The sequence below is a fragment of the Cupressus sempervirens genome, chromosome 10 (genome assembly GCF_028749045.1).
Source record: "Cupressus sempervirens isolate cs-2001-9-10 chromosome 10, ASM2874904v1, whole genome shotgun sequence".
In the NCBI taxonomy this organism is placed as follows: domain Eukaryota; kingdom Viridiplantae; phylum Streptophyta; class Pinopsida; order Cupressales; family Cupressaceae; genus Cupressus; species Cupressus sempervirens.
Genome location: NC_143127.1, coordinates 460,807,265 through 460,879,353, shown reverse-complemented (window position 1 = coordinate 460,879,353; position 72,089 = coordinate 460,807,265). Strand labels below are relative to the sequence as shown.

Sequence of the window (72,089 nt, the reverse complement as noted above, 5' to 3'; positions counted from 1 at the left end):
CAATTAGTAAATTTTCCTCTCAAATTAAAAATTATTGTTGATAGATTGAATTCAATACTTACTCTCAATAATCAAAGCATGCATGCAATGCTTTCTTTGTCTAATTGGTCTTCTTAAGTTGAAGTTAAATGCAATTAGACTAGAGTTTGGTATTTTGATGTTCTTTGTCTAGTGGTTGATGGTATTGCGCACTATCTGTAAAAATATTGATGATTACAATTCCATGTAAGTTGGACTCTATTTGCCTAGATCTTGATAAGGAATTGGTCTTTTTTATTTCATCAAGTTGGTTACCTTTTGTGGTTGGTGATATTCATTACCATATTCATATGCATATCATCGAATAACCCCACATACACTGCCTCAATCTTTTAAAATACCTTAGAGCTTGAATTTTCAGCTTTGATTTCTCTTGTGAATTACATTCCTTTCCAAATAGAATCACCTAAAAATTCTACAATAAAAAGCCTTTAATAGTTTGAGAGGTTAGAGTGTAGGTTGACCCACCTAGGTTTTATAGAGCTTGAAGAGTAGGGGAATTTGATTTTCAAGAATCAATCTTGTTCATTGGCCAAATTGTATTGGAGATCCAAGCATTGAGTAGGCAAGATCATAGGATTCCGACCAACAATTTGAGGAGCCAACATATTCTACATAGTACATTCTATACTTAGTACATACATATTTATGTGGTCTTGTTGGAACTGAAAGTTATCATGGTGATAAACTCTCTATTCTATTTGTTAATGATTACTTAAGAATGATATATGTTATGTTTGTTAAAGTTAAATCATAAGCTTTTCATATTTTTAAGATGTATAAAGCAAGAGTTGAAAAGGAACTAGGTAAAACATTGAAATGTCTTAGATCTGATAGAGGAGGTGAATTTACTTCACATGAGTTCAATGAATATTGTGATGAACATGAAATTAAAAGACAATTGACTGCACCAAGAACCACAACAAAATGGAATTGTTGAGAGAAGGAATGGGTCTATTGTGGAATTTGTCAGAACATTGTTGAAATAGAAAGAAGTTACACAAAAAATCTAGAGAGAAGCTATAAGTACTATTGTTTAAACATTGAATCGAGTACAACTTAAGAAAGGTACAAACAAGACATTTATAAACTCTGGTATGGAATAACACCTAATGTTAGTTATTTCAAATTATTTGGTTGTAAATTCTATATCGAGAAATATGACATGAGTATGATAGGAGAGATACAATTCTTCATAGGATTGCAAGTACAATAGATGAAGAAAGGTATTTGTATCACACACTCTAAGTACATCAAAGAAATTTTCAAAACATTTGGTATGAAAGAATCATAACCTGTAGGTACACTGATTATTACTGATTGGAAGTTATCAAAAGAAGATGATTCTAAGGAGGTAAATGAAACATTGTACAGATCAATGATAGACAAGTTACAACATGTTGTTCATAGAAGACCAAATATTGTACATGTTGTTGGAATACTTGTAATATTTTCATCAAATCCTAAGGATTCACACATGAATGTTGTTAAAAGGATATTCAAATATCTAAAAAGAACTGAAGATTATGGATTATGGTATGAAAAATAAGGTGATTTTTATCTCAAGGTTTATATAAATATTGATTGAGCTGAAAATATTGGTGACGAAAAAAGTACAAGTGGTGGAGCATTCTACCTAGGCAACATATTAGTTTCATGGACAAGTAAGAAACAAAATTATGTTTCACAATTTACTATTGAAGTTGAAAATGTTGATGTTGTAATTAATTGTCAACAGGTACTCTGGATCAAGAAAATACTAGAAGGAATACATGAGAAGGTAACAAAACCTTACAACTTCCTTATAAATTTCTTCCCAAGAAGAGAGTTGAGTCCTAGTAGACAATACAAGAAAGGAGATAAAGTTCCCATACCTACAAGTCTTAGTTGAGCTATGGAAAAAAGTTATATTCCTATCTTCTTCCTAAAGTCAATCCACATGAGACTTTTATTTCCCAAATATCCCCTCTTGCGGCTCCCACTTTTCCAACTACTTAAGAGCTAAAGACTAAGAACTATTCAAATCCGAAGTCATCCGTGGTCCCAAATCTCGTGAGTGACATTATCTAACCTAGATTGGGCAACGACCTTTTTAATATGCAAGTTCCCAAAACAATGTGCATTCCACCTCTTAAGCCTATATTTCACACGTTGAAGCTTCTTCTAAAAAATGGACATAGTTGAACCATGATAAGGTCTCCCCTCATACCACCATTTTTTCATCAGATCCTTTAACAATTGATCCCATAGCCACATCAATAGAAATTTGAATGAAGCATTTTTAGTGATCCTAGAGGAGGAAATAGAAAGCTTGATTGGTCAATGATCAGAGCCCTTCCAATCAAGAATTCCAGAGATGATAGACAACCTATCATTCATCCAATAACAAGAAACTAAGAGCCTATCAAGTCGTTAAGAACTAGCCTCAACCTCACTCCTCTTGTTGTTCCATTTGAAAATATAATTATTTGTTCTAATGACAATAATATTTAAGAGACCAATTTTGACCCCGAGCATATTTTAGAAAGGATCCAACCTAGTGCCCACCATACTTTTCATCCAAATTGATCATAGCATTACAATCATCAGCCATGATCTAAGGAAGAAACAAGTCCAAGGATTGAACATAATTGATGTGACTTCAAAGACAAGATTTTTCAAAAAGATCATTGGGGGCATAAATATTAGAGAACAAGAACTCAAAGAAATATATGACTTGCTTGAAATCCACCACAAGGGTATCACCTTCGTTGGATCCTAGAAACAAGAAACCACCCATGAGCTACCTAGAGCAACCACACCCTACCAATCTCCTTGAGGTCATATTGTTGAAGCACACTTTGTTAACCTATCCACTAAAAGCTTAGTTTCCTGAATGAAAACTAAATCTAGATACTAAGACTCAATTAATATACGAACAACCTTTTTCTTAGGGATGTTGTTCAGTTGGATAACTAAGAGGTGGGTTGAATTAGTTATCTGAATTTCTTTAAAAAAAAATTCACCCCTTAAACTTATTAGCGCAAAATGTGGTTAAGCATTCAACCCAACAATAATTTATAATATTAAGCATATGAAAACATGAAATAACATGCAACACATCCAATCACACATTACCAACAATATTTAAAATGGAAACTCTATCTAGGTAAAAACCACCAAGGGAATTATTACTCACAAAGAAATTCACTCTTCTAAAGTGGGCCTAGTTAAGAGCCAACCATGTTAAAGGTTACAAACACATTTGCTAAATGTGACCCTGTTAGGGGATTTTCATAAAAGATCAACTAGATCTATCACTCTTCAATGAGTGGTCTTATTAAATGACTTAGTACATTCGTTATAATGCCACCTTACAAAGGATTTACAAATAGGACTATTAAATTCACTCAATTAAGAGATTTTTTGCTATAATGGTTAGAAAGTAACAGTGAAATGAGTTGTATTCTTACAATGTATTATGTTGCCTTAGTTGTGGCTGCTGGTCGACTTAGGTTGCCCTAGTCGTGGCCGCTGGTCCGCTTGCTGTTGAATGCTACAGTCTCTGGTCGGCTCTCAACCCTTATTATGGCCGCTAGTCAAATTTTGTAGGCTCATTTTTCGTGCTTGTGCTCCAGTTCGTCTGTGTGATTTGTGTTTTGTATTTTGTCGCATCTCAGCCCTTGCCGTGGCCACTGGTTGTAGGCTCCTTTTGTTGCTCATTGGTTGTTGGTTCAGGGTGTGGGAGTGGTCCACTATGCCTCCTGCCGCTAGTTTTGCTGGATTTTGGGTCGGCTTCTTCTATGCCTTCAGGGGGTAGGGCTGTCTCTTATGCCGATGTGGCTGCATTCGAGGCGGGTCTTCATGGTGTTGTTTGAGCTACTCATTCTGGGCCTTCTTGTCTCCGTGAAGTTTCTCCTATAAGTGTATCAAACCCTATAAGGGTACTTTTGGACTCTGATTTAGTCGATGATATTTTTAGTATGGCAGACGAGCTCTCTACCTTTGCTGCTATTTTTCACTTTCGGGGTTTTTGGTCCTCTCTTGCTAATCTTCATGCTTGGATATCTAAGCATTGGGAACCAATTTTAGATCGTGATGTCCACATCTTTCCGATGGCTAAAGGATTTTTGATAGTAAAGTTTAAAAATGTTAAAGAAAGGAAGACTATTTTGTACAATAATAGTTTTTCATGGGAGGACAGATTTCCACTTATGGCCAAATCATGGCATATGGATTTTGATCTGCTTACAGAATCCTTTAATAGGGTTCCTATTTGGGTCCGAATTATGAATCTCCTAATGCATCTTTGGCTAGATTTTGTTTATGAAGCTATTGGGGATGCCATTGGTGATTTTTTATATGTGGACTTAGACACTTCAGATATTCTCCATTCAATGTGTGTTGGAATTCTTGTAGAGATGGATATTTCAAAGAGCCTCCCTGAGAAGGTTTGTTTGGATTCCTCGAGAGGCTCCTGGACCCAAATATTGGATTCTGAAGGTATCCCTTTTCGCTGTAGAAAATGTCATATGACAGGTCACATTGCTGCTTGTTGTGCTATTGTGAAGACTAAATCAAGGCGACCACCTTTGGTTAAGTCAGGGGCCTCTTCTGAACACTATACGGTGGTTAAGTCCATGGATGCACTTTTGGTTTCAGTGGATGATTCTGCAGACAATTCCTCTGCTGATGATCTTTCGGTGCCGAAGTTAGTGGAGGATGTCTGTGTTCCTTCTCCTGCCCCTATACTAGATGCTCCTCTTGGTCCTGTTGGGGGTGAGGACCCTGTATCCTTTCTTGCCCCTACCCCTATATCAAATATTCCTCCTGTTTCAGTGGGGGGCCAGTTGGCTATGGGCTCTTCTAGGGAGATTGTTTTTGTTTCAGATTCCCCTAGGCTCCATTGTTCAGTTTCTTCTAGGGATTGGTTTGCTGAGGCAGCTAAGGTGGAGGATGGTTGGACTGTGGTAAAAAGAAAGAAAACTAAGCCATATGTTCCTCCTTTAGAAATGAACCTCTGATTGTGCAAGGAAGGCTCTAAATCAAAGGGCAAATCATGAAGTATATGGCTCTGCCTCCTAGTTGGATCTTTACTTTTGGCTAGTGATAGGCTTTTTTGTCACCTTCGTTACCCTTTGTTTGGGGGGTGATCAGTTTCGCTTTTGTCTAATGTATTTTTTGTATCTGCACTTATTGAAATTTTTTAGACTTGTACAAGGTTTCAAGCACCCTTCAAAACCTATTTTACTTAATCAAAAATAATGAAATGAGTTGTAGAAATAACACCTACATTTTCAAATATTCTTTCGACTCTTATCACTTCTTCAAATCCTTCCTTGTTGACTAATCAATACACAAAATTCATATAATCTCCTTTCTTTACACTTTTCTTGGCCTTTGTTCTACTCGGTGACTCTTTTGTCTTCATATGGTTATCAACAACAACAATACTCTTTCTCATCCCTTATATAGGTAATTTTTTGCCACTTAATCATATTCATTAGGGTTTTCCCTAATTTCTTCTCATCCATTTGATCACATCTTAGCTTACATTCAATGAATTTATCACTCAAAAAAATGTTTTATGCGTCATGTTAATTGTAATTTACCTTGGAACTTGAAATTTTCTTGGATCACAAACCTTTCCTTCAATCTTCTCCATTTGGTCGTACCTGGCCAATTTTATCTGTATTGCACTAACAAACTTCTTTCCTTCCTTGGAATCTTCTAGATCAATCCAGATTCTCACTCAATGTTGCCCTACGATTGATTTTATCAAAATTGTTTATCTTTACCAACTCATGTTCTTCCTTCGCTAACCACCTTCACTTCGTCGGTTAACACTATTTACTCAGTTGACATTATTTTTCTCGATTTCTTTCTCTTCAAAACATGTTTGGTACACTTCTACCAAATAATATAATTGCTTACCGATCATCATTTCTAGCTCAGTAGAATATACTTATTCCTTGTCTTTTCACTTCACAACTTCAATCCTTTCTTACCGACCAATATAACTGACTTGTCCATCATTCTAACACTTCACCAAATCTTGTAAAATAATAATAAAATATTATATTGTCAAAGACTAATTGACTAATTGCCCATTTTAGTTCATACACTTAGCATCACTTCTTCATTGCATATTCTATCTTTACCAACCATTTCTTTTCTCAATGCCACATCCTTCAAATGATATGACAACGTAAATCAGTAAGTCAATAGTTTTGACATCAATGACAAAATAACAACTGATCTAATTCTTTTACATTCCTTCCAGTGCTCGGTTTACTAACCTTGTTTATCATCAACATCAATTTGGATATCAATATTAGTTATGGCAACAATCTCCCCCTTCGGCATTGATAGGAACACATCTGAAATATATCATCCAATACCATAAATCCTCATAAACTAAATTTTTCCTTAGCAACACATCTTCTTTGTTGTTAAGTCTCCTTTGATTATTCTTCTCCTTCTTCTTTCTTTATCTTCTTTTCTGTATTCTCTCCCTCTTTCTTAGTCTTCTTCATTTTGTTCTCATTTTCTTTGTTCTCTCTTTTAACTATATTCTCTGCTCATCTTTGCTCATATCCACTCATCTCCCTCTTTGACAACAATGCCAAAGGTTCCTACCAGTCTAGAACTACTTTTCTTTGGAGTTGTCCCTTGTACCTTTCTTGTACCAATCACTTGTATTCCATCACATCTTTCACCTTCTTCACAACTTTAGGTTGGTGTTAAAGATTGAATACCAACATCAACTCATAGATAGATAATACCATAAAGCATGAATTCATGTGAAATGCATCTTTCTCTAATGAACATTAGATAGGGGAATGACCCCTAGTTTACCTCTCAGGTACTCAAAAGTATCCTTAGGTAATGTCTTGGTGAATATATCAACAATCTGCTCTTTGGATTTCACATAGTACAACTTCACTTATTTTTGGTGTTCTTGTTCTCTCAATTAGTATTATTTGATTGATATATGCTTTATCCTGGAATGCGTCACATGATTCTTGGAAATGTTTATAGCACTGATATTATCACAATAGATTTTCAAAGAACCATTTACTTCCTCTTGTATTCCTTTAAGTAATTGTTTGATCCACACAATGTTTGAACAATTGATTGTAGTTGCCACATATTCAGCCTCAGCAGTAGACCTTGAAATGCAACTTTTCCTTTTTCTTATCCATGTCACCAGTCTTTATCTTAAGAAGAAAGCTCCTCCACTAGTATTTTTTTGTTATTCATGTTTCCTGCCCAATCAACATTAGTATACACTTTCAATTCAAAAACTCTATTCTTTTTGTACCATAGGTCATAATCTTTGGTTCCTTTCAAATATCTAAAGATTCTCTTCACAACAATCATATGTGTCTCTTTAGGATTAGAAGAAAATCTTGCCACAATAACAACAACATGAGCGATGTCTGACCTACTATGAACAACATATTGTAGCTTACCAATCATGGATCTGTACAGTGTCTCATTCACCTCAGTAGAGTCATCTTTCTTTGATTATTTGCATCCAGTTACCATTGGTGTTCCAACTGGTCGTGAGTCTTTCATTGCAATTTTTGTTAGGATCTCTTTGATATACTTTGACTATTTTATGCATATTTTATCCTTGATCTGATGAACTTGTAATCCAATGAAGAATTTGATCTCTCCTATCATTAAGATTTCAAATTCAGTTCTCATTTCATTAGCAGATGATATATGTTAGCTCATTTCCTCCAAATATGATATCATCAACAAAGGTTTCAGCTAGTAATACCTTATCTGCAGATTCACTTTTCACATTCAAGTGATTGTCATTAGTTCTAATGAGATCAATTATCATCAGATATGAGTGGAATCTTTCACACCATGATCAGGGTGCCTGTTTTAAATCATACAGTGCCTTGTGCAGTTTGCATACCATGTTCTTCTTGCCTTTGTCGACAAATCCTTCCAGTTACTCAATGTACACTTCTTCTTCCAGTATTCCATTTAGAAGTGTCAACTTCACATCCGTTTGATATACATTGAATCCTTTATAAGAAACATATGCAAGTAGAATTCTCGCACCTAGTCTAACAACAAGATAAAATGTCTCACCATAGTCTATACCTTCCTCCTAAGCATATTCTTTACACACTAGTCTTGCTTTGTTCCTTGTCACATCTCTATTCTCGTTTAGCTTATTCTTGAAAATCCACTTAGTTCAATAACCTTTGTTGTTCTTTTCAGATTGATGAATCTCTTCTTTCATTGCATTAATCCACTCTTCATTTTCCAATGCATCCTTGACTAATCTTGGCTCAAATTCAGAAATCAAACATGTATTATTTCTCAACTTACTCCTTGTCACGACTCCTCCATCTTTATTTCCAATTATTTGATTTGGTGAATGGTTCATTCTGATATACTTTGCTAGCATATGCTCAAATAAAGTGTCAAGAGATCCTTCCTTAACATATACAAATCTTTGATAATTCTCGGGTTCCTTTTTTCTATCTTCTTCCTCCTTATCTTTCTTCAGTTGTACTTGGTCGAGGGTGTAAGCAAAAGTATAATGGCTTCTCTCCAAAATGTTTTTGCAACCTTTTTCTCAATTAGTAGTGTTCTAGCATAGTCAACTATAGATATGTTCCTTCTTTCAACTATGTCATTCTGTTGTAGAGTCCTTGGTGCATAGAGTTGTCTTCTAATTCCATTTTCATTGCAGAAGCTAGTAAATTCATCAAAAATAAATGCACCTCCTCTATTAGATCTTAACCACTTTAGTTGCTTGCTTGTTTCCTTCTCAAATCTTATTTTATACCATTTAAACATTTGAAACACATCAAAATTTTCCTTCCGAAATATTATAGACATCATTCTAGAGTAGTCATAAACAAACAAAATGAAATAATAGCTTTGCACTATCATAAGACCATAGAGACCAGTATCAACCAACTCCAGTATATCATTAGATGAATAGGACTTTCTTGAAAATTTTGATTTTGTCATTTTACCAATTTGACATTCCTTACACATAACTTTGTCTGGCTTGCTTAATCTTGATAAACCCCTAACTATTTGCTTCTTACTAATCTTGATCAAGTTATCAAAGTTTAAATGACAAAACCTTTTATGCCACAACCAAGGATCTTCACTTCTTGCAATAAGACATGTAGTTGTAGTAAAGTTCAGATATAACAAGTTTCCTCTAGATTGTTCACCAGTGCCAATCAATTCTCCAACAATATCATAGATTTTCATCTTTTAGCCTTGAAATTTCAGTCAGTGACCTATGTTGTTCACTTGTGCCACACTCAACAAATTATATTTTAGTCCTTGAACCCAATAAACATTATCACACTTAAATCTTTTCATTCAACACAATGTATACTTTTCGTTTGACAAAACATGGAGCATCATTACCAAGTCTAACACATCCTCCATCATATTCTTCTATGTTTTTTAACTTGTCAACATCATCTACCACTATCAATAATCCATGTATTACTCTTATCAAGTTGAGAATTAAGGCTTTTTCATTTGCATACCTTTGCTCTTTTGAATCATCCTTCATAGCAACATAAACTACTTCCTCACCTTCTTCTAAGTCATCTGATTCTTCATTGGTTTGAACTTCCTTGGCTAGGTAACATGATTTCTTTCCTTTGTCCATGTTGTCTCTAAACTTTTGCTATCGGTTCTCCTTCTTGCCCTTCTTATCATTCCTATCATCGTTAGGACACCTAGATGTTATCCAATCTTGTTGCAACTGAAACATTTTAGAGGCAATTTACCTATGTACTTTCCTTTTCCTCTCGGTAGTCTCTTTGCCAACAACAATTCCAGTTCTTCTTGTTCTTTCTCCTTAAGTAGTATACAATCCTAACCACTTCCATATCAACTGTGGTGTATGTCTCTTTCTTTTTCTTTCCTTGAACTACCAATGGTTAGAGAAGATGCAGTTAGCCTATTGATCAGAGCATCAAGGGTAACAATATTTCCTGGTATGGATCTCAATTCTTGAATAGTAGAGACTCTAATAGCATATTTAGGTATGAGAGTAGCATATTTAGGTATGAGAGTTCTAAGAATTTTTCTTACCACGTCCTCTTCACATATGATTCCACCAGCTCCTTTGATAGCACTAACCACTTCTTTGATTATGATACTGTATTGTACAATATTCTAACCTTCTTGCATTCTCATGTCATGAAATTTTCCCCTAAGACTCTCAACCTTTTTTGTCAATACATTTTGATCACCTCCATAAACAAGTGCAAGTTTTCTCCACATCTCCTTTGTTGTAGCACAAATCTTGATGTCATAAAATTTAGGATCAGTCGGAGAAGAAACTATCTCAATCATTGAGGTGTTGTGTTCTTGCTCTTCCCTCATCTGCTAAACTATCATAGGTCCAAGTGGTGGTAAAGTATAGTGATTATCCTAGTATAAAGCTTAATCTGCAATTCCAGACATATACAACCTCATCCTGCTTTGCCATGTAGGAAAGTGTTCCTTGTTCAACTTGGGTACCTCTCTTATACATTTTTAGATCTTTAGCTCAAATATTTTAAACTTTTGCTTCTAAGCACCAATAGCTCTGATACCAATTGTTGGATAATTGAGATGGGGTGAGAATCAATTATCCTAGGTCCCTTTAAACTAATTTTCACCTCTTAAACTTATCAACAAACAACTTGGTTAAGAAATCAACCAACCAACGACAGTTTACAATATTAAGCGCATGAAAACATGAAATAACATGCAACACATCCAATCACACATTGACACCAATACTTGACGTGGAAACCCAATTTGGGTAAAAACCATCACAAGAATTGTCACCCACAAAATAGTTCACTCTTTTGAAGTGAGCTCGGCTAAGAGCCAACCCTATTGAAGGTTACAAGCACATTTGCTAAATATGACATTCTTATGGGATTTTCACCAAAGATCGACTGGATTTTCCACTCTGCAATGAGTTGCCTTATTAAAGGAATCAATACATTCATTAGAATGGCACCTTACAAATTTACGAACAGGACTATTTCATCCACTCAGTTAAGAGATTTTTTGCTATAATGGTTAGAAAGTAACAATGAAATGGTATGTACAAATAAAAACTACCTTTGCTTGTTCAAATCTCATTTTTGCTTTCGTCACTTCTTTAAGTACTTCCTTGCTCGTTGATCAACACACAGTCTTCACATCATCTCCTTTCTTTACACTTATCTTGCCCTTTGTCTTGCTCAGTGACTCTTTTGTCTCCATTCAGCTATCAACAACAACGATACTCTTGCTCATCCCTTATAAAAGTGATGTTTTGCCACTTAATCATATTCATTAGGGTTTCCTGAATTTCCTCTCATATGTTCCATCACATCTCATCTTACATTCAATGAATCTATAACATGAAAAAATGTTTTATGCATCATGCCAACTTTAATTTACCTTGGGACTTGAAGTTTTCTTGGATCACAAACATTTCCTTCAATCTCCTCCATTTGATCTTACCTAACCAATTTTATTTGTTGATTTCACTAACAAACTTCTTTCTTCCATAGAATCTTCTAGATCAATCTAGATTCTCACTCGATGTTGTCTCACAATTGGTTTTATCAAGACTATTTATCTTTATTGACTTGTGTTCTTCCTTCACCGACCACCTTCACTTCCTTGGTTAACACTATTTACTCATTTGACACTATCTTGCTCGATAACACTTACTTTCTCTTTAACACATGTTCAGTACACTTCCACCGACCAATATCTTTGCTTACTGACCATCATTTCCATCTCGATAAGACATACTTATTCCTTGCACTTTCCCTTTACAACTTCAATCCTTTCTTACCGACCAATATGACTAACTTGTGCATCATTCTAACACTTCACCAAAACATGTAAAATAATCAAACCAATATTACATTGTCAAAGACTAATTCATCAATTGCTCATTTAAGTTCATACACTTAACATCACTTTTTCGTTTCATCTTCTATCTTTACCAGCCATTTTTTTCCTCGACAACACATCCTTCAGATAGTTTGGCAACATAAATCAGTAAGTCAATAGTTTTGACATCAATGACAAAATAACAACTGTTCAGTTTCTTCTACATTCCTTTCAATACTTGGTTTACAAACCTTATTCTTCATCAACTGATGTTGATGATGAATATCAGTTGTAGCAACATGTTCAACCCCTTAACATTCCAAGCTAGAACAATAATTTAGGGATCTGGGAGGAGTGAGATGTAATGGGTTTTACTCACCTCGACTCAACCAATGTGTCCCCCATCACCTTAACCTTCTCTTGATCGCTCTTCCTTCCACTCCTTGAGGGCTTCTCAATAGGCCCCTTTTTAAAGTACTTTTGTTGCAGGCCTAAGGTAGGAGAAGCTTTGGCACCTTTCATGTTATTTGGCATTCCCTTGATGGAAATGAGAAGATAAGCTACCCCAATTGTGGCCTCCTCAACCTATGTCACCCCAAGAACATAGACATCCAAGCCTAGAAGAGGTTCATTCGTAGCTATCTATCCATCTTGTTGATCTCTTGCAATCTGATAATCTTTTCTTGACTCCTCTTCCCAAGCATATTAATCAACCCTACCCCTAGAAGAAGATCAACATGAGTCCATTCCTTTTGGACCAAATCATCAAGAACATCAAACCTGTTAAAAGTGTCATCACTTTGTCTATCCAACCAAGTTCTCTTCTTTTTTGTTGTCTTTATTGTGAGACTTCACCAAGATATAACCCTCCTTATCTATAGGATTTTCAAATAGAGGGGCTTTGCCCTTATCTATTCTATATGCATTTTTCGAAAGGCGAGCTAGTTTTGAGGGGTGAGAAATATTTCTAGACATCCACACTATAAATGCCCATATTCATCACAAATTTTGCACCTAAATGGTAAGGTCCCATTGTCCAATTGTTGATTGCACGAAGATGGGCCCAACCAAATTTCTATAGAATCTGGTAATGGGTTATTTAAATCAACTTCAACAAAAATGTGCACAAAAGATATTACCTTACAGTCTTGAGTTTGTATAGCTAAGCCAACCGGTTTTCTTGGTAATAGTAAAATTGAATTAAGGATATCTTCCCTCCAAAATTCCAAAGAAAGAATTAGAAGATGAACCCATATAGACCCCTGAGATGGAATCTTCTCTATAGAGTTAAAACCTATGTGCCAAGGCTTGATGAAAAGTACTATCTGGTTTTTTAAAAAAATAAGGACCTCCTAAAAACACCCTATTCATGTCTGTCATATTTGAGAAAATAACTACAAAGTAGTTATTAGCCACCAAGAGAATATCCATATCCCCTTCAGGGTTCCAAATTTGACGTGCCCACAAATCCAACATAGGAAGAGAAAGGTGGAGACCAAAAAAAAACACGTCTGGTTGCACCAGTAATCAACATTCTCCAAAACTTGCTCGAGTTCAATAACCAAAATTGGTCGATCCTCTGAACTCTCAAGGAAGCCATTACTTTTTTAATATGGGTCACCCCCTTCGAGAAAAACTCAACCCTCTAAATTGAGAGTTACCAACCTGTCCTAGAAAGCTATTATGCATCGATGAAGAATGCATGACCAACTCCATGTTTCAATGCAAAGTTTGGTATGAGGAAATACCCCAACTCCCATGATTAATCAGTTATAAATATCTATTTTAAATAGATTTATATGATAACCATTCTTAATTTAATTTTAATATATAATATATTCTATATATTGCAACACACACTATAAAACATATTATAGAATTAATTATGATATATTTTAATTATTTAATGATGTAATACATTTGAAATATATAATATATCAATTTATAAATAAAATTGTTTATGTAAACTTGTCTATTGTTTATTTATTTTTCATTTAAACTATAAAATACTTAATGTTCACATAAACTGACATAGTAAGCATTTTCCTAAAACATAGCCAAAATAAATAAATAATATAATGTAAGTGTTTTTTTTAACTCATCTTTTGATTTATTTTTTGGTTCCCACACTTTTTTTTTCTTCTAACTTTATTCTTATTTCTATTTTCTTGGGATCTTATCTCCATATCCTATATATTGAGCAAAACAATTCCAAATCAACAAAAACATAGCCAAAATAAATAAATAATATAATGTAAGTGTTTTTTTAACTCATCTTTTGATTTATTTTTTGGTTCCCACACCATTTTTTTTTTCTAACTTTATTCCTATTTCTATTTTCTTGAGATCTTATCTCCATATCCTATTTATTGAGCAAAACAATTCCATATCCTATATATTGAGCAAAAGTTATTTATGTATGGTAATGGTATTTTAATTTAATTTTTGTTTCAATTTAGAAAACTACCCATCAACCTTTTCTTATAAGTTTATAAAAGCTTTTCAGTTAGTATTTAAGTATACTAATCTTATTTTGTTTTTATTTGACATATTTATGCTTAAAATATAGTGTCGTAACAATTGCTTTGGATTACTTATAACTAGGTTCTTAAGGATTCACTTATTTTATAAAGTTGTTTTGGAAATTACATTGTTATAACACTTTGGTGTTAAATTGCACTTGGGATCACTCTAGTGAATTCACAATCATGTATTCTGAGCTTTTGTATTCTTTCCATGTTGTCTAACGTGAGGATGCACCATCAACCTTAGAATAAGAAAACAACCTCGACTCTAACTAAATATTCATACCTAGCAACAGCAGATAATCCCCTATAAGCTGCACAATATTTGTGAGACAAATTTTGTGTAATCAAACCCTACAAGCTGATAGAAATTTTGCAGCTTATATCAAACTAGGAGAACACCACAAGAAAATTGATAATTATATACAATGAGTCAATATGAACTGCATGTCAAATTTGTCTCTAAGAAAGACATTTTCAAGCATTGAAATTCTATGAGAATAGATCATGTAAGCTCTTTATTGTAATATAATTTATTTATGAAAAATAATATACAACATTAAAAAAACAATAAGTGAAAGGAAAGGGGAAATAAATTGATACATAGGCACTAAATGCAGATATCTGAAATTTTGAGGAGTTGATGCTCCTTACATTTCTATTTCAGAATAATTTGGTACAATGCAAGAGCATATGAGTATGTGGTCGTCAAAAAAGATCAATTTGTTTAAAGTGTCTAAATTGGAACTTAATCCACTTGGACTATAACAACGTAGAGTGCAAGATCCTTAAATAAACTCTTCTAAGTTACACAGCGGTTTCCACGAACAGTCAGTATGAAAAAATTCTGTCACGGAAAAATCAATTATCAATAAATATACAATCAGAAAGAAGTGTTAGCAAATGTTATTATATAAGATGATATAAGCACGAAAATATTTACACAATAATATAATTAGTAATGCATTGTCAGGGACCTGCAATAAAACTTACATTGAAGACTCTTAATCATTTGTAAGTGATGTTATTCTGCCACTAGACTTTTTGAATGTACAGAATTATGACATTCCATATATTTATCCTTTACGATAAAGAAGATTAGTTGTGAACTGGTTACGCTACTAATTGATAATTCCTTCCAGGATACAAATTTAAAGAGTGAGTTTCTCTAATGCACAAATTTACACTACTTAACAATTAGTGTAGATGGTTGTGCACTCAATCTTGCTCGGAAATATCATTTGTAGAACAAACTCTCAGTCTTACTCAGAAGTGTCATTTGTAAAATTCTTAAAACATAGTGTTATGTACGATCAGACAGGATCATTGTCATAATATAGTCATCCACCAGTTCAATATTTAATATAATATGACTCAGTTCAATAGATTTGTTATTTGCGGTTAACAAACATTTGCTACAAACTTAAGAGTAGCGTCATGTGACATACTTAATCATATAATATTTCTATAATAGCGATCAAGATATCCCTTTGGTCAATCTTTAAATCCAATATAAATTAAAATATATTGACCATTTCTTATAAGGCCCTTTTAACGTGAACTTTTTTCTAACAATAATGTAACTAATAGAGTAGCTGCTTCTGCTTTTGATTGTGTTTAAATTTTTGCATAGCATTTCAGATCACACTCTTGATCTATCATCAGGATGATGCAAGCTCAATCAAAAGAAAGATCATAATGTCACTTTTATATGCAGCACATACCATCTACTTTTATCCCTAATAATTTATTAATTGTATTAATTAAATAGACTCTAAAAGATTATGAGAAATATGGTATTTAATACATTGTTATTCAACGAGGGCCCTCACATTTATGTGCCCTTCTAACAGTGTAGAGATTGTTAGGGATAATGTAATTTTGTATTATGATAGTACATGCTTTGCAAGTGTATTTCTTTTATATGTGTGTGTGAGAGAGAGATTTTATCATGCAGCCCTGTTCAATTTCTTAGGAGATAGGTCATTTAAGCAAGGTAAACTAACATGCACAACTCTAGATATGTGACACCCTAGTGGAGAGAAATGCATAAACCTTGCATGAATTTGATGGAAGAGATAACTGGCATACAAATCAACTCCTTCTCCATAAGAGGAGTATACTAAGAAAAAGGAATGTACACAAAACTAAAACTCTAAATAGCAAGAATCATAGAACTATTTTCATTTCATATTCCGAGTTTTTCAATTTTAAAATTTGCTTTATTTATTGCATATGCTCATCAATTTTGACGTCCAAAGCTCAAAAGGTTTGTTCAAATCTTCATTTTCACAAATAAAACATCTTGACTTCTAATCTCTCTTATTTCTTGGGTTTTTAGTGCATGGTGTGATTATGCACTAAAATCTGAGCAATTGAGTTTTTGGGTCTTCTTAGGGCATGCAGTTCTAGGCAAGATCCAAGAGACAGCAAAAAATGTGAGCACTTTGGACTGAAACAGACCTTGCCATTGTGTCCACAACAGCCAAAAACTTATAAATCAAGTTTCATTTTGTCAAAGTTGGACATTCAATTTTTTGGGCAACTTTTTTTACTGGGCATGCTTTTCCGAAACTCCATATGGATCCATACAATTGACGCATGAAAAATATTCTGTTAGGAATATTTCATTAGAAGGAATGTTCTATCAGTATTTGTTGACATCATCATTCCAGTTGCTGATATCATCACTTGCAACTACCTTTCAAGCTTTCTTTGTCCTTTATGAGCTGCCCTTGGTAATTGGCTATTACTTTAGCATACAAAGTACTTTGAATTTGAGTACAGATCTCAATTATCGAGACCGACAATTACCTTGGCTAGACCCTATCTGGCTAAAGTGTTTAGGGAAAAACCCTTGCACAAAACCACAGAGAACCCACTTGGGACCCAGGAAAAGTAATTCCATAATGTTAAAAAAACACTAACACACCATACTAATCCTAGAAAGTGAATTATAAGTTGCCATCAACATTTAGAAGTTACAACCAAGAAAGCAAAAGCAAAAATGCAATCCTAGGTGCCATGTTCATCAAGGAGCTTGCATCAAGGAGAATGTACATTCAAGATATTTTTCTAGTTTTTGTCAGCTTCTTTTTTCTTTCCAAGCTGTGGGAGAGCTTTAAAAAATGGTTTATGATAGTTTTAACTCATTTATTTTCTTGAAGTAATGTTATTTTGAAACATTTGCAGATACATGTGAAGTCTAGAATGATTGAGAGCTCAATTTCTGCAGATGTAGAGCTCTTAGATTCAGTCAATTTCACCATCTGGCAACACACAGTTGGGGAACTTGCTACAAATAAAGGTTATCTTTGACGTTTCAATGAGTGCCAGAACAAGTGTAGGAGCTCCTACTGAAGTAGACTTGCATATAGTTCCCAACCTAGGAATTAATGCTTTTGGTAAGCTGGCCAAATATGGGTTGACAAAGGGACAAATTCTTGGTTATTTCAAAAAGCAAGAGGAAGCAAACAAGCGGTTGAGAACTTAAGATTATAGTCGAACCCTTTGGCCATGAATAAATACCACAAGCCACCTACAAGATCATCCTCAAGTACTGAAATAGTGGATAAGAAGCTTTGATTTCTTGCAACACTAACTTTAGAAGATGACAGCTCATCTCTTTCCCGCAAAAGAACCAGGGATGTGGGCCTAATAAAGCCCACTAGAAAGAATATTTCAAAATGAAGCAAGGGACAACACAGATGAGCACATCACACAATGTATTTAAGCCAATTGGTCAATGACATTGATACTATTGGAGAATAGACCATTTTGATATTTCTTTAACATTTAACAATTGATTGATTATGATTTGTATTTAATTTTGTGCAAATTATGGATATTTGTGTGTAATATATATATATATATATATATATATATAGAGAGAGAGAGAGAGAGAGAGAGAGAGAGGTGGGGAGGGGGTGAGCTGAAACAAGCAACCAAGACCAAGGAAAAATAAATCAGAACCACCAGACACAAACCCGAAACCACAATATAGGTGCATGCAATTAGTAAGAGAAATTTAAGGTGAAAACCCTTAAAGATATAAGAAGATATCAAATAACAGGTGATACAAATAAATATTACTCAGGAAGCAAAGCAAGCTCATACAATCTTGAAAAGGAATAAAAACAACACTTGTGCTGAGTTGATCCGGGTAAACTTCAGAATCAAATTGTTAAATTTTGGGCGAAAATGACAGCTGGCAGGTGTACATGTGGAATGCCAGTTACCAGATTACAAGCTACCGGCTACAGCCCATCTCTTACTCTGACTAGAATCCCAAAGGGACACAATGACAAAAGATGGAAATTCTCTGTAGTTGCATTTTGTATTTAAAAAATATATATTTAATTAGTTAATCTCGTCAATTTATCTGCAGAATCCTTACTTCATCATTGGATCCGTGCAAAAGTGTGTGTGTGTATTAAAGGTACAATCAAGAAGAAAATTTGAACAAAACAAAAAAATTGAGTTGACAACCCTTAAAGATACAAGAAGATATCAAATAACAGGTGATACAAATAAATATTACTCGGGAAGAAAAGCAAGGTCATACAATCTTGAAAAAAGGAATAAAGACAACACTTGTGCTGAGTGATCCGGGTAAACTTCAGAATCAAAGGGACATGATGACCAAAGATGGAAATTCTATGTAGTTGCATTTTGTGTTTTAAAAATATATATTTAGTTAGTTCATCTTGTCAATTTATCTGAAGAATCCTTGTTTTATCATTGGATCCTTGCAAAAGTGTGTAAATTAAAGGTACAATCAAGAAAAAAATTTGAACAAAACAAAAGAATTGAGTTGATATTTTGGTACTCTATGTATTGGGTTAGTTATTGAAAATTTGATGGCCTCAATCACCATAAGAAGCATAGGAGTCCCTAGACACATTTAACACATGAAACATGCAACTAAAACTCCCAGCCAAGCTATTATGAGCCTAAATAGAATCAGAGAATATACGAATTTAGTTATAACCCTTTTTAATAGCCCAGTTTGAATTTATAGATGAAGTCATGTTTCGTGATTCGAAAATCTATAGTGAGATACCCATGCATCCTGCATATGACCTGTCAATGTGTTTTGTTGGAAATTTTAATCAATAAAATTCATGACAGCCTGAAATGTTCACAAAATACTAAAGGAAGAGCAGCAGAACTTACTTTCTGAATTATAAAAATCAATCAATAGAACTTGAATTTCATGTTTACCTTATAAACATAGAAGACTATAGAAAATAAGTGGAATGAATGCATTGTCTAATTGTGTTGTGTATGCCTCCAGTAAACCAGCAAAAATCACTGCAATAACCAATGATAACCAATCCTGGAAATGGGAATCAATACACAAACCTTAGTCAAACTTCTGCGCAAACTAGATGAATCACTAGCATAGACAACATCAACATCAACTTAATGCAGATATTATTTTTTTAATATTACCTGAGATGAAGAAAAGCTCGTCCATGTTAGCCAAGGAATAAGCACCAAACATGCAAACAGAACAGATGTTATACCAGCAGCTGTTCCTTCTATTGTTTTCTCTGCAAAGCAATAAACACACAACAAAGCTTTAAGGTAATATATAGAGTCTAATTCACCAGTAGAAACTAAATTTGTATGTATATGCATGTTGCTTGAAATACACACAATAAATATTTAAGCTCGTCAAGAATCTTGTTGAATCACATATCAAATTGCTAGCGAAAACACACGTACTTCCAGCCTTGCTCCATCTCAAAACTCCATATTTATGCCCAACCATCGATGCCTATTATAATATCAAAAACAATTATTAGATAAAAGGAAATACAGCATCACAATAGAGCTGAAGTATATGCAAGCGTTATCCACACAAACTAACATAAAAAAGACCAAAACATTTCTAAATTTCTTCCAAGTGGGAGAGAAATATGCAAAATAAGAACCTCTTTAGGAGGAAAGTCTTGGAATACTATTTTTCCATTAGAGCATCCCAGTCAAGGCAATACTATCTAAACGTTTCACAGATGTTGCTCATGTTGTATCAGCAAGAAGAGATGTAGCTCATTGTTCAACAACTCATGAAGAAATTGCCTACACATATTCTTTGGTACTGGAGTTTTTAGATATCATGTATCTTGTGGTTGACTCCCTAAATTGCAAGAAAACAAGCTTTCAGTGCTCACTTTGCATCCTTTGAAAGTCAATCACAAGTGATAGTTACCTAGACAAGTGCTGATCAGCCTCAAAAGTCCCTTATTGCATTTTGATACGCAGTAACTAGGAAGCGTGACTTAGGGCAGATTGACTTGGTGAGAATTGGATTTTTCTGCCAAACTGCATTTTTTATTTCTTAAATCCTATAATTCACCCTCCTAAGACTTTCATTAAAAAAACTTTGAAATTTGACTCATACAGACTAGGATGGCTGGTTACTACTGGGTGTCACTATCTAGGGATCTGGGCCTCCATGTATGTCATCTAGGTATTGGAAATGAATATTATCTCTGACAGCGTGTTTCTATGCCTCTCTACAATGTCCTTTAAGAATCTCTCCAAATTCAAAGTTCTGGTTGAATAAGTGCTTGAATGTAGACAGTCAAACCAGGGTACACACCTCAAACCTATGGCTTCATGCTCTCATTTCCTTTCTGTCATTCAAATGTGAGCATTCTCAAATGAAACTGATATTTCTTTTCACAATAGACAATCTCAAATATAGAGAGTCAACCCAGCATGTGCACCTCAAACCCAAGTCTTCATGCTCTCATTTCTCTCCTTTGTCTTTCAAATGCGAACATTCTCAAATGAAATTGAAAGTGCCTTTAAAATAAACAATTTCAAATCAACCTAAAATTGCATGTGTCATCTACTGTACAAATAAAATTGCTGAAAATCAAATGCACATCTTAAACCACACTCATTTCTAGGCATTAACATAATCTCAAATGGTAATGAATCCCAGTGCCTTTGAAAGTAAAAGAATATGAACTATTCATGGACTAATATCAAAACAATCAACTAGAAGAAATACATGAAAGCACACAGTATAAGGATTTTACACTATAACTCAGTTATGGGGAAAACCAACTTGTAATGTCAACACCTCACCAACTCTCACTCTTGATCAAATGGGGAACATTACAAGGAGCATTTCTCTTAGTTGTATCCCTCCTCCCTCTTTTACTTCAACTAAATACTACAATGAGGTCAAAGGAGCATAGTAATTATTCGTCTATAGCATCTATTCTCTCCACTATCTAATTCTAGACATTGTACAACTATAATTCCATCACGCATCCATACATTCTGATATTCCTCTTTTACCCATGTTGGTCTTCCTCCCCATCTTAATGCTAGTGTTGGAATTGAGAAAATGTGTAAGGAAGCTAAGGTGGCCAAATCAATTCCTATACTAATTTTGAGAGGGATGCCAAAACTTTTTTTGTGTTTACAACAGTAACAAAAATAATAACAAATATCATTCATTGCATGACACAATAATTTATGTGGGGAAAGCTCTTTCAGAAAAGAGAATAAACCACACTCCAAAAGTCAACTATTACATTATACAAACATCAGAAGATAACAATATACTTGTAGAGCAAGATTTCAAATGAGTATCAACAGTATATAGCCCTAGTACAATGACCTCATTAAATAGGGTTGCCTTCTAGGGAAAGCAAAGCCAACATAGAATCTGCAGTCAAATTTGAGACCTGATGCTGAACAGTCTAGAGTAAAAATAAAAATATATACATAAAATCAAAATGTGGCTTTGGAGGGTTGAGCACCCGAATTCCCTATAGGAGGGGCCATCCCCTTTGAACTTACAAAGCGGGTTCCCCCCTTGCAAACCCCTGGCACTCAACTATCATCAATGATCTTTTGTAATTGCAAGGTTGAGACACAATTTTCCTTATAGTCTCCCACTTGCCGAAAATTTTGCAAGAGCAGTGGAAGGATCAAAATTATAATTTAATTGGTACGGGCCAAGGGCTGATAGACTCTAAATACTATCTGAGCTTCTCTATGCTCACAGGCTTAGTTAAAGAATATGCAACATTTATTTACTTTAAACAGCTTCACCCTACCATCTTTGACCATATATCTGATAAAATGATACTATATATCAATGTGCTTGGTCTTAACATTTAATGTTGTTATCTTGGCTAGATAGATTGCACTTTGACTATCACAATAAATTGTCAATGTCCCTTATTTATTCCAATATTTGAATATATCTTAAGCCAAATGGCTTCTTTATAAGAATGACTAGCTTCCATATACTGAACTTTAGTAGTCGACCAAGCAACCCCAACCTATCACTTATACAACTATTAGATGACCAAATAAACAGACGAGCATTGCTGGATTATCTGCTATCAACATCACTTGCATAATCTGAATCCATATAACCATGAATATCAATTGAATATTCATCTCCTATCAAATTATTATAATACCACAAGGAATACTCTGAAGTACCACACAAATATATGAAGACATTTTAAACTGCGTCCCAATGAACTCTATTAAGATTAGACATATATCTAGAAATGCATCCTGCTACTTGAGCAATATCTTGTTGAGTGCAAACCATATCACAAAATAAACTTCCAAGTGCACTCTAGTAAAATATTAGAGTCATGTTTTTCATCTCTAAAGGAGATGTTGGACAATCTGAAGTAGACTACTTCACTCCAATTGTTAAACAAACACATAATGGTCTACAATCCTACATATTAAACTTCTATAAACTAAACTGACATGCTCTAACCAAGCCATAGTTTTTCGTTCACTCTATCTTGTCATACTTCCAACTCAAGGATGTATGTAGTTGCACCAAGATATTCCATTTCAAAGTTAGTGCTCCAATCCCAAACTTAATTCGTATGTATAAATTTCTGGTACCACATCCTAGAATTCTATTTGAAACCATTCAAAGATTCTTTCATTTTAAATTCCAAATTACTTTTTCCTTTCGCCACGTTGTGCTCTAGCTGTCATAGAAATATCCTCATCCAAATCAGCTTAAAGGAAAGTTTTTTACACATCCATTAGCTCAACCTCTAGATCATAAGCAGCTGCAATTGAAAGCAAGAACCCCCCGAACCCGAGAGTAACCTTCCTTGCTTTGTACCTCTCAATACCTCTATCTGAACCAAAAAAAAATTCTTAAATACCCATTTACAACAAAAAAGATTTCGTCTTCATGTTAATGTTTTTGAACCAGAATAATATGAGTGCAATATACAGAAAACTATAAAAGCATACGAACAGATGACACCATTATTTACCTAGGGAAAACCTTCCTACTCGAGTGAAAAACCCAGTCACACCCAAAAAATAGACTCTTTATTACATGCTCAACATAATTACAACAGTCTTACGCTTCTGATTGACAACTCTCAATATTCAATCAATAAGCCTTCTTCCTAGTTCAATCACTTTAACTATGCAGATATATAATATAAGAATTCTTCAAGTATCTCACAGATACAAAATGATAATGAGAATGACTCATATGCACAAGTCTACTGTTCACAGATTGCATACATAATGATGCTATATCATGAAATGCACTTGATACAGAAGGCAGACTAATTCTCCGAAGAGGACAATATCTATTCTGAAAAAATATTCAACAACCTGATGCTCTGTCAGCCTGATATTTCTAAAAACATATGAAAAGAATCCGCTAGTGGTACATTCATTTACCTCTCAGAAAAATATAGAACAACCATATCACATATATCGTCCTTTCTTGCAAATAACCAAAGAGTCCACCGGGTAGCTTAAGAGGCGTGCAAGGAATGACAAGTGACAATAGTTAAAATTACTGACAATATTCCCATAGCAATTACGATGATTAATAACATAAACTGACAAAGTTAAACATGCAGCAAGTTAATCATGCCAAGTCATCACATTTGTGGTGCCATGTCATCATAACTCCTTGCTGGAAGGGGGTGAGAATAAAATAAAAAGTAAAACCGATCATGAAAGACCCGTTCGACCATGAAATAACAGGACGCACATTGTCTCATCTGGATGATGATGGTTAAGAGGAGAGGTGAGAATGGTATCTCTTGCAGCTACAAAAAAACATTATCACTTCAAACCACGGTAATAGATCTCATCTGTCATTCTTTTTGATAACCATCAATCCATAGAATTCTAGATTCTAAATCATTCACACATAATGTCTTTTCTATGGATCAAAGTACATACATGTTAAACTTTAACCTTTCTTTGTATTTCTCAATATCTCCATCTAAACCAACCTTTTTTCTTCAACACCCATTTGCAACCAACAGGTTTTGGTCCTTCAAGTAATGCTAAGATCCCGTGTATCATTCCATTTCAAAGCCCATTCATCACATAGAAATCTTTCCCGATTTTAAATTGTTCATAAACGATATATTTTCTATGGATCTAGGTTCTTCCATGTTAGCATTCAAAGCAAAAATGCATCTCTAATTATTAGATAAATACCTTCTAGGTGAACATCTATGCTATGTAGACATTTGAACTCACTAAATTGGGGGGTTCTTCCTCCTCTTTTAAAGATTCAAAAATAAATGAGCTCTCCTCAACTTCTTATTTATCTAGGGGTCTCAACTGGACTTTGTTAGGCATTGAGAGAAGTTGAATCGCATCTTTCTATTCAATTTGCTTTAGCTGCAGTGTAACAGAAGAAGGCTCAATTTCTCTAAAAATAACATTTCTATTATATGTTATCTTATGTGCAACTAGATCCCAAAGCTCATATCCTTTCACATCATAATTCTATCCAATAAAGAAACATCTCATAATCTTGTTCTTCACCTTTACTTGCTTCTTCTTTGGCACATGTGCATGTCTCAACCAAAAATTCTAAGATGTTTTATTGAAGGCTTGTGAATGTACCATGCCTCCATAGGTGTTTTATCAACAAGAGTTGAAGCACAAGACTTTTTAAAGTAGTAAGCGGTGGCAACAACTTCAGCCCAAAACTTTTGTTTCCGGGCAGCAACACTCATCATACTTCTAGCCTTCCCCATTAGTGTTATGTTCATTCTTTCTAAAACTCCATTTTGTTGTGGAGAATATGGAGATATCTTTTGTCTATGAATATCACAATCTATACAAAATCTATAAAAATAACTTGAGCAAAATTCATAAGCACCATCAATCCTCAAAATTTCTATTTTACTTTCAATTTGCAATCAAACCAATACTTTAAATTCTTTAGATAGACTGAAAACTTCAAATTTTGCTTTAGAAAGCACATCTATGTCCTATTATGCTCAACAATAAATGAAACATAAAATGTGGATTTTCCAATGAAAGGAACATCTACAAAGCCAAACACATCAAAATGAATAAGATTCAACACGTCACAAGAAAAATGAGAACTTAACTTAAACAATGTTTAGTTTTCTATAAAATGAATGCTTGCAAAACTAAAAATTAAGATTAAAATTAGTCAAAACTTTAACAAGGTTTTTCTATTTCAAGGTCCTTAGACTCTTTTCTCAAATGTAACCAAGTCTTTGGTGTTGTTTTGGTTCCACAAACAATTTGGCCACTTGGCACAATGGAACTCACTTTCTTCCTTCAGGTTTTTGGCTTTTTAGTTAGTCTAGGGTCCTCAAGGTGGTATTGACTAGGTACTCAATAAGTCAAATAGGTGAGCTCCCGATAGTTGGATGCTAGTCAATTTTCCTGGATGTCCCTTCTCCCTTTCCTCTTTGTTTGTTTTTGGTTAGGCCCCCTTTTGGACTGAGTTTTTTCTAGCCCTTTCAGACATGAGGTTTGACCTCCGACACTTTGAAAGGCCGAAAAGTCGCTTTTTCTTTAGTGTCTTTCGAAGCCCTTTCGGACTTTTGAAGTATTAGAGGCCCAAACCTCCAACACCCTAAAAGGTTGATCCCCACCTCATGTGGAAGATCCAAATGACTAAGGTTCTAAGTGCATCAGACTTTTGCAGTCCGACGCTTCTGCTGATGTTGGCTCCCCAGGAGGCCCGTGGCTATACAGCCACGAAAATGCACTTCCTTTTACATTGCTTTTTGTAACTTTTCAAAAAAAAATTCTAAGTCCTCTCCTTCGTAAGGAAGTGCATTTTCGTGGCTATATAGACATTGCCCCCAGAGTCTATAAAGAGCTTAACAGTTCCTTTTGTTCATTCTGCAATTAGTTCAACCAATGTTTAGTGTTTTTCCAAGTTTAGGAGTGCCATTAAAAGTGAATGAGAGAAAATATGACCAAATGAGTAATGTGATGCCACAAAGATGTTCAAAAGGGCTAACGGATAAAGATGGACATTGTTTGAGGTTAATTGTGACCCAAGTAACAAGACTTGAACTTGGCTCAAACTCAGCAAGGGTAACTCGACTCGTGACCCGGCTTGAACTCGCCTGTGACTTGACAAAGTGACAAAACCCTTGAAATTTAGAGATTTTTTAAGATATAAAGAAATTCCATGCACCCATTACTGAATAAATCTTAAAGACACAATAACATCATGAAATAGAAGGTAATTTGATCACATACATAACATACATCGATTAAGTAAACTTTCGATGTATTAAGAAAATTTTGAAAACAAATATTAAAAATCAAACAAGTTAGATGAGTCAGCCAAGTCAGCTGAGTCAGCCAACCGAGTCAGTTGGGTCAAGCGAGTCGGCCCAATTGACCCGCCAAGTCAGGGTCACGGATTATTTTGACCTAACTGAGGTAATTTGACTCGCCCGACTTGTAGCGAGTCTCATTACTCTAATTGTGACAACTAATTTTTAGGAAGAACTTCTTTTTTGTGTTTTTCTTTTTTGAGAGTTTTTTATTTTGGCATTTTGAGGCCAATTCAAGAACCTATTTTTTGTTTTCTTTTTCTAATTTTAAAAAATTGCTTTTTTGCATTTCTAACATTTCTATTTTTAGAAGTTTCTATTTTGGGAAGGCCAATAGTTATGAAACTACTTGAGTGTAAAATTCATTTTCAACTTTAAATTCGTTTAGAATTTCATGAAAAAAAATATTAAAAGTGGTAATTGATCCAAATCTCAAATGAGGAAAAGCATTCAATGTTGTGAAAATTCTTGGAAAATCCTTGTTCTAGTATCAAATTTATCACAAAATAGTCAAGAAACGCTATGGAAAAGAACATTGATGGAAGCCTGCTTATTATAGAAATTTGGTTAAGTCTAAATTTTTTTAGGATGTTCTAAAATCCAAAATCTCCAATAGGGGAAACGACCCAATAGCCACCTAGGCTAACTTCGTGCACCTACAGTTCCTAATTTGTATGTTGAAATTTATTGGTTTTTTGGTGAACCTCCATAATTGAGTGAAGAGCTTAAAGCTAACCTTCCGGCTTTCCCGCATTTATAGAGGTCTTTGTAGAACTCGTAGAGTGCGAGGTAGTCTAAAAGTGTCATTTTAAAACATTCACCCAATACCCGCCACTAAGACACCCAATAGTCGTTATAGTACTTTTTGGACAAATGGGCCAATCAGCAATCAAGAAAACTAAAAAATGAAAAAAAAACAAACAGCTATTGGTGTTCATGTTGATTTGTTTTGGCATGTTTGTGTGCAAGTGCCGGGGTTTTTTTGGGTGGTAATTGGGGGGGAAGGTAATGGTGAATGTAGCGGCATTGCATACATGGGCGGCAACTAACTCGTTTCCCCTATAACTCCTAGAGATCTTTAAACCACTCTCAAACATCCTAACACTAGTTATATTCACAAGAAGAGGAAAATAATGTGACTTAAATGTTATATTTTACATAAAAATAATCGCACAAATTAATTAATTTATAAAAGTCCGTTCAAAACAAGGAAATTCTAGAATAAAACAAAAAGGATCAACTTGAACAGAAGTTTTAAAAGAAAGCTAAGGATTAACTTGGAAAGAACTTCTAGAAGAAATCTAAAAAACAACTTGTGAAAGGAAATTCTAGAAGAAGAAAAGGCAGAAGCAAAAAGAAAAACAAAAAATACAAGTCGGTTGATCCCTTCTTGGCTATCTATGGTCCCTATAAATACATGACCTTGGCATTGTATTCATTTACAAACAAGAAACTGCAGCTCTAGAGTTAGCAATATTTTTCAGATTTCGAAGTGAGGTGAGGGTTTGGATGATTTTCAGACAGAATTTCATGGAAGATATTTCTTGGCACAAATCAAAGCTCTCATGGGGATTTTCATTTTGTTGGAAGTTGAAGACATTTTTCCATTCAAGATTCCAAATTCTTTCAATTTTTTGGAAGTTTTCCTAAATTTCATGTGAATTTTCTTAAGGCTTTATAATCTGATTGACAGCTTCTTAGAGATTTTATGTAGATTTGAAGGAGATTTTCAAATCAAATTCAAGATTCTAATGTGAAAATTCTCAAAATTGGAGCAAATCAAGAGGAAATTAAAAAAACAACCAAAAGGAAAATCCTAGACGGAAAGAGGAAAGGGCTAAAGTTTCAACGGAAAATGTTATGCATAGAAAATAAGAGGTATACATGTCTAGAGAAAGGAGGTGTGAATTTTGGAGAGAATTTGTAGAGCCTAAAATCACTAAGGAAGCAATGGTGAAAACTGCCGAAGTACGGGAATTTCATGAAAACCAAACTTGAAAGTGCATTTACAAGGGACAGACTTCATCATTTCCAAAATTCATAAGACCATTTCCAGATTCAAGGTAAGATGTAAGATTGGTGAAGTCATTTTAATGACTGATTGATAATTTTCTTAATGTTGTTTTGCAAGTCTGATGCAATGTGAACAATCAAGGGCAGACAAAGATGAAGGAGATGTTACAACCCTAGATACAAAGATAACTTCCTCATTAATTTAGAGGACAATGAACCCATCACATCTTCAATCTTCAAGATAACAAAAGTACTCTCAATAGCATCACAAACTAGGCAAAGAAGTAAACAAGATCTAACATTTGTCCTCCTCACCCATTTTGACACCAACTGATGCCAATTCAGACATCAAAATATTAGATGCTCCCAAATGGTCTATATAATAGAACCGCCCTTCATTCTCAAGGAGTACATTCTCTTCATTAGTAACATTTTGTTTGCTAAAGATACAACATAATAGATTATTTAAAATGGATTCTACCAAGCACAATCTTGTTAGACCCTTGCTTCTATGTTCCATAACTACATTAGCTAGTCTGAGCCCAATACTCCACTTGGATTGGTCTGAACTAATCTGTAGTCCAACGACAGTTTGCTTGTGGGTCTAGACAAGGTGTGGCCCAGAGGCACCCGGTTTGATTTGACTGGACCAAAGTTCGAACCCATGGAACTCAGTCGAACCACATGCAAAGTTGCAAACCAAGGTGGCCCCAAGTGGAAAAGTGATGCACAAACACTCCTTTTGCAAATTTAATGATTTTTTCATAGCCAAAACCCTAAAAAGTCAATTAAAAAAGACTTATGTTGATTTTTTCTTGAGATGGCAAAAATAGGTGGTTGAGCAAGAGCTTGGTTGTGCAAGAGGGGGTTAGAGGATTCATTTGTTAATTTTCATCTAGTGTTTGTGCCTCATTCCTAAACCTTGCAAGCTTCTAATGAGTGGAAGAGGTAAGATTTTATTACTTGTTTTTGTTTAAGTTATTGGATTTTTTGTTTCTCTTTCATTGTCCATAAGGTCTACCTAAATTTTTCCATTCTCTTGTTTCTATTTTGAATATGTATAAAATTTCTTGTCATGGGAACTACAATGACATCTACCTCTTCCTCAATAGGCAATAATGAATAAACAAAGAATACATCCAAATTCTGATTTTCCTTTATGGAAGTATGATGATATTATAAGACCCTTCCAAGAGTTGCTGCATTTTGTGGGAAAATGTCATGGTTGTGATGTAGAAAAGAATAGTTCATATTATCGGGTGGTAGGCCTTTTGTGCGGATACCTTGAAAGAGAAGTCCTAAAGTACCCTAGAAAAAAAGCATCTATACCATATGAAACAATATTAAAAATATATCATGGAGCACTAAAACAAATCAAAGAGGATGGAGCCCCCATCTTCAAATATTGTGATAGAAGACCACCCCTTTTACACTACCATAGTTGAGCCTAAAACTGAATCTCAAGCACCTATTCCACACAAAAGAAAGGGACTTTGCAAAGTTCATTTCAAAATGAGAGTCGATACATTGCCAGCCAGGATACAGCAAGATGCCTATATGCAAATGGTCTGCCTTTAGGTGGTGTTTGCTCCCCATTCTAAAAGATGTTGAAAGTGTCAATGAAGATCCAAGAGAGTATAACAGTCCCAACTATGAGAAAATATGCATCAACTTGTTGGAAAAAGAGGTCAAGGAGGTTGAGGATGCATTGAAGCCCGTGAGGGATTCATGGATTGAAACGAGGGTATTAACTATTTCAGATCGAAAGATACAAGAAATCATCCCTTGATATATGCCGTATTAGTTCCCTAAAGAGGTAGTATTTTTGAAATCCATGGACTGTGGGGGGCAAGTAAATTATGGGCAATTTATTGCTAATATTCTCATCTCTACCATTGAGACAATGGAATCTGAAACATTGTCCAAGTCACAACGAACAACGCAAAGAATTGTAGAGTTGTTGGTTTGTTGGTTGAAGAGTGATATGCTATTGGACAACTTGTGTGGTCCACTCAATTTTAGACTACAAAAGATTGGGAACGAAATTGGATGGATCAAAGAGGTGCATGCAAAGGCTCGGGACATCTAAATGTTCATCACAAACCACCACATGACTCAAGGAATTTTCAAATTATTCTAAGTTCAAAACTATTTAAGGTAACTGAACTAGAACTTGAATTGGTAAGTTTGAAATGTTTCCTAACTTTCATAATTTGATTGTGTAATATGTATTCTTTTTTAACTGTATTTTTTGCTCTAATTTCTATTCTAGGTTGTTGAGACCCATTTTGCATCAAACTTAATTGTATTGAGATGACTTAAGAAAGTGAAAGTGACACTTTGCAATATGGTGATCGACAATAATCGGTCTATATGGGGGCAAAACAAAACTTAGAGAGATACAAAAATCAAGCAAAAGATCTTGGATGACCCATAGCAGGAATGTGTGGAATATCTCTTTAGCTTCAGTGAGCCCATTATGAGTTTCCTTCATTGCATTGACATGGATACACCTCGCCTTGGAAAGGTGTATGATGACATAGACTTCATGCTTACAAAGATGAAGAAAATCATAAATGAAAAAGAAAGACCCTTTTAATAATTGTAAGCAATTGTTGTAGAACAATGGAACAAGATGACCACTCCTCTACATCTACTTGCCTATGCATTGACACCAAAATATTATAACAATCAATATCTTGATATGTCGAGAAGGCTACCACCATATAGAGATTTAGAAGTGTTTGACGGGTACAAGGCAGCATTCCTTAAGACTCTTTCTTGATGATGATATGTGAGATTTGACTAAAGATGAGTTCATATAGTTTGTGAAGGCAAGAGAATTGGGTAATGATGCTCTTCGTCATTGGTTTAGGAAGGATGTTCATGGTTGGTGGCACCTCCATGGCCAACAATTCCAATTGTTGCAGCACCTTGCAATCAATATTATATCACAAGCAAATTTTACTTTAAAAAATTAATGTACTTTGTCTTTGCGGGTTGCCAGTATTTTTATAACCTTAACAATTTTATCTTAAGTGTTTACTTTATCTTGACTTCATACGTTGCTAGTTTATTTGAACCAGAAAAAATTTTGAGCACATATTCTTCCATCCGCTCAGTAAAGCACAATAGGTTTCAATAAAAAACAATAAAGAACTTAGCATATGTACTTTCCAACTTGCATCTCCTTTTAGACTAGAAGAATGAATACAAGGAAGGAGAGATGAAGAAATGCAGAGCATATGGACTCTGATGCTTCCACTTCTCAGCTTACAACCGCTGAATTGGAAGAATTTGGCAGCACTAAGTAATTGGTGCAACTGATCCCATTGGTCTTTGCACTATTTGTAAATTACCTAATACCCTTGAAGAAGAAGAAGGAAAAGATGAAGATGATGATGAAGAAGAAGAAGAAGAAATTATTAATCTACAGTTGAAAACTTGAAACAATGACACTTCAACTTGATGTTAAGATTAAACATTTGATATTTTAGTATATTGATGTTTAACTTGAAATATATGATGCTATGATCACAAGTTTATGGTGCTCTTGCTGCTTATATGATATTACATGACATTCTAATCTTATATGATGCTTGTAGGATTCATATATATACACACACACACGTAATAGGTTTCAATCAAAAACAGTAAAGAACTTAGCATATGTAATTTCCAGCTTGCTCCTTTAACACTAGAAGAATGAATAGAAAGAAGGGGAGATGAAGATGTGGGATAAATGCAGAGCATATGGACTCTGATTCTTCCACTTCTCAGCTTACAATTGCTGAATTGGACAAGTAATAGCTATAGAAAGATGACAGAATAACCAGAAATATAATGTTGATTTCAATGTTCCATTGATAGTAATATGACACATGAAAGAAACAGATATAGCCTAAAGTTCAGATGAAACTCTACAAAGCTCCTTTTAAATTTGCAATGAAAAGTTAGAGGCAACGATCAGTTGATTCTACAAACTGGTTTTCACCGCAACACAATTCTCAATTGCAGTCCTTGTATCCTCTATGTTTAATTTTGTTTCTTCTGGTTTATTGTTTGGGTATTGCTCCATGAATGCATTGCATTCTTCTACTTTGTGTTTTATCTAATGTACTCTCGTTTGAATTTAATTAAGCAGTGCCAATACAACAGAATTAAAATTTGCATATAATTTTCATAACATATTCGATTTGTTTTATGACAAATGTGTACACAATTATTTGACAGAGTAATGTAGAGTTATAACTTTATAAGGAATTGACCATGTGTAATCATCTAAAGTTAACCTCCATAAGTGTATCATTTACACTAATAGAATATTATTTCCACATTTATACTGGTTATAATAACAAATCAAGGGAACCCACTTTGTACGCAAGCAATTCTATCCATTCATCATTCTTCCCCCTTACTAACAAATGCTAAGAGTGCTTTTGTGCTAGGTGGGTCCTCTACAAAGTAACTTAATAGTACCTATCAAAGAAATAAAATGGTGTTAGCTTAAACATCAGATTGACTACATGTGGACATCATCTTAATATGACTTCAAACGCACAAGGTCAGATCCCACAAAACTTACAACTCTAATTATAATGCTCATGAGATCCTTCAAGATGTACACATGATTGGGAATTTGGGATGTACTTATGTTAGTCCCACACTGGTTAGAAGCGCAAGAGAAGAATTGCTTGTAAGGCATTACACATTCCAAAGGCTTCGGAATGGGGAAAGAGATTAGAAAGTGAAAATTCACAATTCCTTCCCCAGAGTAACAAATACCTAGATAGGCTTATGTGCTATGTGGATTTTCTTGCCTAGTGATTATAACCAATGTGTACAAGGAACTAAAAATTCATTAGTGTAAATTAATAATCATGAATTATCTTAGAATGAATTATAAAAAACAAAAGCCAAACCTCACAAATACTCTTTCGATACGTGACACAAAATTAGTGTAGAATTGTTATATTGATCAACCATGACCAGCTCTTTTAGGAAAGACTTAACGAACTCCAAACAGGCCATATAAAAGGACAAAAAGAGAACAATGACTTGAGGATGGAGCTGTAGAACTTGAAAAGAGAAAACCAATAATTACATGTTAGATGAACCAGCCATAGTAAAAATCACCGTTGTTATCATGGAGTTAGAACAAGAGTTGATAGAAGAAATCCAGGATTATGATGAAGATCAGAAGTGAACAGGGTAGAAGAATCTACTAAACAAAGAATGCCAGCTTGTACCAAAAATGCACAACCACAACAGAGGTATGCATTCAAAATACTCCATGGCCCACTCTTTTTTCTAATCAAGCATTGAATAATTTTTGGATAATCTTGAAAAATCTACTTAAAATATTATCCCTAAGTTACTGCATGAGATGGAATGTAACAAAAAGGGCCTTGGCAAGGATGGCCTGCGATATGCCCTTTATTTCTTTAATTTTGCAAAATACTCCAAACCCTAGTTCACAATTTTAAAAAGTTCACACAGAGATTACTCCCAATTTATTGAAACAACAATCTGAAACCTCTAATTGCTTTATTAATGAAATCGCCCCAGAAATTACAGCCACTATTTTATTCTCCAAAAAAAGTAATATTATTTTGAAGATTTTTATTTTTATAATATTGCCCTACAAAAGTGGCAGCCCAATCTACTGACTAATTATCAGCAAAATCTAGCCTCAAAGAAAGACAGATATAATAACCATAGTGGATGCAATTTTGCCCAGAAAATACAATGATCTGATGTATCATATTTCAACTCCTACTAGGGCTGATACCTTCACAAATAAAACACAGCAAAGAACTGTGACCTCTCCCAACAGGGAATGGCCATATTTTCCCTAAATAAGAGAGCTGATTTACAAATCCTAGCCAACCTATTCCGCCACAATTTTGTCACAAGCGATTGGAATGAATATAAGGATATGCAGCAGTTAATTCCTCTGCCAAATTGCCTCTAATTCTTTCCTAAAACTGTCATGCACTGTGCAGCACACTTCATCAATAATAAAACCTAGCTGGATGCTAGAGTGCATATGAAAATTGATACAAACTTTGATATCAATCTTGATGTTCCAGAACCATTCAACTCGATGTTGGTCTCTGTATGAAATCAGTCTAAATAATCAGTGGAGTTTCATCCTCCAACTCAAAAATGTAGAGGGCTTTCATCCTCAAGGATCTCTAACAAAACCATGAGTTTTTGTCTTGAGATGCCCTAGGTTGCAGAAGCTACTCAAATCTGAAAATTGGATGCAAAGGATAACTTGATTAATTCCCAACTGAAGTAGGTGCTCTTGCTATGACCTTTGTGAATTAGATCCTTGGGTCTTAATTTCCCTCCTTTATTTATTTTATTTTATTGGAAGTGTTCAAATATACTTAAATTTAGTATCATGTTTACAACCGCAATTCAATTAATTAATACTATTATTATTTTTCCTTCAAGTAAAAATTATTGGGCCCAACTGAAATTAAATTATTAATTTATTTTAGTCCAAAAAGGGGATATGACATTGCCAAGGCATTCTCATTCTAATTGAGGTTGTGGAAAGGCCATTATATGCTACCCTTGAGTATGATGGATGTTCATTGGTGGTTCATGAAAACTCCAAATGCAGGACAAGCAAGAATTATCTGACAAACAGAGGAGGAGATAGCTTATAACTGCAAGAAAGTTGAAGGGATTCAAAAAGCTAGCCAATAACTAAGATGAAAAGCAGTTAATAATTAAGGAAGATAATGACAAAAATCTCAGTTTATAACTCATACAAACAAATACACAATGTAAATTTCCCATAATCAGAAAATATAGCATACCATTGTATCTCCAATGCCTAAACTCAAAATTCCAGCAAAGGGAGCTAGAGGACGATCATTGAACTGAGCAGACATCCATATAGGAATTGCACAACCGAGTAGAAGAGAAAAATGGCTGTCATAGCAAAAAGCTTGGTATTAGCTAAACTGTCACCCTATAATGAAGAGATAAAACCTTGCATCTTGTCACAGTACCATGCAGAAAAATCATCAGCCAAATATGCATGCTATATAAGAGCCACACCTTATAATAAGAATTTCGGAGTCCCGATGATCTGTAAAGGCATTCATGAATTGGTTAACGAGATCTCCCAATGGTAAAATTTTGCATACCTGTCCAAAGTGACAATGGCCCCATTAGTTGCATTAGGGAGACAAACTAAACAACTTAAGATCCATCTTGCCAGATATGCACTTCCATGTCAAGACATGGTCATCAAAGAAGCGGATGATATGATAACTCAGAAATAAAAGATTTCTATCAAGAAGAAAATGACTACCAATGCAAGAAAATGTATAAATATATTTATTTACAATAAAATCAATTTTAAAAGTTTATATTTCAATTTTGCTTTTCAAGTTGAATTTTGAACTAACCACGGAAAGCGAAATATGTAATATTTTAGGAACTTCATAGACGATTATAGTTAAAAATAAAACAACATTTGCTTTCACATAAATGCAGAAATGAAAAATGAGGTTATGTGACATGCATAACAAAAATAGAATAGCAAAAGTTACATACAATATAAATTATACAATTTAACTCACATGGCCTCATCACATTATGTAGAAAACAAAAAAATAGATCAAATGGAATGTCTTATTAGTTATTACTGACATAATCACGATGTACATGGTCTGGAATATTGAAGTTTGAATTTACTTAGATATGACAACATTTCCAATTTCAGAGTGCTAATGAATCATTGGGTCAAGCTCATTTCCAAGCCCTTACCCATGTCATGAAACACATGCCTAGATGCCCAAGATTTCACCAAGGTATGTACTTGACAATCGAATACTATTTAAATCTCCTATTTATTGCTTATGAAATATAACTATAAAACGCAGTAAAACATTTCCATCCATCCAACATTTAGTGAACCCATAATTATTTAGTTATAATTAATGGCTTTTGATAGAGAGAAGACAAGACATACTCTAATCATTTCCAAGATCAAAAATATTGCCAAAGCTGCTCCAAATGCAAGTTTCAAAAAGTCTGCCTGCAGGAATCATAAAATTGTTCAGTAATACACACACACACACACACACACACACACACACACACACACATATACACATAGACACACACACAAGTAACCAACACCTACAGCAACACAGAACTTACTCTTTGAAAATTTTAAGTATAACATACTTTAAAAGATTGTAGTTGAATAAATATAATGTTATTAACTCACATCAAAGATAAGTGCTGGAACAAACATTATGACAGCTAGCAGATGGTAATATTTTCGAAGAAGTATCCGCTCAATCTTACTGTCCTTTGAAATATTGTAAAAGCGCAGAACAGACACACAAATAACAGCCAGCCAGTATATGCAGACTGCTAATCTTTCCATTGGCTTCTCCAATATAAAATCACTAACCCTGCCAAAGGCAGCATAAGAATTCAAAGATAAGGTAATAATGCATCTTCCATATTAAGTACTCCAAGTAAAGGGAGGTAAGGTCTCACATAAGTGCAGCATACTTGCAAAATCACATAGAAACATCCGATCCATGCCATGAATATGGTATTGCTTGAGAACCCACAAGTTCATCTCTTTCAAATTTGGCCAAAATATCTTAGCTTCATAATTGACTGCCATCTAAAAAATTTACACAAAAAAAGGGGTATACTATGTACTGCAGTATGATCATAGTTTAAGAGCTGTAAAGAGCTTAATGATTCACATCAAAGAGTCCGAACTACATTAAATCAATATCTCAGACTGTATGATGATTCAATTTTCAGCCTTCACAAGAAATTTAAAGCATACATCAGTGTTTTGAGATGGTAAAATAAATATTTGCATGTCTTAATTTTTAACATTAGTCTTAGGAATAGGAAATAAATTTAAAACTTTGGCTAGTTTTGCATTTTGAAACAGTTTGACCATTTTATCACTTACACTTTGCTATACACTATCCTTTCTATTTAGGCAACGATTAAGTCCCCAAAAGTTTACAACCACTCAGTGGATGAAATGACCTCAGGATTCACTAAAGGATGAAATGACAAATATAAATCCATGATTCATAATTCATGCAATTTCACATGCAACTCAGTTTTGAATTTCACGACTGGTATCTTTCTACTTTGATAATTTGCGGTTAGCCATTTGGTATGATTCCATCAGGCTCAAATGTCCCACACCTGTTGTGCTTCTAAGCCACTTTAGCACTCCCATTACATCACTCACCACCTTTCACAATTTGCTACAAGAAGAATGGCTAAATTGGAAGAGAAATGTAACAGGAAAAATAAAATAGAATAATTTGCTTGTTTCCAAGAAAGCAACTAGAATAAATGAGACAAATTCAAGGAAATTGGAAAAAGCCAGTGCCATATGACCTTTGTTTTTAGAGCTTATAGGGAACAATCCAAGGACATGCACAAAGAAAGACGGGTAAAGAAGTGAAACCAAATTGAATTGCTAAAAAGGGTGGTAGGCCAATTGATCAATCAAGAGGACAGTAAAGCAGTTTATACCCTCAGGCCAATAAAGACTAGAAAAGCTTCTCAGACAAATAAGAGTTGCATTCACCACTGTATCACGGCCTACATCATGGTTATTCCAAGGCTTTGAAAACACAGATGCCTGCACCATTAAGAGTTTTGTTGAATGTGTAGAGGATGATGTGGCTAGTCTTGACAAGAAATTTCGATAATCAAATATTATCAATAACCTTATGGGTGGGGAAAAGAACTGCAGCCTCTTGATTGAAGAGAGAGAAGATTGATTCAAATTGATGTTTAGAATGAAACTAAGATTTATCAAAAGGAAAACAAAACGTTCAAATAAAATAGTGGGTAATAAGATGATAGGTGTCATATGCTGAGAGACAAAAACAAGTATGCAAATTTAGGAGTAATAAGAAATAAGAGTCATAGAGACATTCTGCAATATTATTACCGACACCAAATAAGGAGGAAAAACACCAACGGTTAAGGAGAAAGATTGTTGATCCAGATATATAATAAGATGACAACAACTAGTTTTCTGGGCGAGGGAAAACACATGCCTTATTTAGTGCAAATGGAGAGTACCCATACAAGCATAACATAAAATGGTCAATTAGAGGGGACATGATGACTCCAAACATAACCTGATGTTTTATGGGTCCTTGTACCCAATATTGGACTTAGAGGTACCTTTAGAGAAGCACCTAGGAATAAAGTTGGATATATGAGAGATGATACTCAGATTATATATAAAATTTACAATTGCAACAAGAATTAGAAGAAATAATATGTTAATAAAACAGACGGTCAAAGTCACTCATATGAAATTGAAGGTTTGGTTGGATGACTCTTTAAGAAGAGATGATTTTTTAACAAATCTTGCCAATGACCTAACTCACTCCTTTTCAAGAAGCAGTCAGCAAATCTGTTGTGAAAAAAAAACTTAGCATAGCATCCAGGAATAAGCCCACTTAGCCTGATAATGATGATGATGGTAAATCTATTCAATAAGGATGCAAATAATATGCACGAAAGCAGCAGGCAATGACATATAAAGAAAAAATGGTCAACAATAAGTCAAAAGCAAATTGTAGCTATATGGATCTTTATTGAGTTGTGCCTATTTAATATGAGATGTCTTAAAAAAGGCATCAATGAACTATGGCATTTAGGATTTGGGAAAGAATATTACAATTAACAATGGATTCAAAAACCAAATAATATTTAGTAGACAATTCCAAATTCAACAAACAAGGGGTGTATGAATTTGATGAAATGATGTCAACATTTATATTTTTAGAATGAAATAACCATAACAAATTTAATGCATATAATGAGAGAGGCCTACTTTAATCTTTGCATATAACAATTGCAGAGGAAGTGGTGGTAGATGCCTCACTGTCATCTACTTCCCCCATTTTCCTACTGTATATTACTGACAAACTGCGTGTCTGGAAATCCTTCCATATGTATCTTGGGGCCCATGGTATGAGAGAGATTGCTCCATCATGTACGCCTCATTTCAGAACCCAAAAAAAAGATGCATTTTGTAATCCGTTCTATTTTACAGCTGTACAGAGAATTTTGTCCAGTATGTGTGAATGAAACGAGCTCACAAATATTGCTATTCCCTAATTCATTTCTGTTGAAGATTACAAATTAGGAATAGTAAAAATCTAAGCAAGGGAGCCCTACCTAACGGCATCTATTGGAAAAACAGTTTACACGTGTGAATGATCTTATTAAGAAGAATCCACATATAAGACCCAGGGACACCTGTGAGGTCAGTATCAGCACTTTAATCCTCAGTGTAATATTGCCATTTTTTGTCAGCATCAGAATTCCAGAGATTAGCCTATTATTGTGATCCTCGTAGGCTAATTATTGTGGATAGAGGGTCTTCTAAGGCAGTGGCTTGGGTTGGGAGGGTCTTGTCTTCTCCACAATTCAGTTAGTTACAGATTGGTCTTCTTTTTTGGCTCAGATTGGACTTTGTTTGGGCTTAGTTTTGTCTACTTACTATTTGTGGAAAGTCGGGTGTTGATTGAAATGAACCCTTTCCATTTTTGGAGAGTGCATTTGGTCACATAGAAAAATAATAGGTGTGTCCCCTATTTCAAACGGCATATTTAAATGATGAGTATTTTGGGAGTTATTATATTTAGTGGCCAAATTATTATCAAATCATTAAATGGCTTATTACAAAATTATAATTATTTTTTATATTTCACTTAAGTTGAGGGTTGAGTGATCATTGGAAAGGGCCATTTATTTAATTAGTTATAAACCAAGTCAAGTATTAAATACAAAAGGCCAAGGAATTGTGATTCATTAAAAGAATCTAATGGAAACTTCTAATTATTTTTGTGTTGGTAAGCTTCTTGAGTGGAGTTTGGTTTGGGAAACGAGTGGTTTTTAGAGATTATAAATATGGGCTCATTGTGAAAGGAAAGGCATCCGATTATTTAATTAACTATTTGCTTTTGTTGTCTTTGTGACAATTCTGAATTTGTTGATTTGTGCCCTTGCTGAGGTATAAGGGTCTGTTCTGAGGATTTCTTCTCCATTGCTGAAGTATAGTGTAGATTGGTTGTTTCTCCTAGGTTTGTTTGGGCCTATGATTTGAGTGGTGGCATTTCTTCTCACTATGATCTCTGTTACTGAGGAAACATGATCTTACTGTAGAATTTGGTGATTCACACATCTGCTGTAGGTGTGCGTCTGCAACTATCCATTTGACATTGAGTTATAGCAACTGCATGTCCATTCTTGGTCTGGAGGCGTGGACTGTAATTCTGCAAATTGGTACAGCAATTCGGTGATTGCATTGCTAGCTGTTAATTGGGGAGTTTGCATGATTCTTCCTCTGCAAATTCAGTGAATGCAATTTGGTCACAAATGCCCCTATCCCTGGCTTTGGCGTTGTAATTTGGTGGTGTTAGGAGAGGTTTCACAGCCCAATTTGAACTGTAATATCAAGGACCATTTTGGCAATTTCGAACCTGCACTTTGAGCATTATTGGCAGAGAATTCTGAGCGGGTATCCTGTTGCACAGGTGGCATTTATTACAGAGACAAATACATCTTTGGCATCTATGTTTTTTATAGCATATTCAGCATCTGCATTTGTTGCAGCTAATTGTCATTTTGACATCTTTGGGACTGCTGTAGCGGCACATTCCAGACCTGCAATTTGGGGTGAAGCTCATAGTTTACTGTGTCAATCATTCCAGGTCTATGTTTTTAAAAAAATAAAAAATAAATGAATTGTAATGCATAAATGCCTGTGAACCAACAGTGAATGGTCAAAGGAATTTCAGTTTGTCGTTTCAGCATTAATTTGGTATCTTGCCTTAGCTAGTAGATTTATTTGTGCAAAGGAATGAGAATGTAAATGATGGATGTCTGGAAATATGAGCAGTTAACTAATTCAGTCAAAAGCAAACTTAATTATATCCTTTAACATGAGGAAGTAATAGCATGTGGTTGCCAAGTGTTTGATAAAATGCCTAACTATTGATTAGTAAAGGGAATCGGTGTTTAACCAGCTGAGAGGATTATTACACTCAGATAATGATACTTGTGCTCAAATAGTGGAGGCCGAAGCTGATGCATGTGGGTACCGGGAGGTCGACAAGTGCCACCTGAATGCCACCCAAAGGCACCCGGATGTGGACAGATGCCTTTTTCAAGCATCCAGACGCATTCGAGTGCATGTGGCTGGCACCCGGACGCTTACGGGTGCATCCATGGGCTGATGCCCAGTTAAAGACAAAGAAAACACCTTTTCACTTAAAAAGCCCGGTGACAATAGATCCATGACACATATTGCATCTAGCACATGTGGAACCATTCTTGGTTCAAATGATATTGACCTTGCAGCAGTTGGAGATGAGGATGACCCAGATTTTCTTCAGAATCCTTATGATTCTTTGAATCATGAACAAGAATCAAGCACAATGTTTTTTATTTTGTAGTTTGGAGTCTAGAACTTGAGTAAATTTCAATGTTAATATTTGTGCATATGAAGTTTTAATTTGAACTATTTAATTGACATATGAAATATTTTAAATCCTAAATCTTGATCAATGGTGAAGTATCATATGATACTATCAAATAATGTATGTTTGTATATTTCTAAGTTTCTAACTCTAAGGTCTTGTATTTATAAGTTTCTAAGTTCCTATATTTCTAAGTTTCTTAAATTCTTTGCATATATATATATATATATAGATGTTTCCAAATGCATCTGTATCCAAAAGAAAAATCCCACCTCCCACATCCACTTCCAAAAAGGCAACTTAGCTTTAATATGTGGAATGGAGCTAAAAATGTGGGAATATGGCTATAAATTCTCATGGGTCTGTGAGAATATTATTGTGATATTAATACACAGAGATTGACACTGCTGGAATGTGATCAAGATTACAAGATATACACTGTTGATAACTTAATACCATTATTGTTATGGTTCTGTTTGGTGAGAGACGAAGACAAAAATAAACCAATGTAAGGTGTAAGCATCACATGAGCAGGCCAAACTGAGGAGGTCTAGATCAGAAGTATTATCAATCTCCAGTCTAAGACTCCAACATGTTCATGTCTATGGTTGGATAGATATCATTAATGGGCAGCAAATTTATCAAAGTAATAGAAATAATTTTTTAGATTGAAAATTTTGAATTTATTGTTACAAAAAACAAGGCCCTGTAAAAACTATTGAAAGCGAAAGAAAAAATTATTGAAAGCGGAAGATAAAATATTTGATGAAAACCTGTTGATCTATGTGAATAACAGTTCATACCATTTGGTTGGTGTGCAGGAGTTCTTTCCTTTTTTGTCAGTGCATGTAGTACAGTGTGTGGTGAAGATGAAGGGGACATAATTGTATTTTGTAGGTGCTTGTGTCTCTATTTCCCGAGCCAAAAAGAAGATAAGTTACTATCCCCTTGATCTAGGGCCTAGGATGGTTCCAAGTATATCAGACACACCTAGCAAGTTAAATGTACCTTGGCAAGGGCATAGACATGAATGACAGAGGCTGAAAATTATATCATGTAACATACCAGGGAAAGACAAATAACAAGTTAGAAACTTCAATGAGAATTGCAATGCAAAATTTTACAATGCAATAGTCTTGTACAAGATCTGAGGGGTTGGATTTATTGAACACCTCAGATATCCACCTATGTACTAGACTAAACTGCGTGTTCATTGTCCATCTTGTGTCTATAGAGTTTGTCAGTATACAGTATGTTACATGAGCAGGGTGGGAGCAATTGACTAATTAAGTAAAAGACTGCATCCAATGCTCATGAACATTGTCTTGTCATGTCCCCACCAAGATAAGAAGTCGTAGCAGTATTTCAGATGGCTGGCTTATACAGATAATGGCAATTTAAATAAGAAAGTCATTTAGTATTGATCTAAGGGAATAAAGATAATTAAGTCAAATAAAGAAAATATTTCATAGCAGCAATAAAAAATAATTCACATGTAATTATGCCTCAAGAGTTGTAACTCTTTCAAAAGGGCAGAGAAGATGAAGAGGCGTATATATGTGTGTGTGTGTACACACAGCTGTTGCATGTCTATCAGTTATTGTGGTATGAATATAATGCATAATCGTATGATTAGATAACTCATTATATGTCTTCATTTAATAAGAAGTATGAATGTATGCAGATACTGTATTGCTTCAAACATATGATTAGTAATAAAGTAGGAATGTATGACTAATATGGGTGCAGATCTATTTAAGCTTATAGACAAGCCACTATCCCATTATCGAAGTACGGTAGGACATATGAGGGGCTAGTAGTATAAAAGTCCGTTCAAGTAAGTGGTAACCCTGAGTGGGGCTGGGATGCAGAATGGCAGGTGTCATTAACATGCTCCTAGGCTTTATGTAAAGGCTCAATACACCTTGTATGAACTCATGAGTGCTTCATAATGACGATAGGTTCTTGGGAAAAGCCCTAAGGGAATTCCTCATGCACATTATGATGAGATACATTTAGGGATGCAAGTGGCACCGAAGTTCCATTTGAGTAGTGGTAACCCCAAAAGGGGCTAGGCGGCCGAATGGCATGTGTAATTTCATGCTCTTGGGCTTGATGTAAAGGAATAAGCTCTAGGCGCCTCATATGTGTTTCTAGGTAACTCCATCAATAAAATTAGTTATATCATATGATTGAGTTAATGTTCCTAACACTAGAAGAAAGATATGTTTAGCGGATTATGTTTCAATGAATACCTTCTAGGGTGACCTAAATTATTTCACAATTAGTGAAAGACATCTTAACTATTCCATTTCTTGTTTTACTTGGAATTGAAATTTAAGGGCAAAAACTAGAGCATAGGAAAAAAGGAGCATTACATGGCTTCAATGATGAGATTTTTTGTCCTAAGTATCCATGAATGGCAATACAATTGTTTGTATGGAGTATGTCAAGACAAACGCCGCCATCTTTTTTGTGGCAAGTTCGAAGAGGAGTTCATATTACAATAATATTGGAGTTGATATAATGGTCATTTTAATTGGTATTTAGAAACTTCCTTTATGTCTTTCGTCTTTAGTTAGTTTTAGGAAGTTTCCTTTTTAGGAACATTCCTCTACTTCGTTTTATATTAGACATCAAGCAATTAACATTCCATTGTATTAGAGAGAACTATGTTTTTGTTTAAATTTAGATTTTAAATATTCATGGCTTCTAACTAGAATATTTACTAGAAGTTTTTTGAATCATTTTTTAATGAAAAAATGTGATTTGCCATTGGAAATCGTGAAACATATCAATCATGCAAGGCTTTCCAGCAAGGAAAATCACAAAAAGTATTTTCTAGAGGTTTGGAATGTGTTTCGACATTTTTTTTAATAAAAATTGTGGCCTTTCTATTCCGGACCAACGGGAAGGATTTTTTTTTAGCAGCCACATTAATCTGGAGTTTTCTTGCGAGTCAAGTTTTTTCTACAACCCACAATATGCAGTGTTCCCATTTTTAGCAGGTTCTTGCAGTTGGCTAGGTCAGTTCATAATCACAACCCTCATGAGCTGACTGTGAGTTTTGAGGGTCTCTAAGGGAAGCTTGCTATTTATAGTAACTCTATTTTGAGTAGTTGCCATATTTGGCAGTGCAATTGGTAGCATTGGCATTCAGTCATCATCTGCATTGGAATGAGCTATTTATTGATGGAGTTCATATTTATTAATTTATTATTGAAGCTTCATTATTATAAAGTACTTTATATTACTCTGTGTTATAATTTGGTGTTGTGAAGTTGAAGCTTCTTAAGTGAGAAGTGTAAGGAGGAAGCCAAGATGCACAATTGATTATAAATATGAGTCCATTTGTGAGAACAAGGCATCCAATTAATTGTTTTCTGCTTGATAGCTTCCTAAAGGTTTTGAAACTAAATTTGGGTTTCAATCCACTGCTGAGGTATAGTGGCATTGATCTGATTGCAATCTGAATATTGATTTCTTCTCATATTGTATTGACTGTAGCTGAGAAGGGTTCTATTGTTGAGAATTGTGAGTGGGAGTTCTGGAATTTGATACTTACATTTTCTGGGAATTGACTTAAACTTCCATCCTGTGGCTACTGTAATTTGGAAGACACTGAATTTTGCTGGAGATACCTCTCTTTTGCATCTGCATTTGGGAATCAAGCATACTTGGATTTAACATTACTGATTTGGGCGTCAGGCATTAAGGCTTCAGCATGGATTTGTATCTTTGCAATTTGGTGTGAATCATCTACATTTCAACAATGTTCATCCTACTATAGCATGGTGATTTGACTGTAATCTGGGCATTGAAAAACCTAGATTTTGGATGCCATTTTTCTTGGCACGGGCGTTAGTTCTTAGGCAGCGGTGGTGTTAATTAAGGGCAGCGTTTACAGTCCCAAATTGCCTAGACTGAGCACGAAGGGAACTGGTCGATTTGCCCACATGGTTGGTCTGATTCCCTCCAGCTTGGGGAATGATTGTGTGCAATGCCTAAGGGGTTTCTGTGACCATTGTTAGCAGAGGCCATTTTTGAAGATAGTGAGGGTGCATTTGGGGTATTTGAAGGTGAACTGTTGGCATTCTAGTCCACACCAAGGCATGCATATTTATACTGTTGCAAATGCACGTGGAATATACCAGGTCCCTCTCCATTAAATTGTAGTTATTATTTCTGTTGAAGCAATCATTGACCATCATTAAAACATTCCTAGTTGGCTCAAGACTTTGAAATTTATATTGTTTCACTGAATAACGGGATTGTATTCCACTACAGGTTTATTGTATAAGAGCAATAACTGAAAGCTCGAAACTGCTTATCATGCTTTGTTTTCATACTGGATTATGCAAATGTAGTTGAATAAATAAGGAAAGGAATAACTTTCAGAGTTTCAATTGCCGGATTAATATATAATTTGTGATAATAGACATAATCAGTTGTGAGCTGTTCACTTGCATAATGCAGTATTGTGTTTGAAATTTAGTAAAGTGAGCCATTTGGGCTCATCACAGTCGTATCAGAGCGGTTTCAATTGGGTTTGGAGAATTCTTGATCAGCTCATTATTCAGAGATTTTTCTTCAATGCCTTATTCTGAGATTTGGTATTCAGTGCATTATGGATCAGAGATTCATTCCAGCTAGACATTATACCCGCAGAGGACGCACATCCCCACCTGGTGATGGCGGACATGAGATACAATTTGGTACTTGTTGATGTTAGTTTTTATACCACATAACATATTAGCAATTGAATATTTGATATGGAGTATCAAACACACAATTCCTCTCTTGAAAAGTTAATACTCATGAGACATGAGAATAACTCCAATGTTCCTTACACCTGTGGATACTAACTCAGTATATCGATGTGATTTGCTAGTAATCACATAGGCGGCCTTACGTTGTTTGTTTGAGGATGACTTGGACTTTGATGGAATGATGGTGATGGTGATTTGGTGTGAATGCTAGATGATGTTGACGGAAAGGGTGATAATGATGGAGGGTGAATGGTCTTATGACTTACGCCTTTCTAACTTTCCTCTTCAAAATTCTAACTCCTAAACTACTTGCTATTCTACTCCTACTCCAATGAATGGAAGATTAGCAAATGGACGGAGATTGAATCTAATGAAAGTTAACTAGCAGCTCCACCTCCATAGATGCAATGATTCAAAGGAAAATACACTAGTTTACCACACAAGTCTTCCCGACAAGCTGCTAGGATGCTAGTGGTCTAGTATTGATCTCTATCAAACATCTACTAATGCTATCATGCAACTATTCATCTACTTTACTCTTATTTAACAACTTGAAATGCAATCCACTTTAACAACTTGAAAACTATTTGGAAGTAGAAACCATGCAACAATACCAAAGGCTCTTAATCACCATGTAAGTCACAACAATGAGAAAGAAAAGCAAATTTTGGCATTATCTTTGCAAAAAAATTCTCCGACCATTACAAATGAGAGCAAATGGCCTTATATATAGGCCGAAATGTACAACTGACAGTAGAGATAAAGAGGCAAAACCGATGATCTAGATTGAATCCTAGAAATCCTAATTAGGGTTACCACCCCATCGGCCAATGAGAAGATGCCACCTCGCCAATGGACCAATGAAAAAAGTGAAAAAGTAGCAACCAATGAGAAGGCACCAAAATGGTGGCCAATCAGAATTAGACATTTGTCCTACCCTAGAAGAAAGAGAAATTGCCACTTGGGCTTACATCAAATGATGTTCTAATATAAATCTCCCTTTTTCTTTCGTTCTTTTAGCTAAGGCAATGAACTTAGCTAGCCCTTCATTGACTTCTTCCATGGGAGGGCAAGGTGTGCGCTATATCTTGAGCTCAGCTGATTTCATCATGCTGCTTGCTGCCTGTATTGTCTTCTCATGGTCCTTCTCATACTCTTTTGCATATCCGATAAAGGTATTGAGGGAGGAAAGGGTGCCCACATGTTTCTTCTTGATAGCAACCTTTCCTAACTTGTCCAATCTCGATCCAAGCCCTATCTCATTGATGTCCTCTTCTCTGATGTCTTCAAAATCAAGTGCCACTCCAACGTCGCTCATCATGATTGAAATGGAAGTGTCGACGCCTGGGCTGTGATATGCAACTACCTTCTTTATCTCTTCGAGTGTTCTCAATCTAGTAGTCAAGGTAACAAACCAAGACTCTACCATACTCAATCCTCCATCAACCAACTTGGCCCTTTCCAAATATGTCTCTAGTAGCCCAATGAACGCATGTAGCCTGGGAATAGCTAAATCCTTGATTGGAAGGAAATCCTTCCACTCCTCTTCAAATACTCTGAATTTGTTTTTGAGAGTCACTAACGACCGGAATGTCGAAATAAAGGAAGGCAAGAAATTTCGCCCGTCTTGGATTGTATCATGGATCCAATCCCTAACTTCATGTAGCTGAGATGCTATCTCTTTTATATTGCTCCCGTTGTCTTGAGGAAGGGCTACTTGGTGTAGCTGTTGGATAGGCTGGCGACCTCTCCAGTATTTGTTCTCGGCCTCCAACTTTATGATCCTTTCATTTGCCTTCCTCAACCTTTCTCTTATTAAAACTATACCCTCCTGGATCTCATCACACTCCATGTCATTTGTGCTTCTTCCCAAATTATGCTCCACTATCTTATATTCCTAGGCCGCAATCTCATCCAATGCCTTGTTGACTGTTGGTATAGCAATCTGAACCTTTCAGTGACCATCATTGTCGCTCCTGATTACCTTTGCCACCATTTTTGCAATCTGTTTCTGGTTCTCGCTATCACCCTTCTCTATTAATCCTTGGATGTCTTCCATTGTTCAAGCAGTTACTACCTCGCCTCTTGGCATAAGCATTTGCCTTAACCATAGTGGTGCGGTGCATCTCCCCAAATCTGGATTTAGTTCGACTAACAAAGCATCACCAATGGCCTCGGGTGCCTGACTCATTTCCTCAATATCAATCGGCCCATCTTCTTCTTCATTAGTAATTGCCATGTCATCTCCACATTGGTTTTCTAAGAGAGGAGAGTACTTGGTGCTATTACTGTAACCAATTGACTCTGATTCAGAGCTTACTTCTACCACAGTCCTTTGTTCACTTGTGTTATCTTCTTGGCCTCTAGCCTCAATTATACTTTCCCTTGACGATGCTGCATGTTGTCCCTTCGCTGGAGGTTCTGAATGTTCTTTGCTTTTTTCCACCTCCAAAGCTCTCTTCTTGCTTCTAACTGTTTCTTGTTGCCGGCTACTTCCTTCACCCTTCTGTCTGATTGATTCAATTGGACCTTCTTTTGGCTTCATCTTCTCATAAGTAAGGTGTACCCTTTGACTTTGTAGTTTCCTTAACTTTCCATTATACCACGACTCGGTATGCAAATCAACTATCCTTGTGACTGCTTCCAAGGAAGGATCCTGATGATCATCCCAATCTACTTGATTCAACTCTGTTCCCTCTACCGTATCATAATCTTCTCATAGCACATCTCCATCATCTTCTAGTTGATCAAGAATATCAAGGCCTCTCCATCTAATATCTCTCATCCTGTTCACTGACAACCTTGAGAAAGCTAGCTTTCTCACATGAAAGTCATCCTTGGCATTGGCCCAAAAGCCTTCTATAGTGGGAACATGTTTAAATGTGTTTCCATGAGATACCCTAATAAGATCATTAGGATCGAATCCTTGCCTTGCGTTGTACCATCCTAGATGATACTATTCCAATTCCTTCTCCACAGCCGCAAAGGCGACACGATTGGGGCAACTATCATTGCCAATTTCGAATGAGAAGGTAATCCCTATCTTACCCTTGAGTTTCATTATTCTATCATAATGCTCAAGTTGCCTAGCCAATTCCATCAAAACTACCTTGTTAGGTGGGAATCTTGGAAGTCTCTTGGGACAAACTGTGCTTCCTGCTACACTAATGTAGGTGAATTGCGGAAATTGATTGAACCAACTCCCATATTTCTTTATCTTTGCTTCTACTTCCGATGAAAGTCTCTTAGCAGGTGTCCCTTGTAATACCCTTACTGTCTTCATGGCAAAGGCGTCACAAAATATTTTTTAATCTTTGTTGTTGTGCAAATAAAGCAGAGGATAGCATTCATGCAAAAAATATTGCCCCGGCCCACTGCCAATTTCTCCTAAGGCCTTAAGTCCCGGACTTTTATACAATCTAGCAATTAGGTAAAACATATAGGATCCCATGTAGAATTGTTTTTGGTTTGGTACGGTTCTAAGTTGCAACTCTAGATTCTCGCTTATGATCCTAGCCCAATCAAATCTTCTTTTCCCTTTTTCAATTTCATCAATAAAAAAGTAAATCCAGTTTTCGAATTGCATACCTTGAGCTAGGCCCATGATCCGGCTGAGGAGCACAATGAGATTGCCATATTCTGATTTGAAATCTACCACTATGAGCCTCGATGATCTGGTTGCTCCTTTCTTTCCCTTGTGTAGCCAATCTTGTTTTAGATGCATGAAATAAGCCTCCTAGTTATCCTAAAATGACTTGGCTGCCTGATCCATCATCACCACTGTCATGCTCTTGTACTGGGGAATGTTAAATGTTTTTGTCCGCCAATGTTGGCCAATACCCTCTTCCCTTCATCAAAAATGATGGATTTACTGATTAGACCAAACCTGGATGCGCACTCCATAACCAATTCTAGACAAAGCAAGGTAGGAGGAAAAGTTGTTGCGTGTACAATTTCACTTCTGTATATCTTCTTTGCCATGGGGGATTGTCCTTCCCTTACTCAGTCCTTTACCTATATCATATTTACTGTACCGACATTGGTATCGATTATTCGCCTCATCTTCGAGAAGAAAGTTGTTTTGGGCATCATATCCTCTTTGTCTTTCTTAGTATTTGTTCCCTTAGGGTTCTTGCTTGCACTAACATCTACCATCCGAAACACTTATTTCTGCCCCTTCATTCTAAGTGATATGGACTACCCTTATCAATCTCCAACCTTCTTTCTACCGATGGATTCTACACTTATTTCTACCTCACCAAGTCCTATCACTACACTTATCAATCTCCAATCTTCAACCTAGGGGTGGGACTACCACTTATTTCTGCCCTTTCATTACCTTAGGATGGACTACACTTACATCTCCCAACTTCATTCCTAAGATGGTCTAACTTATTTCTGCCTCTTCAAATGTCTTATCATGGATTCTGCCCTTATCAATCTCCAATCTTCAACCTAGGATGGGATGGTGAAGTGGTGGATGATGAATGCAAGAAGAATCAAGCGAAATAAAACTAGACAAGAACGAAAGAGAAAAATCCCCTTAAGGACCCCTTTCAACTCTAAATGAATTGAATTTACCTTTACCCATGGCTGGGTCTTCTTTTGAATTTTGGATCAGACCTAGGAATTTCGAGCCCCTTGCAAATCTTGATGCCCTAGCTGAAAAAATCAAAATTTTAATCCCTTGAAGTCCACCATTTGCCCAAAAAAATTAGGCCTTTGATTACAATAACCTCCTCCAAATAAAATCACCCAAACTAGAGCAGAAAACGTAGCTCCTTAGCAAAAATAGACTTTGCAAAAAACCGCCTAGTAATGAGAAGTTTCAGATCTGACCCCCTCAAGTCACCTAGGGCATAAATCACAGCCTTACTAGAAGGAGAAAAATCACCCAACAATGCAAAAATCTGCCTCCACAAAAAAATTGCCAAGGCCTGAAAATGTCCACAATTGAATGCAATCGCCTAGCAATGAAAATCTGCTCTTCCAAGAGAATTCGCCAAAGCACATAGACCTGCTCTAAGTCAAAAATTGCCAACACCATCAAGAGGAGGAATGAGAAGTGAGGAGTAAAGGGGAAAGAGCTTCCTCTTCTACCCTACTTGCTTATCCCTCCTAGCTGGCCGACTGGGACCCTGGGAGCAAAAAAATATTAATTAGAACACAAAATTGACCCCCAATTAAATGCTTAGCCCAAAATTAATTTTGCCAAGATGAAATTTACTTTTTTAAATTGCCAATTAGAACAAGATTGCAAAAATAAAGTAAATAATGCCTTGGAGATGCTAAATGTTTTCATTTAATGATGATTTAGTAATTAATACGTCATTAAAATCGGATTTTAGCTAGCCAAAAGCCATTTTTTCAATATTAAATTACCAATTTCATTGAAGGCTTAAAATTTTTCAAGGCAAATTTAGTCCATTTAATGCCAAATTTTGCAATTCAATTCAAATTGATTTTGCTAAGCAATTTTAGTTTTTTGACAAAAATAAATCATCTCTAGAGTCTAAAATCGATTTTGCAATTTGATTTCATCATCACACAATTAATTTTCTCACCGAAAAAAAATTCAAGATTTTCCAAAAAACCAAAATCTAACAAAAATTTCATTTTTTGAAAATTACTCGAGTTTATACAATTATATCCAAATTTTCAAAAAAAATTTGTCTAAGTACAAAATTTACAATTTTATCTTGCCAAGTGTTGTTTTTTGAAACTTGTTCGGAATAAGGATAAAATTAGTCGTTCTGAAAAATAAAGCTTAATACCGGGTGAAAAATAAATTTAACCTCTTCCCTCTTGACCCGAAGGTGTCCAAGAAGCAAATTTTTTTAAGACCGGAAATTTTTGGACAACTTCAAAAATGATTGCCAAGGCAATCAAAAATAATGTCCCCAAAAATTTTGGGGCGATGGGTGAAAACCTCACGTAATCTAGCATCAACCCAAAGAAATGTTCCTGAACATTTCAAGAAATAAGTAACTTAGAACAAAAATCTCAGGATGGCTTACCCAAAAACCTACTTAAAAACAAGCACTCAACAAGGGAAAGAACTTTCAAGTTGATCCTAAGCATCCTGACCATAAGTTACCCACATGTGTGCAAATGATTTATTCCCTGCTCGACGAGAACTTGATACTCTCTCAGATCCATTAAACTTAGTTATTATAATATCCTTACTTCAAAAGCAACCTGGATAGAGCCCCATTGCCAGTCAGGCATCTATAGCCTTGACGGAGTTATCACTGTGGCACCACAATCATGGTTCTACCTTTACTGATTATTTTTATAGCATCGGTAGAGATGATCGCACACCCTTGAACCAAATTTCATCTTTATTTTCACTTTGATACTGCCTTTTCTCTTTTCTCATGATATTTTCTCCTTTTTTTCTTTGCTTTTCAATCTTCTGTTTGGCTTGCAAGCAATGAAGCTTGCGAAGGGTTTGGAAGACCACAGTGGCGCTGAACCAGGTGTATGATTTTTACTAAGTCCAATTTCACTTCAAAACATCAAAAACTCAGAGCAATTTAGTGTGAGTAGAATGTTGTAACCATGCCAGAGATAACTCAAGAACCTCTATCAAGTCCAACCCAAATTTAGTACAAGTCCTACCATAGACCAACGACTAAGCACATCCTTAAATCTCTGAACCTTGTTAAATGTATTCGAGAAATGAACAAGACAGACTCCGTTTTGTTACCAAAAATGTAAAATCTACACACCTCGCCCACGAGTGATAACATAGACCCCCCTTTGCTCTTGCAAAGGCCCAAAACCAAAACTGCTTTCCAACCGAGGCAAGCTTAAAAAAATTTCAAGTCAAATGACTTGATGCAAATCAAGCTCAAGCTCCCTCACAACACCTAAACTAAACAACTAAAAGAAATCTACTCTAACCAACTTAAAGGGAACTAAATTGCTCTCTTGAACCAAATGATCCGAGACAAACCCACCCTAACTATGTACAAGACTCTAAAGGGACAACATTAACCGATCTAATACATACACTGATCTAACATGGTTTCTCAGGATGTTCAAAAGTAACAAGGTTTGGGTGATAGTTCTAAATCTCGCAAATTCATCCTTGTACTCTGAAAAAAATTTGGTCACCTCAAACTCAAACTCTAGAAAATTATATGCAAGACCAACAATTGAGACAACTCATAGGGTCCATGATTAATCCAAATACAAGTTGTTTCTCCAGAATTTCCATAATCAAAATAAAAACTTTCAAACCTTTCATCTTTAAGAGCAGGGAAAGAAACAACCTGGTGTGCTTCGGGTGGTAACTCTTGTTTAAACATCAATTGATCATCCACAACTTCAGGAGGTCGCAATTGGTGATGAAACTTCCCTCTAACATCTGCATTGAACTCATTGGTAGTCCAGGCAGGATCAATCTTGGAATCAAGCTCATGAAATATCGTCTTTGGGGGCTTGCCCCTGTGAACAATGAACCATGAATCCTTGTGAATCTCCTCAAGTGCATCCTCAAAAATCAAGGATTTTTTGATATTCTCCCTATCAAACACCTCTCCAAGTTGCTCGAACACAATATCCAACTGTAGCATCAACCCAAATTGTTCTTTATTTTCCTTTTCCATGGGAGCAACTTGATCACCACTCAACAATCCTTGCATATCCTCATCAATAGAAGCTACATAATCTAGCATGTAATTTCCCTTTGAACTCTCTTCAAGAACATCTTGCCATTCTTTATATAGACTCTCACCAAACGTAGCACCTTCAAGATTGATAGGAGAACCATCATACGCCTTTGTGAATTGCCCATCAACTTCCATTTCAAGTGGCAAAATTTCTGGAGGTTGAAGTTGATGGTGAATCATGTCACTTGCAACAACTTGATCACCTTGAAATGCTTCGAGCAATGACTCCTTTTGTATTTCTTCTATAGGATCTTCAAGCATCCCCCCAAAGAATGTGGTGGAGATAGCATCTTGTATCGGTTTATAAAAAAATTCCTCATATCTTGATTCTCTTGTGATGTCTTGTAATTCCTTGTTTAACTCACCCACTTGATTATCTTCCTCTTTAAGGATATTTGAAACTTCTTGCAACCCATCCTCAAGAGTCATCTCTCGAATTATGCATGAAGGCTCACCAAAGATTTCCTTTTCATCCACCTTTCGATGTTCCATTTGTAGTTCTTCATGTGTCTTCACCTGTTGACCTTTGCCTACCATCCTTTCTCTCTCTTGGATAAATTCAATTGTTTCCTTGATTTTCTTGTCAACCTCTCCACCTCGTGATATAATGTGTGAAGGTTCATCCACTTGGTTATCTTGAACATTAGAATTAACCATATCATCTTGATAAATCTTACCCTCTTCATTCTTTGGTGTCCAACTTAAAAGCTGAAAGAAATCTTTACCACCACCCACTGATATTTCCTCTTACCCTCTTCATTCTTTGGTGTCAATAATAGACCGAGGCCACACCTTTTGCGAATGACATGGTAGCACAATTTGCTAAGTGGGATGCTCTGCTGCAAGCATTCAAGCAAAACATGAATTTTGATAGATTCCTGATGCAAAAGTGGAACCATTCTAAAGGGAGGCCTACACCTAAGAGACAAAGGCCTTGATAGACTAATTTACATGGGATGGCCAGTATTATGACATTAGAGCACTTTGATGGCAGTGGTAGAGTAATGGCTCAAGCTTGGGTCCATAAGCTTGACACATATTTGGTATTGCAAGTCCTATGACTGAGGATGATGCAATCAAATTTGGAGTGTCGCACCTTGACGAAGTAGCCCATAACTACTATTACCATGGGTTAATCTCCTTGTGACATGATCAATTTACTTCCTATCAAGAGTTTGCTAGGCGATTGATTGAGATATTTGATTGGAAGAATTCTAAGGTTTATTTTAGAGAAATAGCTCAACTGAGACAAACTGGTGGCTTAGAGGCTTACATCAATGAGTCCCGAAGGCTCTCAGTGATGGTATATGATGTATCTAAGCCGAGGCGAATGTTGTTGTTCATGGAGGGATTGGTTGAGCCACTTTGAGGGTGGGTTAAGTCATTAGACCCATCTACTTTATTGGAGGCTATGAGGAAAGCAAGAGATCTTGAGGAATCATCTTGAAGTAAGTTTGCTTTGAAGCCTTCTGCCTCTTCACTTGTTGATGAGGAGCACCCACAAGTTACTAAGAAGGGGATATCAGCTGGAAAGATTAATGAGACTTCACAAGAGGATCTGAGGAGGAGACAACTTTGTTTTGGTGCAAGGGGCCCTTTTCTAAGTGTCACTCTTGCGCATTGAGGCCTATGGCAGCAATGGACCATTCCATGTGGGTTTACTATGATAAGTTTAAGATAAGAGTCATCACAACACCTTGATAATTTAGATGGGGATGATCAGAGTGGCAGTAGGTTATATATGGTGATGAGTACATATAGCTTCATATTTGATCCACATGTTCAAGATTTATGTCGGGTACAAAGTTTGTCTATACTTGAGTTTGATATTGGGCATGATAGTTGGGTTGGTGCAGAGAATGAAGACATACTGAGATCTACTATGGAGATGTGTTCTGGTGATACCTTATCATTAGCACAGTTATTGGGTATTGTCTTTATGATTATGTTGTTGGTTTTGACGATGTTGTTGGTATGGAGTTGGTTTATTGATGACACAGATGTCATGTGCTTCTTCCTATGGGATCTGGGTGGAGGTTGGCATTCAATATGTTACCGAATTGCTTGAAGACAAGATATCTTGGGGACGAAGGACTATAATGTCCCTATTCTTAGCAAGTTACTGCAGTTGGCTACGCCGGTTCATCATCGCAACCCTTGTGACCTGACAATGAGTTTTGAGGATCTCTGAGGTGGTCTTACTATTTATAGTAAGTCTATCTTGGGTAGTTGCCATATTTGGCAATGCAGTTGGTGGCATTGAGAGTCAGTCATCCTCTCCATTGGATTGAGCTATTTATTGATGGGGTTCATATTTATTAATTTATTGTTGAGGTTTCATTATTATAAATTACTTTATGTTACTTTATGTCATAATTTGGTGTTGTGAAGTTGAAGCTTCTTAGGTGAGAAGTGTAATGAGTAAGCCAAGTTGCACAATTGATTATAAATATGAAACCATTTGTGAGAACAAGGCATCCAATTAATTGTTATTTGCGTGATAATTTCCTCAGGGTTTTGAGACTGAGTTGTGTCCACTGCTGAGGTAACTGGCATTGATTTGATTGCAATCTGAATATTGATTTCTTCTCATACTGTGTTGACTGTAGCTGAGAAGAGTTCTATTGCTGAGAATTGTGAGTGGGAATTCTGAAATTTGGTATTTGCATTTTCTGGGAATTGACTGAAACTTCCATCCTGTCGCTACTGTAATTTAGAAGACACTGAATTTTGCTGGAGATACCTCTCTTTTGCAACTGCATTTGGGAATCAATCATACCTGGATTTTATCATTACTGATTTGGGCATCAGGCTTTAAGGCTTCAGCATGGGTTTGTATCTCTGCAATTTGGTGTGAATCATCTGCATTTCAATGCTGTTGATCCTGCTATCTGCATGGTGATTTGACTGCAATCTGGGCGTTGAACAACCTGGATTTTGGACACCATTTCTCTTACCATAGTCCTCAGTTCTTAGGCAGCGAAAGTCGGTAATTAAGGGCAGCATTTACAATCCCATATCGCCTAGACTGAACATGCAGGGTCCTGGTTGATTTGCCCACATGGTTGGCCTGTTTCCCTCCAGCCTGGGATGTGATTGTGTGCAGCGGCTAAGAGGTTTCTGTGACCATTGTTGGCAACAGCCATTTCTGAAGATTGTGAGGTTGCATTTGGGGTATTTGAAGGTGAACTGTTGTCATTCTAGTCCACGCAAAGACGTGCATATTTATCCCGCTGCAAATGCACGTGGAATATACCAGGTTCCTCTCCATTAAATTATAGTTATTATTTCTGCTGAAGAAATCATTGAATATCATTAAAAAATTGCTAGTTGGCTCAAGACTTTGAAATTCATATTGTTTCACTGACTAATAGGATTGTATTTCAGTAGACATTTATTGCATAGGACTGCTAAGTTGCCAGTTCGGGTTCGGTTCCAAATTCAGAGTTTGAGAACCGGTTCGCAAGTTCGTCAAAATTTTGGAAAGGGGTTTGGGTTCGTTAGTACAAAAACATATAAATACTATAAAAATATATAAATACATATTTATGAAGCATGAATTAAAATTAGAATGTAACATAGTAGCATAAACAGTAACACATTTAAACTACAAAAACACCATAAACAGTTAAACTTGTAATCATAGTGATCATACCATTATATAGTTCAATCAACTTCAACATCAAAGATTCAAAAAAATTGACAAAATATCCTGTTTGGAAACATAAAATGACAATGAGAGGCCACCAAAAGCAATTCATAACAACTTTTAGGGTTGTGGACGCCAAAAAACATTTTATTTTTGCCCAGAAAACACTTTCCAGCCATCCGAGGGGCCCAGTTCGCTGTGGGTTCGAACTGGGTTCAAACTTTTTGGTGTTGGTTTGCCCAGGTTCAAACTTGCAGGGCAAAAACAGTACCCTGGTTGACTCAAGTCTGAACTGGACCAGAACTGGAATTTAATATAAGAGCAATAATTGAAAGCTGGAAATTGCTCAGTATGCTTTGTTTTCATACTGGATTATGCAAATTTAGTTGAATAAGTATGGAAAGGAATAACTTGCAGAGTTTCACTTGCCGGATTAATATATAATTTGTGATAATAGACATAATCAGTTGTGAGTAGTTTACTTGCATATTCCAGTAATGTGTTTGAAATTTAGTAGAGTGAGCCAATTGGGCTCATCACACAATATCATTTTTTGAACCACGCCAAGTGTTTCACCATTTTGTTGGTTAGAATTTCTGGCACTGTAGATTTGTTTCTGATTGCAATGGGTTCTTTTTATCACAAAGTTTTTTCCTACAAATGTTTCTAAATAGACTGTGGCTTGCACTTTTTTACCAAAATCATGGGTTTGCATGATTTTTTCACGCAAAAATCTTGGGTTCGTTCTCTGCTAGAGGTTTTTCTGATTTTTGTCTACAAAAGAACCATGGAAAGGTTTTACAAGATTCTTTCCAAAATATTCATGGTGAATTTTCTCCAGATTTCTAAATTTATACAATTTTACCATTTTTCCACAAGCAGAGATTTTTGTTGATTTTTTTTACCAAATTATGTAATTTCAACATCACATTGATAATTTTCTACAATATCATGGTGCTATTTTATAGAAGCATTTTTTTGACATTTTCTGGATAAAATCGTGGTTTTTTGCAGCTTGTCTTGAATCACCCAAGAGTTTCTAGGGAAAATTGTGTTCTATAAAAGTTTTTGACAATTTTGTGGATGTTGCTGCTTTTGACGATTTTTGGCAAAGTTGTTTATAAAATTGTTTAGTTCTTTTAAGCTGATCTCTATGTCTCTGGATAAAGGGAGGGATAGCATCATGTTGGAAGGATTATGGTAAACTTGCTACACCTAGGAGAGTCTCAGCAGCAGGTTCATGTCACTGAGCCTTCTAGAGAGAAGGGGCAACCTTCTATGTAATCATTGCCAAATGACCTGTAGATTGTGTCAAGTCTTATATAGGATAATTAGAAGGATGACCATTAAGGGGTATTGAAAATTATGCAATATTTATATAACAATCATCTTAATCAGTATTTAGAAACTTCATTTAATGTCTTTCATCTTTAGTTAGTTTTAGGATGTTTCCTTTCTGTCTTTCCTTTATTCTCGATTGTTTCTGTTATGGAAAGATTGTCTCGTATTCTTCTTTTAAGTAGCCTTTGTCTCCTTTGCTTAATATTGAATATGAATTGATTCTCATTTCAGTTAGACTATTGTGTTACCATCACATCTTTTGCAAGTGATGATAAGGTTGATTACAAAACTACAAAAGCTGCAAATAAGCTTTTACAAACATATGCACTCATAAGTGATCCAAGTCCTCCTAAACAAATCAACTCTCTATAGATCAATGGACACATTGCATGCAACTGCAGAATAATAAGTGGAAAATTGAAAATTCTAAGCAGCTTGCACTTCTTTGTATCATTGTCCTTTCAAAGAAACTTCACAACCATAATATAGAAGCACAGGATTCTTGTTGGTGTGCCCATTTAACCGTGACTATTAATTAATTTATTGAAATTGTGTCATGTGAAAAATCAAACTGCTTTCCCTTAGCTCCCAATCATGTTTTCTTTTTGTCTAAGGCCTCTAAATTTTGTCCCAAGCCTTTACATTTGTATCCATTGTATATTCCAGTCGCACCGGTCTACTTTTGGTCATCTGTGGACATTGATATATTTTATTTCTCTAGTGTTGGTTGAGTACAACAAAGGTGGATAGGACTGTCAAAAGATTGCTGTGTTAAAAACAGGGTACAGACCAAGCTAAGCTGTAATATTGAGCTGAAAGGTGCAGCTCGTACTTGCTTAGGCATGATGTAGAGCCCATACCAAAGTGCATGAAGGATGTGGCAAGGACATGTGGATCGTTCCATTTTACAAATGTAACCAGATCCAATCAACAACCTAAAACATGCAAGTCTGTGGCGTTTTGTCATGGCACTACTTGTCCTTAGTTTCTAAATTCTAGAAGATGGGTCGCACCTGTTTCTGTATGTGTTGATTCTAACCTAACTTAATGCTTTGAATGTTTACAAATATTAGAAAATGTGTGTCACCCTTTGGTCACAATAACACTAATTTCATTTCCATTCTTTTAAAATAGAAAATGAGAGTTAACGTCTCTGTGTCTAGCTATACAAAAATGGAAGTCCAAAAAATTCAGATGTGAATTGTTTCATTTTCATTACAAAGTCAACCATATAGACGATAGAAAGGAACTCCAGTCCCTGATTGAGAAGAATGATGTTTTCAGATTCACACAAAGGAAAATTCAAATGGGCAATTAGATAATTACCAATAACTTCTCAAAAAACAATATAACTCCCAAGTACACAAGTTAATAAAAGATTGATACCCAATAACATACAGTTCAACAAGCGCATTTCATTCTTTCATATGCTTACTTGTCCAGAAAACTTTGAAATTGTAAAAGCCAGTAATGAGATTTAGCTTACCACAGAAAAGGGTGCATTTTAAAATCTTTGATATGATATAACCACTGTGGTGTAATCCCGATCAATGTTATCCCAAGAGCCACATAGAAAACAATAGATGTCTGAAATTTATCTGAGATTCTTTCATTATTTCTTGAAGCTAGAGTCTTGCTTAGGTTGATGCAACGGATCCAAATAGGGAGGACAGAGTTATAAGCCACTGACATCAGTAGAAGACTACCGAGAAAAGCCTGCATAGAGAAGAGCTACTGAAAAATCATTCACTGGCTTTCGTAAGAAAATGTGTGACAAATTATAAAGGTAATTATTAAATTGTCAAACCTAGACTCTTGCAGTTATTTCAAGAGTTCGGGATGAAAACCTGTATGATCATACCAATCTCATCTCCTTTTTCATTAAGTCCTCCAACAAATCGATTTGATAATGGAGCATACATCTTAGCCTGTAAAAGCAATAGACTTCTGCCTTTTAGTTATTTTCAGAAATTAGATTCCAACAAATATGCCATTAATGAATTCAACAAACTTCACATTACTGAAACACAAACCTTAGAAAGGATACAAGCTAACACATCAGACAAATAAAGAACTAACCCACTGGTAACCAACAGTGTTTCACCTGGAAACAATGAGAATTACATTTCACAATTGCACTATATATATGAGTTGTAATATGAAAAATAATATAAAACTAAAATTGAGAAACAAGATGGTTGTATATGTAGGTCCAGTACTTGGAAAACATCTGACCTCCAAAAAACCCAGATAAACATTAAAATTCATGAAAGCTAGCCATGTGACAGACCTATGGAAGCACAGAAAGGGAATTTATGAATTATGTACTGCAGTGCGATTCCAGACATCGAGGCATGTAGCAAGAGCCATACAATTCCCATGGATATGAAAAGCCCTGCAAGAAAAATTCCCTCCAGACCTCATTGCTAAGTTATCGACCAGTCCAAAAGCATCAAGTAATCAACTTAAAGATAAAAGTTCAAAAATTTGATTTTTCCATGTATTATAAGCTAAAACAAACACAAGCAATTAAGCGAAGTCTTCAATGTGAGGAACAAGTACAAAAGGAGAGTTTACCAAGCTACTAACCAGACTCTGAGCTTCTCATCAATGAAAAGGAAAATTGTAAACCAAAAGCAACCATAAAAGCAATGCTAATGACAGAAACTTGCATCCTCTTCGCCAAAGAACGGTGATTTCCTCCTCCACTGGAATACCATAGAACAAAAACAAGGAAAGAAAGCACACCCAAGCTGCATGCACAAGAAGCCCAAAAATGCAGCCTCAAAGTTTCCAATGCTGTCATAAAACATAAAATTGTCAGTAACGTAAAATATGATTATACTGTTAGATACTAACACCTTAGCGTATCACAAACTGTCCACTGCAAAAAAATTGGTTTTTTTCAATTTTGATCAGATAAATCTCATAATATATTATAGTTAAGTTAAAGCTTACCCAGATAATGTTATTTCTTAAACATACTAAATCCATTTTTTAACTTTGACTAAATAAAGCTCAAAGATTATCTTCCGGATATTTTCTAAGATGCAACAATGAGTTTGACTCAAAAACTACACTCTTGAATCCCGATAGCAATATCACAAATTGACTTGCTATGGAAAATAGCTCCTACTTATCAATTGATGAGTAAAAAGGGGCTCTATAATGATTGGTTCGTAAGGCACACCACTTGCTAAAGGTTTTGCAAATGTGGTCGCAAGCTAAGTGGGCTTAACCTTGGAGGAAACGCCAAGGTTAAAGTTGCTTGAGCTGGAATAGTACTGGTATAGGTGACCTCTCGGGAAGGCCCAATGCTTTGTCTCCATAAGCATCACCTAGATGCATTACAAATTCTTCACTATGTAAATTTTGTGTCAAACAATACTCCTTGACAAGAAAAAATGAAGTACGTGATATGCACAAAGAACTAACTATATTATCTCCATTGTCCATTAACCAGAGACCTGTGGTGTGGCAGCAAGGTTCTGAACTTATCAGCACAATGGCCTCAATCAAATTCCAGCATGGATGGTAATGTAGCTCATTCTGAACATGACATTAGGCTTTTGGCGATTCCCCAATAAATAAGACAATAAGAAACAAACATAATTGGCATAGAAGTTATGATCATTTCCATTCCCATGAGGAACGTTAGGATTTTATGATAACACACATTCAGTGTAATAACTAAGAGGCTACTTTATCCACCAAAAACGTTTGAGCCACATCAACTACGTCATTTTTACAAGAAATACCCATTTCTAAGGCATTCCTTTACAAAACAAGCCTACCTGGACTCTCACTCCCATGTGCAAGAATTCTCCGTTGTAACTGAATCAATCGTGACAACATAACTGTGGGAAGGGTCACAGCTCCCAAGAAAATTCCCGATGAAGAACCTGGCCTGAAACAAGAGAGAGACAAAAAACTACATCAAGTCCAGGGTCAGGAAAGAACTACAGACCCTTTTCTGAAAAGTCAAAAAATTGTTCACAAAAATTTCCAAAAAAAGATTTATCAACGATGAAAAATGTTAAAGAAACACAAATTTTTATTAGTGTAGAACAACAGGAAAACCTTTCAATTTTGAAAAACTTAGTATACAGGCATTTTGTGCAAATATTTTAGAACAATCTCTAGTTTTAAAAATGTAACTCGTAAATTTTGGCTAATCTATTAGCTTTCTGGACATTTATAAAAACAAGGCTGGCATTTTTTTGAGCCATGGAATGAGAGCCTGACTTCTAATGGTATGGGGACTGCAAGTGATGGGGGTGGGGGGGTTTTATAATGAGATGCCAATTTCCTTTTGACAATTTTGTGGATGGTTATATATATCTAGGGAAAATTTAAAATGTGTAAGAAAATTTGAAATATTCACATGAAAACATTGATAAAGCATGCATATATACATTATAGACACTTAACATATAATATTTATGTTCAGAACTCATTGTCAGTGACTCGATGCTCAATATGCATTCAGAATTCGGAATTCATTTTTGAAACACTATTAATAACTAACAATTAGTGATTGATCCCACTAAATTTTAAGCATGTCAAATTCAACAATGGTGTGCAGCATTCCTCTGGTAAAAATAGCTTACAGCTATATTCTCTTATTCCACAGTTTAAAGCTTTCACTCCACAACTTTCCGCCTTGTCTTACATGCTGTGTGCTTTCATTCTACAGCTATAAATATAAATTTAAAATATTTGTGTTCAGAATTCATTGTCAGTGACTCAATGCTCAATATGCATTCAGAAATCAGAATTCATTTTCAAAACATTATTAATAATAATAACTAATAATTAGGAAGTGATCCCACTCAACTTTAAGCATGTCAAATTCAACAACGGTGTGCAGGATTCCTCTGGCAAAAATAGCTTACAGCTATATTCTCTTATTCCACAGTTTTAAACTTTCACTCTACAAATTTCCGCTTTGTCCTTCAAGCTGTGTGCCATTCTACAGCCGTATGCGATCATACTTTTGTTCATTCTACAGCTATATGCAATTGCATGTTTTCCTATTGTTGGAAAAGACTTATAGTTGTATACTCTTATTCTCAAGTCGTATGCTTCCGTTCTATGGAGAGTAATCACACTCTAATTCCATATTACAGTTGGCATGCTCATTCTATTGATGTAGATAGATAGATAAAAATTTTAACGTCCACGAGGCTAAAAATAGCCTATGGGACAGCAAGACAACTCAAGCAGACTTAAGTAGCGCTGTTCGCCTCTTGTGTAGACTAATGATGAGCCCCCTCAATTGCTCAATGTACTCTTCGTTGAACAGGTTATGCCAAGAACTGTCACATATAGTATCCGCAAACTTATCCCTGCTATCCTTGTAGGCCTCACATTGTCAATACTAGTAAAGCAAATATTTTCTTTCCTTAATTTAAAAGAGTTTTTAGAAAAATGGCTGTTGGGCACATCTAGCCATCCCGAAGACAGCAGGATATCCCAAAGATCCTCTAACCGTACCAGGGTTGCCTGTACGCTCCCAGCACGAAGTAGTGTCGTGTCTGAGATTCTGGGATGTTTCTGGCAAAAATCTACAGATTAGGAACACCTGAAGGACATCCCCACGCCATCCATGTATCCTTGGGATATCCCCACTTAACTTTATTCACTCAAGCTAAACTTAGGTGCTTTTTATCTTTTATTTGTTTGGACTGATGACTTAATTGAGCTAATCTTTCATTTTCTGAGCTAATTAGATGAGATTTATTTTGCCTTCTATAAAGTAAGTTATTCATTCATTGTAAACTATCCAATTTCAGTATAGATTAATCTACATATTAGATTCCTCTTTAGATCAATTCTCTCTCACGGTCGCATAGCGTTAATCATACTATGTCAGATGTCTTTACATGAATTGAATGGCATCCCATGCTGAAGGGAGTTGAATTAAGTATACCAGAATTGCATTTCTTACATATTTTAACATGTTGTGGATAATTTTTTGCAGTCAGCAATAAGCTCAAAGAGAATTTTACTGTAAGTATGAAAAATATAGTTACCTAGGATTAAGGCGCTGGATTTTAAATTGATGGACAGCTTGTTCTGCTTTATGCTGGACGAACAAAGCAGCGGCACATAAAGAAAGGAGTCCTGCACACTCGCATGAGAGAAGACGAGGAACCACCGAAACCACCCTCGTAATGACCATTGCCACAACAATTGACTCCCCTCGGCTCCCCATCTTCGATTTTTACCCGTTTCGATTTTTCGGTAGGTCGATCTGATTTTTTTTCAAGGAATTGTGTGGATGTTAGCCATGTTTGTCGCAGACAATGGACAAAATATTGGAAACGTACACGGAAGGGAATTGGTGCAAAATTGGGATTATTATTGGAAGCAGATTTTAAAAATTAGGATGTTGGGTTCTCTTAGTTTCGCTGTCATACGGTGGGCATCCTCAAATAGTCGCGTTCATTACGCCACCGGGCAGGTATATCCTCCAGAAGGGCGAACAAAGTATTGTTTTGACCAGGTGGCTATGCAACATACTTTCCCGTTAAGTTGTTTACCGTGCTGCTTCCGAGGGTTCCCGATATTTTTCTTCTAAACTATGCCGGTTTTTAATCGTGGACACCGTTGACAGGTTCTCACGGGTATTTTTCATAGCCAAATCTACCACCTGCCTATTGCGGAAAAAGTTGACTGTGGATTAAATTTTTTATCATGCGGTACACCATCGAATGATAGCAAGGGTTAAAAAAAAAATTATTTTTTATTTTTGTTTTAATTTGTTATTATTAGTCTTTGTAGTAGGCTAAGTACTAATGTATAAGTTTTTTGGAATTGTTAAAAAATGATTATATAGTCTTAGGTGCAATGGTTGTGCCATAATAATATATATTCTATGATTTGTTATAGGAAAAATAAGGAAAGTGAATTTTTAATTTTAGTAGGGAAGCTTGAATATGTTCAAACATCTCCCAATAAGATAACATTGAGACATCTTCTTGAGGTATTCTCTCAAATAGTTCATGTGCCTTGTTTATGCTTCCACATTCATCGTGCATATATACCAAGGCAATCCTAATTGTAGCGTCTCAATATAAATCCACCTTCACTTTATGCTTTGATGGGTTTATGCTTAAATCTAAGTGGTGCATGTTATACATACATGTCATAGCAATCAAGCATGCCATCACACTTGCAATACACAACATAATCACCACCACTAAAACAATCACATCTAGGAAGTGTTTTGTATACTAATTTAAACATTTAAGGCAAAATAAATCACAAATTTCCCAAAAAAAAAAAATCACAAATCTTAGAGATATTCCATTGTAGTCAAAACAAATCATAAATTCTCATTTTTTTTACTAAAACCTAGTATTAAATTTTACATGTCTTTTGGCATTTTGCATTTGATTTAAAACTTATAAGATTATTAAAATTGATCAAATAGTAGGATAGGATAAACTCTTCAAAGTAAATTTGATTAGCACATAAATATTTTTAAATAAAAGTTTTGTTATAATTTATTTTTGTTACTATAAATATAACTTTGTAAATTGGATTAGTATATATATTTTTAATATAAGTTGTAAAATATCAAGTTTTCAACTTTATTTTGAATTTGAAAAAATAATCTAATTTTTCATTAATATTTAGATCACAATTTGTTATCCATCATCATGATAAAAGGATAACAAATCATTTAAATTTTTCAAACTTTGTATGCATAATTTTAAAGAAAACATAAATTTAGATTTAAAATGTTTCTTGAATAATATGTTTTCAAATTACTTGATTTAAAAAATGACTTCTATGTATATATAGTATTGTTAATTTTTAAAAATATATCAAGAGAAAAAAAAAAAAAAAAACAAGTTTAATAGGTTCATTTCAAATGATAGAATATTTGTCCATAAAATGACAAGTATAATATTTTAACCTTGATAAATCGAAATATAAACATGAAAACATAAATCTGAATTTAAATTATTATTTTTTGAATAATAAGTTTTCAAATTACTTGATTTAGAAAATGACTTCAAAATACATATATGGATTAATTTAGAAAATGACTTCAAAATACATATATGACATTAATTTTAAAAATATAGCATAAAGATTAAAAAATGTAAAATGAGTTTAATAAGTTCACTTCAAATGAAAAAAATATATCCATAAAATAACAATATTTTGAATATAATATAATACAAAATTAATATATTCATAATGAAAATAATATCAATTGTAAAGTAATCACTGATCATATTTAATACTACATTATAAAATTACCATCATTTTTAAATGAAAAATAAAGAGCAATAATTCTTATTTTTGTATATAATTATATTTTAACATTTCTAATTAAGTCAACATTTTTTTGTATGGGTAAGAGACCAAAGTCACGATTAATTATTAGTGTGTGTTTTTTATTTCCAAACTTATAGTTTTTTTCTTTATACTTCTTTGTGAATATAACTTGAAAATTAAAATTGGCTACAATCAAGTTGTTAGAACGAAAAAGTATGCTTCATAATAAAAAATAAAATTTATCTTTTATTAACTTTAATTTTAAAATCAAATAGTATATAAAGAAAAGTATTTAATAACTAAAAAAATGTCACTAATCTACATTAAACTTTAAATTTAACTCGTTTATTTTGTCAATAAAAGATATAAGCCAATTTAATTCTAAACAACTCCAAATATATGCTCTGCTCTCCTAAAATGGCGAAAAAAGCGAAATTTCAACCAAAATTCAGTCACCTCATTTCAAGATTCATTGCATGCTAACAGAAGACATATCTACAGCCTCCTTTGGCGATTGAAAACAAATATGAAGCCCTCTCACAGCGAAACTTAGATCAAGGAGAAACTCGCGATGCAGACAAAAACAATTTTGAATCATTCGTCAAGCAACACACCAGACGAAACATGGAAATTCATGACAATCAAATCCACAAAAGAGAAGGTGGTTGGCAGTTTGTGCATAGAAGAAGAAAGCAGTCCCAAATCTAGCATGAACAAGAAGGAATGGGAGAAAAAATCTAAAAACAAAAAGCCTTCTATTGTCAAACCAAATATGCGCCAAAACCTGAGACTAACCCCAGCTCCAAGTTGAGCAAAAATTTCAACCAGAGAGAGCAACCTGAAAGACCACGGTGGATTTCTAAAGCTAACGCTATCCCTTTAGGGTGGGCTCTAGAAATTTTTTCCAAAAACACTAAGGCTCCACCAAAGCAATCTCATGACAATAATCTACAAATTAAAAACTTTGATAAAGGGAAATCAGTTTACATCCCACCACATCGGAAGATAGATCAAACAACATCAAAGGGAAGAATGGCAGGAAGGTCAAAGTGAAGTTTCTCTGATAAAAGCACAAACTATGATGAAATAATCATCAGCAATTCGCATAATGAAGGAAAGTGGATGGCCTATGAGGAGAAGGGCATCTACATGTATTGGAATGGTCCGTCAAGGAAAAGATCTAGGCTAGTACGCATCATTTCTATGATTTGGGGTGACAAGGTAACTTAACTCATTTGCAGATAAATTTTTGGTTCATTTTATGTCAAAATGCATAGGATAAAGAGGAAATTTTGAAATCAGATCTTCTCTTCTATAAAGGACATCATATTAAATTTCTAACATGGCAACCAAACTTTAACAAAAACCATATTAAAAATATGGAAACTATCAAATGGATGGAGAGTGTAGAAATTCCATCAAAATTAATGGAGGAGACCACTATTAAAAAAATTGGTAACTCATTAGGAACTGTAATTGGATTTGAAGATAATCCAAATAAAACTAACAAAATCAGGGTTTTGGTTAAAATTGATCAAACCCATCTAGTCAGTAGGGAGATCATTACAAATAGATCTATATACAATTTAACCTTCAAAGAATATTCAAGAGAAATTCTTAAAATATTAGATGCAAACTTCTCAAAATCTTGTATTAAAAATAACATCAAAGATCATATAATCACAAAAAGGCATATAGGCAAAAAATCAGAAAGGAAGGATGAGGCTATCATAAAAACTTCAATCCTCAAAGAAGATCTGAATGAAGAAATAGTAGCAAACATTCTTGAAAAAGGATCTACAGATAGCAAAACAGAACCAATGGATAATGGAAAGGATTTGGATAGATCAAAGGAAACAGAGTGGAAGGATAACATTAGCTACCAGCGTTCACTTAATAAATTCAAGAAATGTAAGGATTACTAGTTGGAAAAAGAGTTCATTGAAGAAATGGACTTGAATATCATCAAATTAAACAAGCTTCTTCATGAAACCCTCTTGACTCAAAATGACTTAATTGACCAGAGTCTATTAGTAGAAGAAATACATACGGAACATAAAGGGAAGAGGATTCAAGTCATAGAAATAGGGGAGACATCAGGAATTGGTGCAAACTAGAGTAAGGATTAGAGGCAAGAGGATGAATTTGTCCACATTGGACCAACTGAACCAAGACAAAAGGAGCATAGGTTAGAAAGAAGAGTAGAGCAAGATTCAGAAATACTGCAAGAAGTGGGTAATCAAGAGGGAGACACAAAGCAAGTGGTTATCATCCCACCAACAAACTCTGCCCAGTGGAGCAATATAACTATTAGGAAGAAAGGGAAAAAGAAAAGCTACAAGTTCTGGCAAACACCTAGTAATGGAAAAGACATGTTTGCATTAGAAATAGAGAATACTGGATCAACTTTAAGAGAATCATTACATTCAATAGACATAGAACAAAATTGAGGGAATGAATCAATGAATAGTCCTAACAAAAAAGATTGCTACAAAGAGGTCGAATTATTAAAGCCTATACAAACCATAATAAGCAAGGACCAACAAATCAACAAAATATTAATCAAGGAAATCATCTTGGAAGAAAACCAAGAGGGCGAGGACTCTACTATTGCAAAAAAGGTATTAGAAGAGCAAAATCTTGAAAGAATAGGTATAGTAGTGAATCAAGAAGGAATGAAAACACCAATCTATGGAAAATCAAAACAAAAACGTGGTAGGAAATCACTAAAAGAACTCAGAGAGGCTGCAAGGCAGGTCAAGGATTAAACAAAGATTTTCGATATACTTTACAATGGGAAGGGGAAGTTCCTTCCCAAGGAGCAATGAAAATCACAACCTGGAATGCTAGGGGCCTTAATGCCCCTAGCAAAAAACCCTTGTTAAAGTGTAATCTCACCTTATTTGATTCAAATATTTCATTATTACAAGAAACTAAACTAAACAAAGAAGAAGGATTAAAGCTAAGTCAGAAATTGGGAAAATGGAAATAATAATTTTAGCAGTCACAAGGAGCCTTAGGAGGACTTGGTATAATATGGAATCCTTGGCAAATCAATGTTGAAGTACTCTCCTCACAAATAAATTGGATGGCAGTTAGAGTTGCCAGCACAAAATCTAACTTGCAGACCGTTATAATTAATGTTTATGGACCATCACCAACAGAAGACAAGCTTGTAGTCTAGAATGAGTTGGTACTTTTGTTAACTTTATGTCCCAAGAAACAGTCATTGTAGGAGGAGACTTTAATGAGATCTTAAGCAAGGAAGAAAAATAGGGAGGGAGTAATCAAGTAAGCAAAGCTATGGAAGATTTCAAAAAGTGGATTCAAAAAGACTCTCTTATGGATATCAAAACTAAGAATGGCATCTATACTTGGAATAACCGAAGGAAAGGATTTTGTTACATAGTAGAAAGACTGGACAATTTCTTATAAAAGGAGAACTCAATATGGACAATCTGATTAATGCAAAAATATTACCTATGGCTGGATCAGACCATTTCCTAGTAAAAATGGAAATCAAAGAGCAGATCAAACCTAGTAGAAACCGCTCTAAATGTGAGAAAATGTAGTTTATGGATAAAGCTTTTATGGACCAGATTAGAGATTGGTGGCAGGAGGAACAGTTCGAGGGGTCAAAAATGTTTTGCTTGGTCTCCAAATTGAAAAGTATAAAACAAAAGATTTTAAAATGGAATAACCTATATTTTAAAAATATTTTAAAAGAAAAACTAGAAATTGAAGAAAAAATGAGTAAATTAAATAAAGAAA

The 72,089-nt window shown here is 35.1% G+C and overlaps 1 protein-coding gene across 2 annotated transcripts; it reads right to left on the bottom strand.

Annotated features, from left to right (window-relative positions):
- Positions 1 to 14,925: 14,925 nt before the first annotated feature.
- LOC149534689 (phosphatidate cytidylyltransferase family protein) lies at positions 14,926 to 66,654 on the bottom strand. 2 transcript variants are annotated; one of them, XM_089807126.1, is made up of 15 exons: positions 66,059 to 66,654; positions 63,818 to 63,930; positions 62,613 to 62,822; positions 62,314 to 62,418; positions 62,057 to 62,127; positions 61,871 to 61,951; positions 61,510 to 61,739; positions 37,320 to 37,509; positions 37,059 to 37,124; positions 36,140 to 36,228; positions 35,896 to 36,010; positions 20,166 to 20,217; positions 19,890 to 19,990; positions 19,659 to 19,773; positions 14,926 to 15,282 (listed from the first exon to the last, which is right to left on the bottom strand). In XM_089807126.1, exons 1-14 carry the CDS (start codon positions 66,238 to 66,240, stop codon positions 19,660 to 19,662), a joined length of 1,719 nt encoding a protein of 572 aa, XP_089663252.1. In that variant the 5' UTR covers positions 66,241 to 66,654; the 3' UTR covers positions 14,926 to 15,282; position 19,659. The 2 variants fall into 2 exon arrangements, with proteins under 2 accessions (XP_089663252.1, XP_089663251.1); XM_089807125.1 differs by having other exon boundaries at positions 19,890 to 20,017; positions 20,097 to 20,217; positions 66,059 to 66,640.
- Positions 66,655 to 72,089: the final 5,435 nt, after the last annotated feature.

Coding starts and splice junctions, on each gene's coding strand:
- LOC149534689 (XM_089807125.1), bottom strand. CDS start 66,240: ATGGGGAGCCGAGGGGAGTCAATTGTTGTGGCAATGGTCATTACGAGG. Junction 61,740..61,870: donor AGATTGGTATGATCATACAG/GTTTTCATCCCG, acceptor TTCTCTATGCAG/GCTTTTCTCGGTAGTCTTCT. Junction 37,125..37,319: donor TTCCAGCACTTATCTTTGAT/GTGAGTTAATAA, acceptor TGATTCCTGCAG/GCAGACTTTTTGAAACTTGC.